Raw genomic sequence first — 71,647 nt, 5'->3', positions numbered from 1 at the left:
GAGTACCCTCAAACTCCCTTAGAGATCGGCACACCCTTTTAAAATGTTGGCCTGGTCTCTGAGGGACTAGTTTCACTGGTGGGTTCAATGCACGGTAGCACAAGTGATTAGCACTGTGGCTTCACAGCGCCAGGGTCCCAGGTTCGATTCCCGACTTGGGTCACTGTCTGTGTGGAGTCTGCACATTCTCTCCATGTCTACATGGGCTTTCCTCCGGGTGCTCAGGTTTCCTCCGGGAATGACCCCAATAATCCCACCCAGAACCGTCTCTGATTTTAAATAATTAAGTTGTGCCCATTGTCATTTTTTGGGGCCTTGGAAGTTTCTCCCCAATCTACCCCACACACTTAGAAATGTTTTCAGTAATAGAGAGTTGTAATAATAATAATCTCTATGGTCACAAGTAGGCTTACATTAACACTGCAATGAAGTTACTATGAAAAGCCCCTAGTCGCCACATTCCAGCGTCTGTTCGGGTATACACAGAGGGAGAATTCAGAATGTCCAAATTACCTAACGGCACGTCTTTCGGGATTTGTGGGAGGAAACCAGCGCACCCAGAGGAAAGCCAAGCAGACACAGGGAGAACCTGCAGATTCCGCACAGACAGTGACCCAAACCGGGAATCGAATCTGGGACCCTGGAGCTGTAAAGCAACAGTCCTACCCACTGTGCTACCGTGCTGCCCACTGTGTTACTGTGCCGCCCAGATGACACTTATCTGGAGGCCACAGACCAATGCGGAGACTCGCTACCACAACAATATACAGTGTGGGACACTTGGACACGGCCATGGCAGGTGATATGGGTGTTGGCATGTGGTGCAGGGTTGGGTGCGAATGGACTGTCAACAGGCAGGGTTCGATCGCCCACTAAGGGGGGGGGGGGGGGGGGTGCTACACGCGTGTGGGACGGAAGGCTGGTGCCATGGGCATGGTGGTGGAGGTGGCTCCCCCTGCGTGGCCTGGAGGGTTGCTCACCGTCACCCAGAACTGCCGGCTGGTCTGCTAGGTGGGGGCCGCATAGGGGTAGGTGGAAGGGGGAGGTTATGTGTGTGTGTGTGGGGGGGGGGGGGGGGAGAGACAGAGTTGGTGCCAGGTACCTCCACCAGGGTTGTGTCTGCGCCCAGGCCTGGTTTATGTCTGCAGCTGGCAGCCTCCTTCCCACCCCGGGCAACAGGATGTCCCACCTCTACATCACGCTATCTTACAATGTCTCCAGCTCCGCATCTGCAAATCTCAGGGCCTCTCTTCAGGGTGGCTGGAGTGAGTGTGTGTGGTGTGGCGTGCTTATATGCAGGTGCAGTCTGTCAGGCTCTCCAGTGTCAATTTAGTCACCGCCATTGGGTGGAATTGCCTGGTGCGAGCCCATTAACGTGTCCTGAATCATCCCAAGACCAGCACCGCTTTCGTCAATGTAGAACTCTCAAACAAAGAATCCTGGCCCTGGAGGTAGGCCACAGATTAGCCATGACCTCATTGAATGGTGGGACAGGCTTGAGGGGCTGAATGGCCTACTCCTGTTCCAAAGTTCCTCTGAGGCCATTTGGCCCATTGTGACTGTGCCAGTTGACAAAGAGCTGTCCAGCCTACGTCGACCTTCCTGCACAAAGTTACAGTTCTCCAGGTTGAATTCCATTTCCACATCAGTGCCCAATTGACTGGAGCGTCATCGAGGGCCGAAGGGCCTGTTCTGTGCTGTACTGTTCTATGTTCTATGTTCTATCTTCCTACAATCCAAAACATTCTTCCTCAAGAACAGCAGGAGAGTTCTCCCCAATATCCTGGCCAATATTTATCTCTTAATGAATATCACTGAAACAAATTATCTAAATTGTTAATCTCATTGTTGCTTGTAGGAGTTGCTGTGAACAAATTGGCTTGCAGTGTTTGCCGCATTACAAATGATTGCGCTTGGAAAGGACTTCATTGGATGTAAAGTGCTTTGGGATACCTGAGGTCACAAAATGTCCTCTATAAATACAGCTCATTCCTTTTTTATAACCATCTCAACATGCTTCACATTAATTACTTTTTGAAATGCAGTCAGTGTTATGTAAGAAACGTGGCAGCCGATTTTCACTCAAGACCCATAAACAGAAAATGGGATGAATGGGTGTGTTTTTGAGATACCGGTGGAGCAGAATATTGGGTAAGACACCAGGATCGTCCGCCGGTGAGTTGACACCCCTCCCCCCGAAACTCCCCCCCCCGCCCCAAAGCGACCAGCCCCCCTCAATCCCTTCATCCCCCAATCCATCCTTCACATCCTTCCCTTCCCCTAACCCTCCCGATACCCCCTTCCCTTCACTCCCCTCCCTTTGCCCCAACCCTCCCTGCACCCCAACACTCCCTTCACACAATCACTCCCTTCACACCACCTCCCCTCACCAACGTGAACCGCACATGTGGCTAACGGTGGCCTCTCTGTATCTCCACAGGAGAAGCTCTCCCACAATCGCCGGGAGAGGGCCCAGACCGGCGGTGGAATCCTCACGAGCTTGCATGAATGGGTCCGAGAGGTGACGGTAGTGTCCGAGGACAGAGTGGTCACCAATGCGGAGGTCAATGTGCGCCACAGAGGTGAGGATCCAGTGGGCTCCACCCAGATGGACTGCCAAAAGTGAGTTGTTAATGCCATACAGACTGACCCACCCCTCCCACTGCCCACATGTTCATTTGTCTGCAGGTCCTCCACCTAACAGCACCTATCCGGGGTGGCCCCCTCCCCCGCATCCCAGGAGGCCACCTCAGAGCAGAGATCTGAGGATGCCAGAATTGACGCATCACAGCTGTCATCCCCACCTCCACCAGCGCAGAGACAGACACCTCGGTGGGCGACATTAGTGGACAGGCTTCTGGGGCACAAAATGGTGAGCACCACACAGTTGCTGATGTACATCAGGTGGAGGCAGGAACACCAGGCTAGACAGCAGTGGGAGGGCCGCTTGGATCCCAGGACCCAGCTGGGTCCCAGCCTGATGCTCAACCTCTGCAACAGGTTCACCTGGAGCTGATGGAGACGTTAAGGAGCAGCTGGGGCATCCAGGGGGAGATGTCAGCATCACTCCAGCTGGGCTATAGTCGATTGGAGGAGTCCCAGAGGCGGCAGGCGCAAGAGATGTCGTCGGCAATTCGTGGCACCATGGCAACCGCAGCGAAAAGACTGGTGCGCAATGTCAGCAGCATTGGTGAAGGTGGCCTAGGTGTTGCGCAGTCGCTGATGGCCATGGCTGAGGCCCTCGGTTGACTGTCCGACTTGATGGGGGACATGACCCAGTACCAGGCTGAACTTGATAAGGTGCTGTGTGCATGTCCCACTCTCAGATGGAAATGACGAAGTGTTGCTCGTTATGCTCTCTCCTTAATTGGCTGTTTATGGCGGTTAATATGGTCGCCGTCCTTAATTCTAATTACGTTTGCTCAAGAGTTGCCAGGTATCTTTTCGATACCGCCACAAGGTTCAAAACCGAATACTGATCAAAGACTCGATACACCAGTTAGTAAGTTCAAAATCAATACTCATTTATTTACACACAGTCAATTATACTCATGCACAAACTCTACCAACTAGTGTGTTTCCTCCCACAGTCCAAAGATGTGCAGGTTAGGTGGATTGGCCATGATAAATTGCCCTTGATGTCCAAAATTGCCCTTAGTGTTGGGTGGGGTTACTGGGTTATGGGGATAGGGTGGAGGTGTTGATCTTGGGTAGGGTGCTCTTTCCAGGAGTCGGTGCAGACTCGATGGGCTGAATGACCCCCTTCTGCACTGTAAATTCTATGATCTACTTATATCTCTGTTAGTACGCATGCATTAACACACTTCCGAATTCTGGAGGCTTGATCAGTATTGCTCAAACACTTGTGGTTTTTCTGTTTCTAATTGGATATCTAATTCAAATTTGGGTTCTCTCGGAGTGGTGAGGCCACTTCTAAATCGAGTCCCGTCAGATGTCGCCAGTAAATGTTGCTCGTTATGCTCTCTCCTTAATTGGCTCTGTTTATGGCGGTTAATATGGTCGCCTTCCTTAATTCTAATTACGTTTGCTCAAGTCGCCAGGTATCTTTCGATACTGATCAAAGACTCGATACACAAGTTAGTAAGTTCAAAATCAATACTCATTTATTTACACACAGTCAATTATACTCATGCACAAACTCTGCCAACTAAACTATCACCACTACAAAAAGCCTATACTTAGCTTCGGGCGCTCACTCAGTCAGAGGAACAATGGCCGTTGTCCGGTTCTGAGGCTGTTGGCATCGAACTTGTATAGAATAGTAGCTAGGAGCGTCTGTCTCGTAGCGTGCATTGACGTTGGACTTTCTTGTTCTGGTGCAGCTGCTAGGCAGGCCTCTCGTCGCTGAGAGCCAAGGCCAAGAAGAACAATTCTCTCTTGGGGGCGTCCTCTTATACTCCAAAGGGCTTCACGCGTGCTTTTGGGCAGGGCCTTGAACTTGGTCCCAATTAATTGGACCATATCCTGATCATTGGTATCGATTTCCTCCAATAAAGGGGCGGCTGCCCTGATTGCTGGGCGGGCCCTAGGTGGCCGTTGGCCTGCTTTGTTTTAGTCTCCTCTGGTGCCGGGGTGTCTGTTTTGGTATCGTTTGCTTAAATGTTTCTCTTTTGTCCCCGGAGATGGCTCATTAGTACGGTAATGGATTTGCAGTATCGGTCTTGTCTGGGAGCTACAGCTCCAATCAACAGACAAACCTTGCACCTGCTTGCTCTCTCAGCATTGTCCATTTTTCCTTCATTCTCTGAAAGTGTCCATTTTGTAATCAGGACGTGGCCACCCCAGGTGCGACACAAGGCGCTGCGGAGCTTGCCCCAGTCACAGGTGTGCATTGCTGAGGCGCTGCAGGGCATGGCCCAGTCAATGAGGAGCACCACCAAGGGTGTCAATACCATGGTGCAGACATTTGGGAGTCGCCAGGGCTGGCAGAGCTCGATGATACAGAGGCAGCTGGGTCTCGAACCAACTGTCCTTCTGTCCCGAGGTCAACCATATGGTCCTCTGGGCACTGACCTGGAGGAGGGGGTCGCTGGGTGACAGCCCAGACCCATCCTATCGACTGGTGATGATGGTTATCAACTTCCCAAGTTCCACCCATCTGAGGCCGCGTCTCGCAGCCAGCACCTGGAACACAGCCGCCGTCGCCGACAAGTGCGCAAGGACCTTCCAGACCCAGAGCCCCCCAGAGGACGCTCGTCATGAGCATCGAAGGCCATGGGTTGTGGTAAGCAGGTAGGTGCCTCCACCTCTGATGTGCATCCTGTGGATACACCTAGACGTAGTGATAGAGTAGAGGAGGCCAAGCACATCGAGGATCATTGAGAGCACGGCATGGGGGGAGAGGGGGATTGGGTGTGGAGTCTGCGTAGAGGCCAAGGGGGCATTGTGGGGGTTTGGGGGATGAGGGAGGGAGGGTGGGGATAGTGGGGCAGTGGTGTACACTTGTATGAGGAACCTTAAAACACCCTCACCACAACCAGTATGACGCCTCTGGCTCAGGCAGACCATCAATCCCATGCCCCATCCCTCTCAGATATGCCCCCACTCCTACATGGCCTTCCTACGAATACTTGGCCGTGTTCATGTGCCAGGGCTAGGGCCCATCCCCTGGGTGATCGAAGGTTGGCCGCTGCATCTGTGGTGTTTCCTCCCACCGTGTTCAAGAAGTGCCCATGTATCAAGGTATGATTGGGATGCCAGGCAATGAGACCCACATACTACATGGCATGCCCACCCACGGGGTGTGATATGCTCACTTAACTATGAATGCCAATTCCCGATTAGCAGTAGCCTTCAGTTGTATGGCCAGAGACCTCTGCGGTCAGTGGGAGTTATAGGTGGTCGGTGGGCAGACAGGCAGGGCCCAGGTTTGCCCTCGGTACAAGAATACATGGTCCAGGGGTTTACATGGCGCACGTTCCCCTCCCCCACTGCCCGGAGGCTACCTCCCCAGCCCCGATACCCGTAGCCTTCATTTTTTTTTTTAGCCTTCATGGCAACTCATCCCCAACTGGGGCTGCACCCTCCGCTGCCCCCCCAGAGGTCCCCGCCCGAGCACAGGGGCAGCAAGCCCAGTGCCCCCAGGCTCACTGCCTGTGAACAAAGGTGACCCCTCACCTCCTCGGCTTCCCACAGCAGCTCAGCCGCCAGGTTCACGTTTTTCAAAAGGAGTACAGGTACTAATTAGCGCCAGCGTGACTACTTGCTGGGGAGGCTGATGAACAATGGGAGGCCGTTGGATGTGGGGTAGCTCCCATTAATTGTTTGGAAATAGAGCTCAAGTGATAATAATTTGATTTCTTGCCACGCTAAGGCATGATCCCGATTCCGCCTACGGGAGCGGGCCGATTTGCATCGCAAACCGTTTGGCGCCTGGCGCGTTCTTGCTTTCTGTCTCTCCCACTATTCACCAGCCTCGTTTCACTCGAGCAAGAGGGCAATGAGGCGGGAGAATCGTGCCCATGGAGTGGGATAGACCTGTCACCTATCTCTGACTGAGAGGAAAGAGAGAAACACTCTTTGCTTTGAATACAAATATTTTATTAATCATTGTAATCTGCTTAATAAATTGATCCTGATAAGAATGAATCACCACTCTGCAAAGTATCAGATGTGTTTCCTGAATTATCCCTATGGGATTGGAATGTATAATTTACCTCTTTCTCATGAGGAACTCAATAATATAAAAAGGACTGATAATTCACAGATCAAACTGTGTCCCCGCTGAGGAACCTCTCTCCTGGTGATTGGTTAGTTCACTTGTTCGAAAACTCCCTCCAGATATTCTGGGCAAGTTTCATGTCTTTGGTTAGGGCTCGCCAGTGGTGAAGCAGTCGATTGCGATCAGGTGACCCGAGGTAATTCTCAGCAACTATTGAACCCAGTAGTGACTGAAAATTGTTCAGTTTGGGAAATGGCATTGACAGTAACAGGTTTAAATTTCCCTTTTGGTTGCAATTAGAAAACATTCACCTTACCAGTCACCATCAGTCCTAGAGCAACATGAATATAGTGATACTGCTATATTTTTCAATGCCTTTTACCTTTGAAATAATTGGGTGTTTTTTTTTAGGTAGAGTTTAAAAAGGTTACATATAGTGGAATTAAAATGTCAAAAATCAATCTTCAAAGCTTTACAAATAAACATTCAGTACAAAATCTTTAATTATTTACAATACAGTGTAAAAAAAGATTCACTTCCTCCCAATCTTGATTTTGTTTTGCTGCTTTGATGCATTTTTCTTGAAATTAAAATGTTTTCAGGAACTGGAGGCTTTGTTGGGTGTGGTGAAATGCGGTAGTAAAATGTGAAATAATTCTTCAAATAATTTAAGTTCTGCACTGTAAATTCTATGTTCTATGTTCTAAGTTCCTGCTTTCAAATTGTGTTTCTATTCTTCCCACACCCTGATGAATAATTTCTATCACACCTGTCAATTACTGTTTCTTAAAGAACTGGTTTTGACATGATCAATTTAAAATGTAATTTTCCTGTTGATGCTGGATTAGAATAGTTTTAAATATCAAATTAGCATTTGAAACAGGGCCACTGTCCATGTGGAGTTTGCACATTCTCCCTGTGTCTGTGGGTCTCACCCCCCACACCCCAAAGATGTGCAGGTTAGGTGGATTGGCCACGCTAAATTGCCCCTTAATTGGGAAAAAAAATAATTGGGTACTCTGAATTTATTTAAAAAAAGAATTTGAAACATGGCTTCCAGTGGCAATGAATGTTTCAAATGAGATCAAAGTTATACAATTGTCTGGTAGGTTGTGACAGAGTAAGATTCTGACTGGAGATAGAAGCACATCCCTTCCAATTTGTTTTAACATGAATCCTGCATGGACAGAATAAAGACTGAAACTCACAGAAATAGAGGCAGCGGGGTGGCATGTGGCGAAGTGGTTAGCACTGGGACTGCGGTACTGAGGACCCGGGTTTGAATCCCGGCCCTGGGTCACTATCCGTGTGGAGTTTGCACGTTCTCCCAGTGTCTGCGTGGGTTTCACCCCGCAACCCAAAGATGTGCAGGTTAGGTGGATTGGCCGTGCTAAATTGCCCCTTAATTGGAAAAAAAAATAATTGGCTACTCTAAATTTAAAAGAAACAGGAGGAGGCCATTCAGGCCCTCAACCTTATTCTACCATTCAGTGAGATAGTATTTGAAAGGGAGGAGGCAGGCAGATTGTTGTTGTACAGTTGAGGTGTGTGAAGATTTGGCTGGGGGGGGGGAGAAATGTTTACTTTACCATGTTTTTTTAAAGATTTAGATTACCCAATTATTTTTTCCAATTAAGGGGAAATTTAGTGTGGCCAATCCACCTACTCTGCACATTTTTGGGTTGTGGAGACGAAACCCAGGCAGACACGGGGAGAATGCACAAACTCCACATGGACAGTGACCCAGAGCCGGGATCGAACCTGGGACCTCAGTGCTGTGAGGCAGCTGTGCTAACCACTAGGCCACCGTGCTGCCCTACTTTACCATGTTGATATCATTGTTTTTGTTACTGTTATAAAAATTTTCAAATACCTTAATAAAAGGTATTATTAATTAATATAATAATTATAATATAATTATAATTAATAAAATATTATTTTTTTTAAAGAGATAATATTTGACTGATATAGGTTGTGGGAAACTTGGACAACCTACAGCAGGCCCCTCAAAGCACTGCAGAAGAACCACCAACGGTATCTTTGCGAGATCCTTCAAATCCAATGTGCAACAGCAGCGTCCATAGGAAGTCAATAGGCTTGAAGGACTGTGACTTAAATCATCTGATTGATTTTTATAGTGACAATTGGAACTTTCTCAGGCGTAAGGCTCGTTCCTGTTGATTCCCTTACATCCCCTTTATTTTTGGTGTTAAGTCAAGCAGAAGAGAGAAGATGGAAATCAAAAGTTAAGACAGAGAACAGCCTGCTAGCTTTGGGCGGAAAAACACACCCAACAGATGGGATGGGGCTTGGTTCAATTGGCTAGCTGGTGGCCAATGAATTGGCCAAAAGGCTGTATTCTGCCCGACAACGGGTGGTGATTGGATCCTGCCTGAGTGGGATGATTCCCAGAGACATAAGGAAAGCAGAGTTTGGAATCCTGGACACTCAGGGAAAGAACCTGTTCTCTCTCTCTCACACACATAGTTAACCAGTTGGATTTGCTGAATATTTCATGATAGTTCTTGTTACAAATAAAAAATAGTTGTGTTTAATTTGACAAACCTGGTGACTGTAATTATTGGGCAGTCAAGGGCCAAAGACTTCAGGTGTTTTTCTCAGAATTATCGGTTCGTTAAATTGTGTTGCAACTCCGGGTTGAGGAGGAGTTGGAATTCACTGCACCCTAGTTCAGGGTGTCATATAACACAGGCCTGAGTACAGTTGAGCAGCCCTCACACCCTCCTTCATATGCGCGCTAAGAGTTTGGAAGATCCGCTCTGTAAATCTAACAGTGAGAGCAGACACCTGGAGAAAGAATGAGCTTGGACATTATGCTCCTCTCTCTCCGATCAAAACTGAATGAGCCCAAGGAAGGGTGGACAGTCGACTGATTGTGTAAATTCACCCCTTCCTCCCACAAGAACTACAGTTGGGAGCAGGGTCGCTGGTTAATTTCCCACCTCCCTATCCCAGTAACATTAGCAGAGTAAAATATTGCCTTTTCAAATGGGCTCTCCTGCAATTGACAATCAGTGAATGTATAATACAGCTCCTAACCTTTCTTATGTTTTAAATTTAGAGTACCCAATTCATTTTTTCCAATTGAGGGGCAATTTAGCGTGGCCAATCTACCAAACTTGCACATTTTTGGGTTTTGGGGGCGAAACACACACAAATACGGGGAGAATGCGCAAACTCCACAAGGACAGTGACCCAGCGCCGGGATCGTGCCTGGGACCTCGGCGCTGTGAGGCTGCAGGGCTAACCCACTGCGCCACCGTGCTGCCCTCTCCTGACCTTCCTTGGCAACATTTCCTTGTTCTGTAGATTTAAAATAGTCACTTCTGTCTCTCGCATTTAGTAACTATGAAGCTTATAGCAGCTTAATTATAATTGCACATAATGTTTCATGGTATGAAGTCTAGGGAGAGCGGAGTAGGATGAGAGAAAGCAAGGGGTAGGGGAAGTGGTGGCGAAGGTGAGGTAGGACAGGCCAGGGGGAGGGGAGGGGAAGAGTGGGAGGAGAGGATGAGGAAAGGGAACGTTGGGGAAGGGAGATGGGAACTCGAGAGGAGGGAGAGAGTAAATTGACATGACTGTTCAAGATCAGTTACATTGAACATTTTCTGGAGCCCCTGCCTTATAAACCAGAAACAATAACCAAGTAGTCTGGAAATCTGAAACAAAAACAGCAAAAGATATATTAGGAAAACAAAAGATAGTTTTAAGGGATTTATACTTGGATTGGTAAATATTAGGAATGAGGTATAGTTTAAAGGGTGCTAAATTTAATGTGTGTGTGCCTGGAAGGGTAAAACCTATAGTTAGGTTTGTGCTGGTCAAAGATGTTTGTATGTGTGGGGGTTGTGATTCTTTTGTGCTCAGAGAGGGCTAAGAATAAATAAACCAGCAGTGGCTGCTTATCAACTGGGGTGTTGTAAGGTAGAGAAAGTTTTAAGTTTTAATTTAGTCAATTTGATTGCAGTTGGAGATAGGTAATGAGGGAGAAGGCAGCACTCACAGATATGCTAGAAACAGTTGGTTTAGAAGGCTCGAATGGCAAGAACTATTTCAGCCTTGCTAGAAGAAAAGTCAGACCATGGAGTAATGGTTAAGAAAACAAGTGCAGAGATCTGAAGAGCAGCTCAGTAAGGACACTCGAGAAATGAAGAGCACCGTTCAAGAAGTCTGGAGTTAAGTGAACAGGGACCAAGGTATTGTTCAGATGATGGCACAGTGGCACAGTGGTTAGCACTGTTGCCTCACGGCACTAGGAACCCTGGTTCAATTCCGGCCTTGGGTGACAGGCGGTGACGAGTTTGTACTTTCTCCCATGTCTGCATGGGTTTCCTTCGGGTGCTCCCACAGTCCAAAGATGTGCAGGCAATGTGGATTGGTCATGCTAAATTTCTCCTTAGTGTCCAAAGATGCACAGGTTAGGTGGGGTTATGAGGATAGGGTTGGGAAGTCGACCTAGGTACGGTGCTCTTTCGAAGGGTCGGTGCAGACTCTATGGGCCAAATGGTCTCCTTCTGTACTGTAGGGATTCATGATTCTGTGATTTCAAGGAAGAGTAAATGAAGTGTTCTGATTTAAAGAGACAATTGCAGTAACCAGATTTAAAGAGGAACAACAGCCTTCAAAGGTAAAACAAACACCTGGTGCCATTATAATACTGTCTGAGAATCGAGAGTTAAAGTAATTGTGAGCATTTTGCGCAGCAGTCAAGACAAAGAAATCCTAAAGGGGTTAGTGAGAAATCTTGGACTGAATTCACAGTTAAAAATGAAGCAGAAGCTTTGTATAAAAGTGTCATTTGGAAAACCTGGTCTTGATTTCAGAATGAAAACTGCTACGAGGAGACATTATAATAATATTTTAAAATAAATAAATTTAGCGTACCCAATTATTTTTTTCCAAATTAAGGGGCAATTTAGCGTGTCCAATCCACCTAACCTGCACATCTTTGGGTCGTGGGGGTGAGACCCACGCAGACATGGGGAGAACGTGCAAACTCGAAACAGACAGTGACCTGGGACTGGGATCAAAACAGGATCTTCAGTGCCAAAGGCAGCAGTGCTAACCACTGGGCCACCATGCCGCCCTGGAAAGCATTATAATTATGAGAGAAGATTTTAAACCATGTTTTAGGGGGTGGTGCTTGGAAACTCTCACGTGACAATCATCTGGGGAGATTCTGAGGAGATATCCACAAACATGGGATTCAGAGTCGAGAGTGTTTTAGCCCACAGCCATTTTATGCACTGAAAAGGGACTTTGTGTTTCGAGAACATTGTAGATTAAGATGTACTTTGTAATCCGTGTTATTCCTAAATCCTGTGTGTAATTAATTGTCACGCTAAGGAGGGAGTAAAGGAGTATTGTATCATGCTGCAATTTTTGATGTTTAGTAATTTTTTTCCCGTGTTGTTAAAACTAATTTGCAGTCCTGTAAGTCTATTCTTCCATGGTTTATTTTTTTTTTAAATTGAGCCAGGGTTCCATTCTGGGACCATCCAGTTGAGTTATAACATTAACTGGGATCTTAACAGGTGAAAGATTCTGAATACGTGGAAGGGAGAAACAATTTAAGATTGATGGTATGGGAGATTCTGTAAAACTAGCTGAAGAGGATGTTAATGCCCAAAAAACTAATCTCCTCCGCACAATCTTTCTGTATGGAATGTGGAAAACACTGGTGAGGCTCCATTCACTGGTAATTCCTGACTATTCCGTTCTGTGAGTATTGAGAATCAAGTAGCATGGGACTGAAGTTATGTGTAGGTCTGACTGGGTAAGGATGCAGCTTCCCCGCCCTAAAGATCATTACTCAATCCGTTGAGTTTTCACAATAACTAGGACAGCTTCATTGTCGCTTCCAGTTCACAAATCAGCAGATTTATCAAATTAAATTTTATAACTTGCCAGGACAGGATTTGAATTTATAACCTCTGGGTTGCTCATTTGGGACTTGAATTGTTTCAAGGATACGCTAGATCATGTATCTTATGTAGAGAGACTGTCGCCTGACTCGGGCAACTTTCGCAAACTGGTCTACTTACACTGTGTACAATATACAAGGTGGGCTGCTGAGTAGACACATGCCTTTGAGTGCTGTCTGCTTGTTCTGCTGTACAGAGTCTCTAGTTCTGATGTCATGAATGCATCATTTTTTTTCATATAAATTTAAAGTACCCAATTATCTTTTTCCAATTAAGGGGCAATTTAGTGTGGCCAATCTAGCTAACCTGCACAACTTTGGATGGTGGGAGCACGGTGGCACAGTGGATTAGCCCTGTTGCCTCACGGCGCCGAGGTCCCAGGTTCGATTCTAGCTCTGGGTCACTGTCCGTGTGGAGTTTGCACATTCTCCATTGGGTAGTCTAAATTTATTTTTTTTAAACTTTGGGTGGTGGGGGTGAAACCCAATGAATGCATCATAGTCTGCATCACTTATTCCATTGACCCATTCCGTTGCAAGAATCACTGGACTCCTGTGTTCTTTTTGGCCGCAAGAACCAGCACTTGTTGTTTATTTTCTGCCTTGTATTCTGCAGCTCTGGAGGTGAAAATATGGGGAATGGATAAACAACACAAATGCCACACCCTACAGCCTTCAGTTCCCTCTCCTCCCATTCCTCAGTCTCCGCCCTCTCCCTACCCCCACCCAATCCCACAAACCCACTCTCCCTCCAACCAAAGCTGGGAAACAAGCATGAAAGATTCAGCGGGAAGATTAAAAATTGTGAGACATTTGGAATCGCAACCTGAAAGAAACTGAAGCATGAGAAACTCATGGTATAACCAATGCAAACCCCCTGACCCCAGCTATGACGAGAATGCGTAGTCTTTACGGAGCTCAAAGCATGAGTGATAAAAATCATGAGTTCAGCAGTTCAAGGAGAAGCCTTGGCACAGGCTTCTTGGATCAACTGGGGAAGGACAGTAAAGGCCGACCTTGTCGTCAACTCCACAATCAAGAACAGGAGAACCGTCACGTCACGGAAGGTTTTCTATCCAATATGTTCCTGAAGTTTAGTCCAGAAGGGAGACAAGTAACTCCAGGTTTGTAATCCAAGATTGGCTTTGGAACCTGTCAATGACGAGCTCCAACATTTGGAGATGTGGAAACAGGAAGTCGCCATGTTTGGTATGGAAGAGCAAGTGTTCAGAGCTGTAGCTGTAGGAGGACAAAGGCAAACTTTGCAATCTAAGTCCCTCCTTCTATGATTGGAAAGGTCGCTGGCACATAAAAAAAGCTACAAAGAGACAAAATCATGGCTAAAATCAGGATGTTTAACGCAACATCTAATGTCAAAACATTTCTTTAGGGTGGAGAGTATTCAATTGTGGTATGACACAATGAAAGAATGGTCAGGTACAGTTGGGGGAGGGCACGAATGTTCCATCAGGGGCAGCAACAATAACAGCAGAATATCTGTCGACAAATGTTGTTCCTCTTGTGTTCCACTGCCTTCTTCAACTGAACCTTTGCCTGACCCACGTAGTCTTGGATTTTCTGCACATTTACCTCAATGTTGTTGAGTGTCTCTGACTGTTCCTCCACCAACACTGCCATCTGCAGGAACAAGTCATGAATCTCGCGGACTCGACCCTCCAGCTTCAGCAGCTCCCGGTGCCGCTGCTCAATTTCTGACAGTGCTGTCCGTGCCCCACGTACGTCACTCAGCAGGTTCCCAGAGAATACATCCCACTTACCCTGCTCTATCATGTCCTCCATCTCGTTACAAGAAATGTCCTTCCCCATGATCTCAAGCTGTCGCTGGATCCGGATCTTACAGTTTTCCCGCTGCTTCATCTCCTCCTTGTTGTACTCCAACATGGCATCGTGGAAATTATTCAAGAGGACAAAGTGCTGAGCCTGGGCAATACGAACGATGGCAGCATTGGGTCCGTGAGTATTTGTTATCTCTTCTATGTAGTTTCTCAGGTCCTGCAGCCTGCGGTGGAGCTTCTCACCCCGGCTTTTAATGTCTTTAGCAATAGAATTTGAATCTCGCTTGATGCTGCTGAGTCGTCGCATTGAGGTGAGGAAGCGGGTGTTCTGCTTTCCGATGCGCTTGATGTCCACTTTCAGACGTCCATTTTCCTCTCGGATCTGCTGTACTTCCTTGTAAAGCATCTGCAAAATGAAGTTGCATTCAAACACCAAGCTTTCCTGAGGATTATCCATCTCATCTTCGGCCTCTGTTTGCTGCTGATAAGATTTTGAACATTCTATCAATTCTTCAAGTCTGTCCTTCATTGTTCCTGAAAAAACACACAATCAAGATCAGTAAAACAAAGTGACACCAGCAAAAATAAACCCATAACCTCAATTTATCTTAAGAAGAGAATTTCCAATTATTCAATAAATAAACATAAGAAAAATTAGCATTTCTATAGCATCTTTCACAACCGGAGGAAGACTCTATAGTGTTTTACAAAATGTGCAATCGTTTTGAAGTCTAGTCACAGCTCTACATAAGAAATGCAACAGCCAATTTCAGTTCAGCAAGATCCCACAAGCAACATTGAAATGAACGACTGATTTGTTTGAGAGATGTTGGTTAATGGATCAATGTTCGCTGGAAGAACAGGGAGAACTTTTCAGTTCCTCGTTAAAGACCCCCCATGGGATCATTTACATCCACCTATGAGGGATAATAGAACTTCGGTTTAAGGTCCCATCAGGAAGGTGACACCTCTGACAGTGCCGCACTCCCTCAGTACTGACCCTCTGACAGTGCAGCACTCCCTCAGTGCTGACCCTCTGACAGTACGGCACTCCCTCAGTACTGACCCTCTGACAGTGCCGCACTCCCTCAGTGCTGACCATCTGACAGTGCAGCACTCCCTCAGTACTGACCCTCTGACAGTGCGGCACTCCCTCAGTACTGACCCTCTGACAGTGCCGCACTCCCTCAGCACTGACCCTCTGACAGTGCAGCACGCTCTCAGTACTGACCCTCTGACAGTGCAGCACTCCCTCAGTACTGACCCTCTGACAGTGCCGCATTCCCTCAGTAGCTGACCCTCTACAGTGCGGCACTCCCTCAGTACTGACCCTGTGACAGTGCAGCATTCCCTCAGTACTGACCCTCTGACAGTGCCGCATTCCCTCAGTATTAACTCTTGAACAGTGCGGCACTCCCTCAGTACTGACTCTCTGACAGTGCAGCACTCCCTCAGTACTAACCCTCTGACAGTGCAGCATTCCCTCAGTACTGACCCTCTGACAGTGCAGCATTCCCTCAGTACTGACTCTCTGACAGTGCAGCAGTCCCTCAGTACTGATCCTCTGACAGTGCAGCACTCCCTCAGTACTGACCCTCTGATAGTGCAGCATTCCCTCAGTACTGACTCTCTGACAGTGCAGCAGTCCCTCAGTACTGACCCTCTGACAGTGCAGCACTCCCTCAGTACTGACTCTCTGACAGTGCAGCAGTCCCTCAGTACTGACCCTCTGACAGTGCTGCATTCCCTCAGTACTGACCCTGTGACAGTGCAGCATCCCCTTATTATTGACCCTCTGACAGTGCAGCACTCCCTCAGTACTGACCCTCTGACAGTGCAGCACTCCCTCAGTGCTGATCCTCTGACAGTGCAGCACTCCCTCAGTGCTGACCCTCTGACAGTGCAGCACTCCCTCAGTGCTGACCCTCTGACAGTGCAGCATTCCCTCAGTGCTGACCCTCTGACAGTGCTGCACTCCCTCAGTGCTGACCCTCTGACAGTGCAGCACTCCCTCAGTGCTGACCCTCTGACAGTGCAGCACTCCCTCAGTGCTGACCCTCTGACAGTGCCGCACTCCCTCAGTACTGACTCTCTGACAGTGCCGCACTCCCTCAGTACTGACTCTCTGACAGTGCAGCACTCCCTCAGTACTGACTCTCTGACAGTGCAGCAGTCCCTCAGTACTGACCCTCTGACAGTGCAGCACTCCCTCAGTACTGACTCTCTGACAGTGCAGCACTCCCTCAGTACTGACCCTCTGACAGTGCAGCACCCCCTCAGTGCTGACTCTCTGACAGTGCAGCAGTCCCTCAGTACTGACTCTCTGACAGTGCCGCATTCCCTCAGTACTGACTCTCTGACAGTGCCGCACTCCCTCAGTACTGACTCTCTAACAGTGCAGCACCCCCTCAGTACTGACCCTCTGACAGTGCAGCAGTCCCTCAGTACTGACTCTCTGACAGTGCCGCATTCCCTCAGTACTGACTCTCTGACAGTGCCACACTCCCTCAGTACTGACTCTCTAACAGTGCAGCACCCCCTCAGTACTGACCCTCTGACAGTGCAGCAGTCCCTCAGTACTGACTCTCTGACAGTGCAGCAGTCCCTCAGTACTGACTCTCTAACAGTGCAGCACCCCCTCAGTACTGACCCTCTGACAGTGCAGCAGTCCCTCAGTACTGACTCTCTGACAGTGCCGCATTCCCTCAGTACTGACTCTCTAACAGTGCAGCACCCCTCAGTACTGACTCTCTGACAGTGCAGCAGTCCCTCAGTACTGACTCTCTGACAGTGCAGCATTCCCTCAGTACTGACCCTGTGACAGTGACGCATTCCCTCAGTATTAACTATTGAACAGTGCAGCGCGCTCTCAGTACATAGCCGGCGTCGGGGCAGGATTCGCGCCTCCCCCTGGGAATTCTTCGACCCTGCGGGGGGGTCGGATAATCCCGGCCTTGGTCTCAGTTACATTGCCTCCCCATTTGCAAATGCAGTGCACAATCTAATACAACAATGTAAAAACATGCATTATAAATTGAGAGTATTGCAAGCCAAGGTTAGTCAAACAAGCTTGCTGTTATTTGTCTCACAACAATCAGATTCAAATATGCACCAGGTAACTCAGATCAGGGCTGTGGCTGGAGAGAGAAGAGAAAGTGTAGGAGGGAGAAGAGGGGGGGAGAAAGGTGGAAACAGGGAAAGAGGAGGGAAGAGAGGGAGAGGAAAATAGAGGAGAAATGGATTAGTGGGGGAGGAGAAGAGAAGAGGGGTAAGGGAGGAGAAGAGAGAGGGAGGAGAGTGGAAGAGAGGGAATGGGAAGAGAGAAAGAAGGGAAGGGAGGGGAAGGGCGGGCAAGTTAAAAGAAAGGGAGGAAAGAGGGGAGGAGAGGGTGGAGGGGAAGAGGGAAGGGAGGGAAAGAAGGGAGGGTAGGGTGTGGCAATGGGAAGGGTAGGGGAGGGAGCAAGGAGGGGAGGTTAGGAGGAAAGGGGAGAGGAGGGGGAGGGGAGGGGTTCTGGAAAGGAATTAAAGGGAGAAGGGGAGATAGAGGAGGGGGAGGGGAGGGGTTCTGGAAAGGAATTGAAGAGAGAAAGGGAGATAGAGGAGGGGGAGGGGAGGGGTTCTGGAAAGGAATTGAAGAGAGAAAGGGAGATAGAGGAGGGATGAGGGTGTGGAAGAGTGGGCGAAGGTGGGGAGAGGGAAGGAGGAGGGGAGAGGGAGAAGCGGTGAGGAGGGGGGAACAGGAGGAGGGGAATGGGTGGGCAGGGGAGGAGAGGTGGGGAGGGGGGAGGTGTGAAGTGGAGAGAGGAGATGAGTGAGGGGGTGATCAGGGAGAGGGTGACCAACCTTTCTCCCTCTCTCTGGACAAGTGTCAATATTCTCATAATATTAGGGCAGCACGGTGGCCTAGTGGTTAGCACAACCGCCTCACGGCGCTGAGGTCCCAGGTTCGATCCCGGCTCTGGGTCACTGTCCGTGTGGAGTTTGCACATTCTCCCCGTGTCTGCGTGGGTTTCGCCCCCACAACCCAAAAATGTGCAGAGTAGGTGGATTGGCCACACTAAATTGCCCCTTAATTGGAAAAAATAATTGGGTAATCTAAATTTAAAAAAAAAAATATTCTCATAATATTGGTTTCACTAAACCCTCCCATCAACCTTCAGCTCTCCAAGTGATCGCTTATATTCTGGTCGGAGGACATAGCTAAGAGATGGTCTAATGAACTTAAAATCATTCTGAAGTTGTGAATTTAACTGCACTCCAACTGTGTAAATGGATTAAAATCAGAATAGGTGCTGGGGAACTTCACTCTTTGCATTCTTTACAGCTCCTCTGCTGATCTCCGTGTTGCCACTCCACAATTCTTTGAAGTGTAGAAGATTTTAGTATAGACGGGCAGCATGGTCGGCGCAGGCTTGGAGGGCCGAAGGGCCTGTTCCTGTACTGTACTTTTCTTTGTTCGCAATTAAGCCTCCAAAATATAGAAGGAACCAGTGTCCCCGCCCTGCTTGCTTTTGTCGCCACAAATTCAACCAAGCGTAAGTACACTGAAAGCCTTGGGGTTGCTCAAACCTATTGATAAAAATGAGCAGTTTATGGAAATTGTATGGGTGTGATCTAACCCAAAAAAAACAGAGTCCAGTCTGGACGGGAGTCGAGAGGTTGTTCCCGGCACTACAAACGGTGGGAATGACCCTGCTTTCTAACGGCACCCTTTGGTAGCCCAGTGGGGAACGCACCCCCCCCCCCGCCCCTCCCCGGCCGCAGACAGTCACATTTCCTGCACTGAGGACCTCTGCTCGCTGAAACCCTTCAGTGCAGGAGGAGATTAACACTGCAATGAAGTTACTGTGAAAATCCCCTCGTCGCCACACTCAGATGCCATTGAGGGTCCATTGAGGGAGAATTCAGAATGTGCAATTCACCTAACAGCACATCTTTCAGGACTTGTGGGAAGAAACTGGAGCACTCGGAGGAAACTCACACAGACACAGGGAGAACGTGCAGACTCCGCACTGAGAGTGACCCAAGCGGGAATCGAACCTGGTGATGTGTTATCTGTGTTGGTCCGACATCGACTGCAACTGGATGCAGTGAAACGAGAAACAGGCTTCCGACACAGGAGATGGTCCAACACCGTTTTATTGAACCTGTTGATTGCTGTACATAATCTGCTGTGGGTTGACACTCTATTAACCTAACTGATAACCTCCTACTGGCTTGACCAGACTAGCTCTCTATCACATGGTGATGATGTTCATTGGCCTGTGCACTGTGACTATCTCCCTGGCCGTGTCCTGTGAGAGAGGGAGAGCCTTAATGCCCTGTGGGCTTTATAATGGTGGTGTCCTGTCTGGTGATTGGTTGTTCTGTGTCATGTGTGTTCATTGGTTATCCTGTGTGTCAATCACTGCCTGTCTGCATCTCATGATATATATGAGTGGATATAATGACACCTGAGACCCTGGCACTGTGAAACAACAGTACTGTGAAACAACAGTGCTATCCACTGTGCTGCCCGTTGTTGGTTATGTTGTGTTCTGTGACCTTGCCCTTGCAATGGTTTATACAGAACTGCTGGTGACTTGGGCAGCACGGTGGCGCAGTGGGTTAGCCCTGTTGCCTCACGGCGCCAAGGTCCGAGGTTCGATCCCGGCTTTGGATCACTGTCATGTGGAATTTGCACATTCTCCCCGTGTTTGCACATTCTTATCCAGTTCCCTGTCTGTAAACTGCTGACATCTGGTTTAGCACAGTGGGCTAAACAGCTGGCTTGTAATGCAGAACAAGTCAGCAGCGTGGGTTCAATTCCCGTACCAGCCTCCCCGAACTGGCGCTGGAATGTTGTGACTAGGAGCTTTTCACAGGAGCTTCATTGAAGCTTACTTATGACATTAAGCGATTAATATTATTATTATCTGAAGATATAAGAGAGCTACTCTTATACAATTGCAATCAGCAAGTTCAGGAGGCAAATAAGAGAAGGGAGATTCCAAAAAGCTGAATTCAATCTGGAACTCACTGATTCATTTCTCTCACGTGGTCTGATCTGCTACGTGATTTAGCCTCACTCACACAGACAGAGCTACATCCAATACTAACTTCATCAAATAAACTTTCACCCAAATGAGCAGATGTACAAGAATCTAGTGTGGGCACTGCACAACAATGGGAAGATGAACTGCTTATGACTTCTGGTTAATAAGAAGAACAACTTCTGAGAGATTACTTCCCCTGTTTGGATATTACTGTTTTCCCAATTATAATTATTTTGAGAATCCCCTTGAGTTGTGCACTTTCTCTCAACTCAGACAGAAATCCAGGTTCAGTTTAGTGTAATTGGTAATGTCTGAGCCAGAGCTACATTCCAAGGACCTGAGCCCATATTCCAGACTGACACTGACTGAGGGAGTAATGCACAGTCTGAGGGTCAGTACTGAGGGAACACTATACACTGGAGGGTTAGTGCTAAGGGAGAGCTACACTGTCAGAAGCCAGTATTTAAGGAGTGCTGCCCTGTTGGAGGGTCATTACTGTGGGAACACTGCACTATCAGAGGGTCAGTGCTGAGTGAGTGCTGCACTGTCAGAGGGTCAGTATTGAGGGAGTGCTGCACTGTTAGAGGGTCAAGACTGAGGGTATATTGCACTGTCGCAGGGTCAGTACTGAGCGCGTGCTGCACTGCTGCATGTGGCATCATTGAAATGAGAAGAGGGCAGCACGGTGGCGCAGTGGTTAGCACTGCTGCGTCACGCGCCGAGGTCCCAGGTTCGATCCCGGCTCTGGGTCACTGTCCGTGTGGAGTTTGCACATTCTCCCCGTGTTTGCATGGGTTTCGGCCCCACAACTCAAAAGATGTGCAAATGATTGACCATGCTAAATTGCCCCTCAATTGGAAAAAATTAATTGGGTACTCAAAATTTATAAAAAAGAAGAAATAAAATAATTGAGACGAGTTATTAAACAAAGCCTTTTTGTTCAGGTGTCTGTGGAAGATTCTTTATCCAATTAAGGGACAATTTAGCGTGGTCAATCCACCTACCCTGCACGGGGAGAATGTGCAAACTCCACACAGACAGTGACCCAAAGCCGGGATCGAACCTGGGACCTCACCGCCGTGAGGCTGCAGTGTTGATCCACTGCGCCATCGTGCTGCGCTTGTTGCCCTGATTCCTACATTACAGCAATGACCGCACTTCAAAATATATTTTTTTTAGTTCTGGGTCATTCAGATGTTGTGTTATAAAAGCAAACATTTCTTTTCTATTCTGCAATTTTCCAGGAAGTCAGGACAAGCTGCCAGTGTGACTGACCACCATCATCCTCACTTGTAGGATATGTGCTCCTTGAGCAGAGTGGCTTCCTACCCTGACACAGTCTACATCAGGTGTATAAGCTGAATTTCATCCATTAATACAGAACATTCAGCTTGAATACACTCCAGCTTGGAAATTAACAAGACATAACTATCCATACACTGCTCCAAAAAGACAGATTGGGCACAATTCTCCAGAAAGATTTCAAAGTGTGGTAGTGAGCGGGAACTGCCGTGGGCTTCCCGCCACTCGTCCCAGCGCGACCTGCGATGGTATTCAAAGTTAATTGGTCCATTTAACGAGGCCCCTTGGGGTTTTCACCGCAAATGAAGACTTGCCAGCCAATTCGCTGGCCGACCGCACTCACCAGCCCCCCGCTATCGAGATCGAGCTGCACTTGCTCAGCCAACCCCAGCCAGCTCACAACAATGGCGCCGAGGAGACCAGTCCCGAGATTCAGGGACGCTGACCTGGGGAGGCTCCTAGACGCTGTGGAGGCCAGGAGGGATGTCCTGTTCCCCCAAGAGTCCCGGCGAGTGAGCCATAGGGCAGCCAGCACTGTCTGGGATGAGGTAGCGGCAGCTGTGAGCGTCGGGAGTGTGAGCAGGGGGATCGACCTCCAGTGTCGAAAAAAGGTAAATTACCTACACCAGGCAGCACGAATGAGTAGACGCAAACAGCCCATATCACCCCCCCCCCCCCCCCCCCAGCACCCAAGACCTGTCCGCCACCATGGGAGTATCCACCCCCCCAACTCTCTATACGACCCACAACCCTCCCTCCACCCGTCCCCCTCCAATTCCCCCCCCAACCCTCCCTTCACATCCCCCCTCCCACCAGTGTGAATAATCCCTGTGGCTAACGATGCCCTCTCTGTGTTTCCTCAGGAAAAGCTCTCGTATCATCACTGGGAGAGGGCCCAGACTGGCGGCAGTGTGTCAGACTTAACAATCCTTGCCACCTTTGAGGAGCATGCCCTGGAGGTGACTAGGGTGGTGGAGGACAGAGTGGTCACCCACACAGAGGCTGGCAGATGCCACAGAGGTGAGGGACCACCGGGCTCCACAAGGGGACCTGTCAAATGTAAGTTGTTATTGCCATACTGACTGACCCATCCCCCCCCCCCCCCCCCCCCCCTGACCACATGTCCATTCTCCCACAGGTCCTCCAGCCGATGGTGCCAGCCAATCCCGGGCGGCCCCCTCTCCAGCCTCCCAGGAGACCAACTCAGAGGAGAGCTCCGAGGATGCCACCGTTATAGTCATGGCACAGCTGCCATCCCCACCCTTCACCAGGGCAGAATACGCACACCTTGGTGGGACATTAAAAAAATTTTTTTTAGAGTATCCAATTTTATTTTTTGCAATTAATGGGCAATTTTATCATGGCCAATCCACCTACCCTGCACGTCTTTTGGTTTGTGGGGGTGAGACCCACGCAGACACGGGTAGATGTGTAAACTCCACATGGACAGTGACCCAGAGCCGGGATCAAACCTGGGACCTCGGCGCCATGAGGCAGCAGTGCTAACCACTGTGTCACCGTGCCGCCTCGGTGGGACATGTTAGTGGTCAGGCTTCTGGGGGCACCGCACTGCTGCTGATGTACATCAGGTGGAGGCAGGAACCCCCAGGCAAGACAGCAGTCGGATGGCTACTGGATCCCAGGACCCATTTGGGTCCCAGCCTATTGCTGAGGCTCTGGAACACGGTTACCCGGAGCTGATGGAGACGTTAGGGTGTGGCCAGGACATTCATAGGGAGATGTCAGCGTCCCTTCAGCAGATCCATAGCCGCTTGGAGGAGTCCCAGAGGCTACGAGCGTAGGAGATGTCAGCAGCAATGTGTGGCACCGAGGCCAACATTGCTGGAGAGGCGACCGTAGTGGAGAGTCTGGTGTACGATGTCAGCACCGTTTGTGAAGGTGTCCAAGTCATCGCACAGTCAGTGATGGCTGAGCATCTCGGCAGAATGTCCACCTCGAGGGCAACATGGTGGTTCAGTGGTTAGCACTGCTGCCTCACAGCACCGAGGTCCCAGGTTCGATCCCGGCTCTGGGTCACTGTCCCTGTGGAGTTTGCGCATTCTCCCCGTGTTTGCGTGGGTTTCGCCCCCACAATACAAAGATGTGCAGGGTCGGTGGATTGGCCACGCTAAATTGCCCCTTAATTGGAAAAAATTAATTGGGCACTCTGAATTTATTAAAAAAAAGAATTTCTGCCTCGCTGGGGGATGTGACCCAGCACCAGGCTGACTTTGATGAGGTTTTGCAGAACATGTCCCACTCTCAGATGGGAATGGCCAAGGCGCTGCGGAATTGTCCCAGTCATAGGTGGGAATTGCCGAGGAGCTGCAGAGCATGTCCCAGTCACTGAGCAGCATCGCCAAGGGTGTCGACACCATGGTGCTGACCATGGGGAGCCGCTAGGGCTGGCAGAGCCAGATGATGCAGGGGCAGCTGGGGTTTGAACCAGCTGTCCCTCCGTCCCAAGGTGAAGCCCAGGGCCCTATGGGCACCGAGCAGGAGGAGGGGGTGCGGAGTGCCCAGACAGACCCGTCCCATGGAGTGGGGAAGGTGGCCATCAGTTCCCTTGAGTTCCACCCCTCTGATGCGGCCGTGGCTCGAGGTCAGCCCACGGGACAGGGCGGCACGGCTGTGCATGTACCATCGACGAGTGAGCCGGGGCCGTACGGCCCCAGAGGACGCTCACCAGGAGCATCGAAAGCCATGGCAGGAGGTAAGCAGCTGGCTGCCTCCACCTCAGATGTGCTTCCTGGGGATACACCTAGATGTAGCGGTAGATCCAGGAAGGCCAAGCACATCGAGGGTCACTGAGGGCACCGGGGGAGAGCGGAATGGGGTGGGGGTGGGGCTGTGGGTTGGGTGGGTGGGAGAACAGCACCATCGGGAGAGTGGGGAATTGTATTACACATTAAACACCCTCGGGTACAACCATTATGACGCCTTTGTCACTTTCGTTCACAATGCGGGCTGATCTCCAAACACTTGGCCCATCTCTCCAGGCATCCCCCCCCCCCCCCCCCCCCCCCCTCCCCATATCACCCAATCAGCCTCCGGCCATGGACATGTCCGCGGAGCTGTGTCCCATCCCCTGGGTATTCAGACTTTGGCTGCTGATTGTGTTGTGTTGCCTCCCGTAGTGTCCAGACATCAAGGTCTGATTGGGATGCGAGGCAATGACTCCCACATGCTACATGGCCCGCCCACCCACGAGAATCCACTTGGGTTGTTTGATGTGCGTACTTACCCATGTTTGCCATTTCCCTATTAGCAATAGCCTTCAGCCACACGGCCAGAGGCCTCGGTAGTGGGCGGGGGTTATGGGTGGCTGTTGGCGCAGACAGGCAAGATCAAGGGTTTCCCCCCAAATGGGTACACACGATGCAGGGGTCGGCATGGTGGGGCCACGAGTGGTTGCCCCCTCCCAGCGCCTCCCCCCACCCTCCCAGGGCGGCCTGCCCCTAAGCAGGGTCCCCCACCCCCAGCCGAGGATCCTCCATCCCCCCACCGAGGACAGGGGCAGCAAGCCCAGTGCCCCACGGCTCTTTGCCTGTGAGCAAAGATGGCCACTCAGCTCCTCGGCACCCCGTAGAAGCCCTTCCAGCAGGTTCACATTTTAAAAAAGGAGTACTAATTGGCGCCAGCGTGACCAATGAAAGACAGGATGCAGTTGGATATGGGGTGGCTCCGGTTAATTGTACGGAAAATAGGGCTTAAGTGGTGATAATTGGTTTCTCGCCACACTACTGCGAAATCCCAATTTTGCCTACGGGAGTGGGCCGGTTACATCGCAAACTGTTTGTCACGGTTCTCGCTTTTGGCCTCTCCCGCTATTCACTGGCCTCACTTTGCTTGAGCAAGAGCGTAATGAGGCGGGAGAATCGCATCCACAGAGTCTCTTTAAATAGTCATCTGGGGACAGGACATTAAAGAATTTCTACGTAAACATCAAGTTACTATAGGAATCAATCAAACTACTGGATCTTTGATTAATGGGAAAACGATCAACTCTAAGTCACACATCACGCTGACTTAGATATCACCGGCATTCTGTTCTCAACACTGTATAAATCTCCTGAAATTCCTATTCTGGGAGCACCATCAACACACAGACAGCAGCAGCTCATAAAAAGGCTGACATCAACTTCTCAGGGCGACAGGTTTGGGCAAGAAAAGCCACTTGTTATCCCACGCAAAATAGACAGTACACTCCTGCCTCAATCAAAATGTTTAACAATCCACAACTGGGGATTGTGAAAGGTGTTTTCTTGCAGATTTCAATGTTTGTGCACATTCAATCTATTTAATTGAGCAACTGAGGTTATACTCACAAAAGCTGACTCTGGATGAGATGCACTTGGCAACTGTTAGACTCCTGTAAGCTTCTTAGTCTGGTCCACTGCAACATATTTTATGCTTCAACCTTTTTCAGTAAAGTTAACCATATTTTGTATTGTTTTAAAAGCCTTTTCATCACACCGACTACCAGCCAGCAGCTAAAATTAGAGTCTATTTCTAAAGTGAAACAGCATACTAAGGAACATATTTTCTCAATGTTAGCTACAGCTGTTTTTAGAACAGGAAATGTTGGTCACTCACCAAGACAACCCTCAGAAATAGTCCTGCTCGTGGAATGAGAAAGTTAGCAGAGTTCTCGGAACAGGCTGAGCTGCGTTGTGCAGATGGGGCTTCAAGCTCTTCGCACCACCTTCCTTCTTACAATTTGTTAAAAGCGAGGTTCTGTTTATGGTTCAGAATCTTCCAGGCACTTTTCACACAGTGGAGGCGCAAAACAGCCGAGAGAATGATGCCAGGCCCTGTACGTCTGGTCAACGTGTGACAATTGCCGCCCCTTTGTATTTGGAGTGCTACGTTGAGGCTGACAATACGGCTGGCAGTGGTCTTACACTCCCCGTTGAACAAATGCAGGCTGGGAATCAACACCCAGTCACAGTGTAGCCCAGAGTCAGACTGCTAAACCCAGTACAGGAGGTGGTGTTATTGTACCACGTGACTACATCATTCTGGGAACTGACAGAGATAAAGAAATAGTTTCCTCTCCTGTGGGCAAGTACGGTTGATTACAGAGTATGCACAGTCATATGGCAGGGGAGAGGGAGATGTCATGTAGAACCCCTAGCCACAGACAAACCTCAATCACTCAAAATTTCCCCTCTACAGTACATCAAATGTAAATACAGACCTCATTGTTGACGTAGTTGCTCCGTAATTGTGTTTCACTTGGTATCATTTAAATAACGAATTCACAACAGAATGCCATTTATTGTTTGTGGGTTGGGGATTCCTGGTCCCTGGTGCCAATTACTCTATAAACCACAGAGGTACAAAAATGTCCAATAAGGGAACCTGTCACATCTCCTTATTGGCGTAATTTACTCCTCCTACAACTCTCTGAGATAGCTATGTTCCTCTAATTTGGGTTTCTTGAGCATCCCAATTTCTAAAATTTATTTATTTATTAAGGTTTTACATTATAACAGACAATACAAGAAAACCAGCAGACATGAACACATAGAGGGAGGGGAGGGGGGGTGGCACCAGTGAAGAAGGGAGGAAGGATAAGGCCATGAAAATATGGCAAGATGGTGCAGACCTTCCCACGCAGTAATTGATTGCCATGAGAGTTCAGAATAAAGTTTCCGTCCCATTATCGGATGTGCACCAATGGTGATGACATCTTGGAAGAGACAGAGCATGGCAGACCGGCACCAAACCCGATTTCAGCATTGGAATCCATTCTCTGCCCGATCACCGATCACGATTTCGGCATTGGGCTCCAGAAAATCCCGCCCAGAATCTCCCTCAACTCCAGCAGCACCAGAGGCATCAATGACACGCTGCAACCTCCTCTACTAGATACTAGACCTATTTGTACCACTGCATGAACCGACCACAGATCCTTTTATACTCACTCCTTCGAAAAAATAAAGAAAATTTGCCAGAACCCCAGATCTAAAAGGGTTACATTTATATTACACAATGCAACATAATGTGGCACCCGTCCCAGTGCAGAACCAACATCATTCCATACATTTATACAGAGAGGACCAGCTGCTCTCTATTTGGACTAGTATTCCATGGAATCCCGACAGTGCAGAAGGAAGCCATTCAGCCCATCGAGTCTACACCGACCTTCTGAAAAAGCAGGTCCACTCCAGCGCCCTATCCCCATGACCCCACCTAACCTCCACATTCTTGGACATTTAAGGGACAATTTTTTTCATGATCAGTGCTCTCAATGCCTCCCAACAAAAGGGACAGAGAACTATCAGGAGTGGATCACAGGATAACAAAGGGTCAGGACCCAACTGTGGGTCCATATTCCCCCGGCGCACACTCACCATCGTTGAGGAGAAAGAGAAAGAAAACTGCTTAATCAAATAAGAAGTGTTCTGGCCACAAGGGAAACAGGACATTAACCAAAGTACAGAACTTGGTTCAACCTGAGGCCCCTGTGCACAGAAGAGTCCTCTCAGGATGTCCCTAGTAAGTGCCTTCGAGAAGGGACATCCCAAGCTCCAGGGAGCAACAGGACACCAACCACAGCACTGGACCTGGCCAAGCTGAATACTCTCCGACACACAAAAATCAGTACTCCCAGGACCTGCAGCACACCCAAAATCCCAGGGCACTGCACCTCCCCCATGGTTACTAAAAAAATGATTCCGCCAGCCCTAACCGGGGAGACTCCATCACCAAAGAGAAGAAGAATTGTCAAGGCGCCCAAAAGTTAGGTGCCCTGGAAGGAGGGGCCGACTCCATCCTTCCTGGTACAACCCCCTGTGGACCACCGAACCAAACCAGAATTTAGTGCAACACACCACTCATCCAGATGAAGAGAAGAAGCAAAAAAACACCTCCAAAGGGAAAAATGCCCGAGCTGGCCCAGGAATAATCAAGGGTTAACCAAGCCCATCTTGACATGTGCCACTCATTTTAAAAAACACCAACCTCAAGGAAGAGTCAAAAGGAACCCAGTCCTCCCCAGGATACAAAATCTGCCCAGGTCCGGGGGGGGGCGGTGGTGTTTGGGGGGGGGGGGGGGGGGGGGCTATCCTCAATCTCAGTGAGAACTTGACTAACCACCCAACTCCACAGGTTGGTTCCACTCAGCTTCACTACCAATAGGGTAAGGGGTGTCCAAAAAACACTCCCTTCCCATAACCGCAACAATACCAGCACATAAAAAAAAGGAGTTAAACTGTGCACAGACATTCGACTTAATATTTGTTTTGCTAGAATAGGATGATAGGCGACTCTGGCCCTCGTGCTCACACTTTGCACACCCTTGCAGGAGAAAAGACAACGAGAAATAGTCAACAGCATGGTGCAGTTAAGAAGGGAGAGAATGTGCAAACTCCACACAAACAGTGACCCAGAGCGGGGATCGAACCTGGGACCTCGGTGACATGAGGCACCATGCTGCCCCTGGAGCCCTGAAACATAATGAGCAAATGGATAACTACAGCAGGAAAGATAAGTGCCCCAGTTTCATAGCACATTTCTGGAACTGTGGCAGCAGGGGACACACACTAGGCTTCCCCTTAGAGTAATAGATGAGTCCTTAGAGATATAAGGGAGGGATGGAGGTGAGTAGTGTAGATTAAGACTTTGAGGGACACATCATCAACATCCTAGCCCATGAAATATCAATGCAGACTGTTGGCAACTGGGCTTTGGTTGGTTTGTCAAAATGCTTCAATTATATCCAAAATAATTTAATATCCATATTCTCCAAATGTAGCTTTCATCAACTGTTTACAAATCCGATGCAGAATGTAGGCCCCCTCCCTGATGGTTTTGGAGAGTAGACATTAAAATGGAATGAAAATAAGATTATCAGATTGAAAATGTTTTACACATTGAAGCTGTACTCAGCAAAAGTCTAATTCAGATCACCTATGCTGATAGTGAGGATCAGGGGGTATTTCAATGTGTAGGGCTGGATAAATGTCCTACCAGCTGTAAATCAGAGTGATGTCCAATACACATTGAGTTGAGATGAGAACAATGAAAGTTGGGGCTGTAGAATCAGCCACATTATCTGTTACCAGTTGATATGGGACGTTTTGCAGGATTGCAAGAGGGTGAGGGCATAAATGTTTTGAAGAAAAGGTGAAGGCTATTACAGTCAAAAACATTCTGCTTCAGATCATTGTCTAATCAGTCCATGTTGGATAGTGTGTGTGTGCAAGGATGTAGCATAGAACTGGCTGTTGAATTTAAACTTTTTGTTTGATAAATTTAGTGTACCCAATTCATTTTTTCCCAATTAAGGGACAATTTAGTGTGGCCAATCCACCTACCCTGCACATCTTTGGGTTGTGGGTGCAAAACCCACGCAAACAAGGGGAGAATGTGCAAACTCCACACGAACAGTGACCCAGAACCCGGACTTCGGCGCTATGAGACAGCAGTGCTAACCATTGCATTACTGTGCTGCCCTTGCTGAATTTAAACTTAAGGTGCAAGCAACTAAAGGAGGCACATCCTCCAGATGAAGGATTTATCTATTGAGGAAAAGTTGAGCAGGTTGGGCCTATAAGCATTGGAGTTTAGAAGAATGAGATGATCTTATTGAAACATACAGGGCGGAATTCTCCGCTCCCGGGAAAAATCGGGAGGGCCAACGTGAACTCGGCTGAGTTTCACGACTGCCTCGGAGGCCGCTCCTCGCCCCCGGGCGGCGGGCGGCGTGCCGAGAGTGACGTGACGGCGGCGTCTATGTGACGTCAGCCGCGCATGCGCAGGTTAGCCGGCTCCAACCCGCGCATGCGCGGCTGACACCACGACGGCTGACAGCTTGAACCAGCGCATGCGCGGTGGCCGTCTTTCCCCTCAGCCGCCCCGCAAGACGTGGTGGCTTGATCTTGCAGGGTGGCGGAGGGGAAATAGTGCGTCTGATTGAGACGCCGGCCCGATGATCGGTGGGCACTGATCGTGGGCCTCTCCCCTCCCGAGCACAGTCGTGGTGCTCATTCCCCACCAGGCCCCCTAAAAGCCCCAAAACGGGCATCTCACGGCGATTTCACGATGGCAGCGACCAGGTGTGGTTGCCGCTGTCGTGAAACGGTCGCGAACGGCAGGCCGCTCGGCCCAACCGGGTCGGAGAATCGCCGGTCGCTGTGAAAAACAGCGAGCGTCAATTCTTCCGAGCAGGGGGGGAGGGAGAATCGCGGGGGGGCGCCAGGGGGTCGTGAAATTAGTCGGGGAGCCCTCCCGCGATTCTCCCACCCGGTGTGGGGAGCGGAGAATCGCGCCCACAAGATCCTGAAGGGACTGGATCGGCCCGAAACCAATGGAAGTTTCCTCTTGTAGGGAAACTAGAACTAGGGAAGTGTTTAAGAATAAGAGATCTCCCTTGCAATACAGAGATGAGGAGATATTTTCTCTCTCAGTCATTAGTCTGTGAATTTTCTCCTCAGATGCAATGGGGGCTGGATAATTGAATTTATTCAAGTCAGAGTTAGATAGATATTTGACTGACAAGGGAGTCAAGGGTTATGGTGGTTGAGTAAAGTGGATTTGAGACCACAATCAGGTGAACCACGATCGTGTCAAATGTGAAATCGGCTCAACGGGCTGAATGATCATCCCCTGTTCCTAAATCCTGAGCAGCCGAATATCCTGCCATTGCTCCCTCTCCATGGCCAGTTTTGTGAGGTACAGGAATACATCTTAACTATTCCCTGAGGAGACTTGTTGGTCTCTGCCTGGAGCTGGAGAAGGAGAATCTCAGCGAACTTTACGGTCTAGATGATTCACTGACTGAAGTTGGCCTCGATAGCATTTCACTGCTATGAAATGCGAATTATCTTTCCTTTCTGCCTGTGGAAGAGTGGCTGTGCTGTGTTCCACCCATGCCTCTCTTTTCCTGCACCCACACACCCATTGCCAGTAAAATGAGTGAGTTCCACTTCGGGGCTGACAACACTGGGGGCGTGAGGAAAGAGGAATAATTAAAACCACATCATTTTCCACCAGTTTGAGTCCTCAAGGTACAGAACGAATCCGCATATTTTCTATCTTTGAAAATAGAACACAAAATACTCTCACACCAAGGAGGGTGTAACAATATAACTTTTCCAAAATGCAGTTACAAACCCTGATCAGTCAGAGAGAATGCACACTCGCCTGTACTCAGTGACACATTAAACATCTTGGCAACTGAAGCAAAACAAGCAGGGACCAGACCCAGGGATCGAGTTACGGTCACAACAACAGTCTAATTACAGGCAGTCTCTACACGCAGGTGCTTTCATCGGGAACCAATGGGAAGTGCTGTGGGGAGATTGTCTGGCAAGAATGAAAGGACTCAAGAGGAAGTAAAACAGGTGCTAATCTCTGAGGAGATCACATACTGTGGTCTGATTGAATAAAGCAGTTACTTTATGTTGGCTTAAAGCAGGTGGGTTAGGCCAGATCCAGGTGGGGAAATGAGAGGTCAACCACTTTGCATCTGAAAAGGCTAGTTGAATTATTTCAATAGTGAGATATTCGGGTCTGTGGAGCAGCAAAGATTTGAATGTCGGACTAGAGTCATAGGGCTCGATTTAGTGGTCTTGTCGCCCCCGACTTGGTGACGTGATGAGGCAGTTGAATCTTGCGAGACTTGCAAAGCTCTAAATGCATCGTGAGATTTAGTGAACTCCCGTAGGATGTCGCATTCTGGATCTCGTCCTCATTGGGCAAGATTAACATATTTAAGTGAGCCCCTAGGCTTAATTAAATACATCTGTGCTGTATTCTGCTGGGGCCCAAGACCTAACGGCCGTTCCTGGGAAACCTCGCCATAGCCCAGTTTAGCATTGGTTTCCACAAACGTGGACCAGGCGTAACGGCACCTGCGAGGGTCTCCCAGGTCATTAGAGACCCCCTGGGCATGGTTAGTACTGCTGCCGAGGACCCGGGTTTGACCCTGGGCAGGGTGGTCCTCTCACACTCCCGCTGACAGCCGGACAACTCGGCACTGCCAGCCTGGCACCTTGACACTGCCAGGGGGCCCAGGTGGCATTGTCAGGCTGACAAGGGCTCTGCCAGGGTGTCAGGCTGGCAACGTCAAGGTGCCCGATGCCAGGTTGCCCTTGCCCGATATCAGTCTTGGGGATGCCTTGCCCTTAAGAGGTGGGGTGAGGGGGGTCTTGAGGATCCCGTAACAGGTAAATTGGGTGTAGTGGCTGAGGGGAATCGAACGATAGAGGCGGCATTTAAAAATAGTGCCACGATCCGCAAATACTCTTTCTGCACTAGCGAGCTGAACTCGTCAGTGCAGGAGATTATTAAGTGCAGTCTCAGCGGGGCCAAAAAAACAGCAGGGTGCCGATAAATAGCGGTGCCATTCTCAGTGCTGCAGGTACCGAGAAACACCCCTCTAAATGCACTCAAAGAGGGACCCTATTAAAGCCTGGCCATAGAGATTTACAGCACGGAAAGAGGCCCTTCTGCCCATCATGACCCTGCCGGCCATCAAGCACCTATCCATTCTAATCCCATTTTCCAGCACTTGGTCAGTAGCCATGTATGCTATGAGATTTCAAGCACTCATCTAAATGCTTCTTATATGTTGTGAGGGTTCCCACCTCTACCACCCTCTCAGGCAGTGAGTTCCAGATTCCCACCACCCACTGGATGAAAAAGGTTTTCCTCACATCTCCTATAAACCTCCTGTCCCTTACCTTAAATCTTTGCCTCCTGGTTATTGACCCTTCTAGTAAGGGGAAAGATTTCTTCCCATCTACCCTATCTATGCCCTTCATAATTTTGTACACCTTAGTCAGGTTCCCCCCTCAGACTTCTCTGCTCCAAGGAAACCTACCTCAGCCTCTCTCGATAGCTGAAACTCTCAATCCCAGGCAACATCCTGGTGAATTTCCTCTGCACCATCTCTGGTGCAATCACTTCCTTCCCATAGTGTGGTAACCAGAACTGCACACAGTACTCCAGCTGTGGCCTAACCAGCATTTCATACAGTTCCATCATAACTTCCCTGCTCTCATATTCCAAGCCTCGGCTAACAAAGCCAAGTATCACAAATTACTTATTAACCACCTTACCTACCTGTTCTGCTGTCTTCAGGGATCTTTTGAAATACACCCCAAAGTGGCTCTGGTCCAGGCATTGTCCACTCGGGGGCGCAACCTGCGGGTAGGTCGCGGGCAGGTGTCGGGAGGGTCGCGGAGCCGTCCGTCGCGGCGTTCCCGATCGCGCAACAGCCGCAGCAGCCGGCTATTAAGAACACTGGCTGCAAGCAGCCTTCAAAATGGCTGCGAACATGTAAAAAAAAATGCGCCCGCACTGCGCATGCGTGCCAGATCATCGGTGCGCATGCGCAAAACTATGCTTTTTTAAAAACGGTTGCAGCTTTCTGTTTTACAAGTTCGGGGGGGGGGGGGGGTTTATTCATTTTATTCATTTATTTTATTCATTTGATTTTTTTTTTCATTTATTTTGTTCATTTTTTTACAAGTTCGGGGGGGGGGGGTTTATTTGATAAAATTTTACAGGAAAAAAATGCAGCACTTTGGACAGATGGAGACTCCATACTTTCCGACACCTGAAGGCTTCACCTTCATCCAACGGGTTCCATTGGAGGAGCGTGTACGAGGGCCAAAGGGACCCAAAACCATTTCCTCCAATTTTGTCAGCAGCAAACAAGGTGAGAGAAAATGGTGGGTCGTGAAGGTCTGCCGGTGTGGGTCGCGAAGGTCGGCCGGCTTGGGTCGCGAAAGTCGGCCGGGTTGGGTCCCTAAGGTTGGCTGGTTGGTAAAAATGGGACTTTGGAAAAAAAATTTGAAGAACACTGCTCTGGTCCCTGTACTTCCCTGGGTCCTACCATTCATTGTATATTCCCTTGCCTGGTTAGTCCTCTCAAAATGCATTACCTCAGACACTTCGGGTTAAATGCCATTTGCCAATGTTCTGCATTTCTAACAAGCTCATCTATATCATCCTATAATCTAAGGCTTTCCTCCTCACTATTTACCACACCACCAATTTCTGCAAACTTCATCTGCAAACTTACTGATCATACCTCCTACATTCATATCCAGATCATAATGTATACACCAAACAGCAGGGGACCCAACACCGATCTCTCAGAATACCACTGGACACAGGCTTCCAGTCATAAAAGCAACCTTTGATCATTACTCTCTGCCTTCTGCCACTAAGCCAATTTTGGATCCAATTTGTCAAATTGTCGTGGATCCCATTGGCTCTTACCTTCTTGACCAGTCTCACATTCGAGACCTTGTCAAAAGCTTTATTGAAGTCCATGTAGACTACATCAACTACACTACCCTCGTGTATACACCACATCACCGCCTCAAAAAATTCAATCAAATTTGTAAGACATGATCTCCCTTTGACAAAGCCATGCTGACTATCATTGATTAATCTTGCCTCCCCAAGTGGAGATTAATTCTGTCCCTCAGAATGTTTTCCAATAGTTTCCCATCGCTGAAGTTAGACTCATTATCCTGTAATTTCTTGTTTTTTCCCTACTTCCCTTCTTGAATAATGATACCACATTATAAGGTCATAAATTCATAAGATATAGGAGCAGAATTAGGCCATTCAGCCCATCGGGTCTGCTCTGGCACTCTATCATGGCTGATACGTTCCTCATCTGCTACCCACAATGTTACAGACCAAGAGCTGGGTTGCAAAATCAGCACGAGCATCTCCTCCCTAGAACACACAAGCCAGGAGTGGGAGTAGGCAATTTAGCCTCCCGAGCCTAACACCCTCAATGTGATCATGGCTTATCCCATCCTGGCCTCAACTCCATCATCCTGTTCATTCTCCATAACCCTTAAACCCATTACCAATTAAAAAGCTGTCTAACGCCTCCTTGCAGTTACTCACTGTCCCTGCATCCACCGCACTCTGGGGTAGCAGATTCCACAGATTAACAACCCTTCGGGAGAAGTAGATTTTCCTCAAATCATTTTAAATTAGTTGTCCTCCAGTCCTCCGGCACCTCTTCTGTGGCCAGAGAAGATTTGAAAATTGTCAGATCTTCTGCAATCTCCTCCCTTGCCTCTCACAACAGCCTGTGATACATCTCATATGAGCCTGGAGACTTATCCACCTTTAAGCTCACTGGAACTGTCAATTGTTCCTCCCTCTCAATGTTAATTTGTTCAAGTACATCCCAGTCCCTCTACCTGATTTCTACACCCAAATCACCCTTCTCCATAGTGAATACAGCTGTAAAGTACTCATTTAAAACCTCCCCATGTCTTCTGGCTCCACACACAGATTGTCACGTTGATCCTTAATGGGCCCTAATCTTTATCTGGCCATACTCCTGTCCTTAATATACTTGAAAAACACTTTTGGATTTTCCTTTATTTTACCCGCCAGTATTTTTTCATGCCCCCTCTTCGCTCTCCTAATTTCTTTTTTAAGTAACCCCCTCCACTCTGTATACTCCTCTCGGGCTTCTGCTGTTTTGAGCCCCCGGTATGTGACATAAGCTTCCCTTTTTTCTCTTATTCAATCCTGGATATTCCTTGACATCCAGGGTTCTATTAGCTTCTTGCTCCCAGCTTTCACTTTTACAGGAACATGCTGGTCCTGTGCTCTCTCTGTGTAAATCACTTACAGCTGTCCAACTTGTACAAAAACTAATCTTTTTTAAAATGCCAATGGTATATTGATTTTTATCTCAAGGTTTGGGTATAGAGTGGAGGAAGACATGCCTCATTTGAAGACAGCCTTAGTCAAACCACATCTGGAGAACTGCAGAATCTTTGTCAAACCACATCTGGAGCATTTGTCACCATACCCTGGCCTAATGTATGGGGTATTCTAGTCCCACATGACCTAAAGTTGCAACACAGGTAAAATTCGATTTTATTAAAAATACCCAAGGTCCTGGGCGGAGCCCCCAATAAGCAGCAATCACCAGGTTTGTAACTTTACAACACAAATAACCTTTTCTTTATTTTTTGAAAAACATTTTATTAAGGCATTTATGATTTTATAACAGTAATTAAAAATGTAAACATAACTCAGTAAATAACCTCCCTCCTCAGCCAACAATACCCAGCCAACATGGCATACACGCACAGTTCCCCACTCCCTCATCCTCCACTCTCTGGTCTCGCCTAAATTAAACTAAACTGTCTCCACCACCCCCTTCATTCCCTAACCCCCTCCTTTATCATATCTGCTAACAGTTTAATTTTCCCCAAAGAATTCAATAAACGGCTGCCACCTCCGGGAGAACCCTAACGTTGATCCTCTCAGGGCGAACTTGATTTTCTCAAGCCTGAGAAACCCGGCCATGTCACGAACCCAAACCCCCAATTTCGGGGCTCCAGGTCCCTCCACCCCAATAAAATCCATCTCTGGACTACCAAGGAGGCAAAGGCCAAAAGGTCAGCCTCTCTCACCTCCTGGACTCCCAGGTCTTCTCGCCACCTCTGGATTCGGCGCCACCCTTGTCTTTAAAACCGTGGACATGACATCAGCAAATCCCTACCAAAATCCTCAAAGCTAATGATAGCAGAGGCAGGCTGGCAACAGAGCCAAAGGAGGTCAATCGGGCATTTGAGACCTTCTACCGGGGACTGTACACCACCAAGCCCCCCAACGGGGACACGGGAATGAAACAGTTCCTCGACAGACTGGAACTATCAGTGGTGGGGGAGTTGGAAGCACCAATAGACCTGGGAGAAATCATGGAGAGCACCAGCTCCATGCAGGCGGGGAAGGCACCAGGACCCGACGGATTCCTGGCGGACTTCTACAAAAGATTTGCACCAGTCCTGGCCCCACACCTAAGGGACATGTTTACGAACTCACTGGCAGGGGGCACCCTACCCCCCACGCTAGCACAGGCCACAATCTCACTGATACCCAAAAAAGATAAAGACCTGACGGAATGTGGATCATACAGACCCATTTCACTGCTGAACGTGGATGCGAAAATACTCACAAAGGTCCTGGCCAAAAGGTTGGAGGGCTGCGTACCAGAGGTGGTCGCAGAGGACCAAACGGGCTTTGCCAAGGGTAGGCAGCTCACAGCGAACATCAGGCGGCTGCTGAATGCTCCTCTATGTCTCAAAGCCACAGGAGGGACTGAAGGCAATACTGCAAATACTGAAAGGGTTTGGAACCTTCTCGGGCTACAAACTTAACCTGGGCAAAAGCGAGACATTCCCGGTGAACCCAAAAGGGGGAGGGACAGAGCTGAAGGGGCTCCCATTCAAAATGGCCCAGAACAGATTCCTTTACCTGGGGATCCAAATAGCCACAGACTGGACACAGATCCACAAGTGGAACCTGCCCAGCCTGGTGGAGGAAGTAAGAAAAGACCTTCAACGATGGGGCTCACTCTCACTGGCGGGAAGAGTGCAGACGATCAAGATGAACGTACTGCCAAGGTTCCTCTTCCTGTTAAGATCCATCCCGATCTTCATCCCCAAGGCCTTTTTCCAAAACATAGACAGGCTAATCATGGCGTTTGTGTGGAGGGGGAAGAACCCGAGAATTCCCAAACCAACACTGCAAAGAGGGAAAGTCAGAGGGGGCCTGGCTTTACTGAACCTACAGTACCACCACTGGGCAGCAACAGCAGAAAGAGTGAGGGGATGGGTACAAGAACCCGACACAGATTGGGTACAAATGGAGGAGGCATCCTGTAAAGGAACAACCCTCCGGGGCCTGGCCACAGCAGCACTCCCATCCTCCTCAACAAGGTACACAACGAGCCCAGTGGTAGCGGCCACGCTGAGAACGTGGACCCAGTTGAGACAGCACTTCGGGATAACCAAAATGTCCCCCATGGCCCCCATCTGCTGCAATCACAGATTCCCCCCGGCCATGCTAGATACCACCTTCAAAAGATGGAGGAGGAAGCACACTGACGGTCGGGGACTTCTACGTAGGGCGCAGACTGGCGACACTGGACGAACTGACGAGGAAGTGGAAACTAGCAAAAGGACAGGAATTGAGACACCTCCAAATAAAACACTTCTTCCGCAAGAAGATAGTAGGCTACCCCGGGGCCCTAGAAAACACATACTAGAGGACCTGATAGGCACAAGCAGCAAGAAAGGGGGGGGGGCTATGTGGAAAAATATAGACAGCTACTGGACAAAATGGGAGGACAAACTGGGGACAAAGGTAGGGTGGGACTCTGGAGCGAAGCACTGAGCAGGGCAAACTCCAGCTCCTCCTGCGCAAGGCTAAGCCTAATGTAGTTCAAGTGGTGCACAGAGCACATCTGACCAGAACCCGAATGAGCAGGTTCTTCCCGGAGGTGGAGGACAAACGTGAACGGTGCCAGAGGGGTCCGGCCAACCACACTCACATGTTCTGGGCTTGTCCCAAGCTTGCTGGGTTCTGGCCAGCCTTCTCCGAGGCAATGGCCAAGGTTGTGGGGGTGAGGGTGCAGCCTTGCCCTATAGTGGCAATCTTCGGGGTATTGGTGTTTTGTTATGCTCTTGATGTAGCATAAGCTGCTTCCTTGATGCACACTCTGACAAAGGAAGATTCAGATTTGGAGATAGCTTTAACACATTTATTTATTTATTTTTAAAAAATAAATTTAGATTACCCAATTATTTTTTCCAATTAAGGGGCAATTTAGCGTGGCCAATCCACCTACTCTGCACATTTTTGGGTTGTGGGGGCGAAACCCACGCAGACACGGGGAGAATGTGCAAACTCCACACGAGGCCGGGATTGAACCTGGGACCTCAGCGCCGTGAGGCGGTTGTGCTAACCACTAGGCCACCGTGCTGCCCTGCTTTAACACATTTATTAAACTGTTAACAATTCTCCTACTTGGATTCGACTCTCCTGTTAATCCTGCTATAGCTACTCAGACTGACGAACCAGTCTGCTGCAATCCACGTGGTGGGTGTGATGTGTTTCAAATCAACCCTGCGTACTCACTGAGTGTCTCCACTGGAAAGAGGAAGATCATGTATGCTGTGTCCTTTTATATGAGTTGGTGTAATTCCCCCCTGTGGTAGTGTCACCTCTGTGTGTATCATGAATGCCCATTGGTTGTGTCCTATCTTAGAGACCTATTGGTTGAATGTCTGTGTGTCATGTCTCTGGTGCTCCCTCTAGTGTCTAGCTAGGTGTAGTGTGTTCACATTAACCCCTTGTGTATTTACAATGATGCATATCGCCACAATCAGAGCAGCCAATGTTACACATGGGGAAGGGGACTAATGTCCTTGCTTTCGCTTCCCTAATCGCACACCGGCTGGCGACAGGCAGCACCACCCAAAGCTGCAGACTGGCCGTTGACTTCTTGGAATTTCTCCACCTGGAGAAGATTAAGTACACCATCCGAGGGTCAGAGGAAGGTATCCTGGATACTTGGGGACAGTTCTTCCGCCTGTTCCAAAACCTATTCGAGGCCAGCAGCGGGGAGTGGTGGGGGTATAAATATGAGAAAAGCCAATAAAAAGATTTTCCAAAAAAAAAACAATGGATCATTTGGGGGGGGGGGGGGGGGGGGGGGTGGAAATTTGGGAGGGTGGAAATTTGAGATAAAATGTGAAAAAGAAGGAGAATATAAGTATATATTTTTTAAATCCCCTAAGCTTCAGACACGTCCAAAACATATGGACATGGTTTGCTGGCCCTCCCACACACCGCCCACACCGGTCTTCCACCCCTTCAAAAAACCTGCTCATCCGGGTCACCGTCATGTGTGCCCGATGGACCACCTTGAATTGTATCAGGCTAAGCCTGGCACACAATGAGGACGTGTTGACTCTACTAAGAGCATCCTCCCACAGACCCGCTTCTAGCTCCTTACCCAGCTCGTCCTCCCAATTTAGCTTTACCTCCGCTATCTGGGTTCCTTCCCACTCCATAAGCTCTTTATAAATTTCCGAGACCTTCCCCTCCCCACTCCTGTTTTTTAAACTATCCGTTCCTGTATCCTTTGTGGCGGTGGAAGCGGAAAGATCAAGACCTGCCTTCTTACAAAGTCCCTCACCTGCAAATAACGAAACCCATTGCCTCCCGGCAATTCAAACCCCTCCTTCAAATCCTCCAAACAAGAAAAGCTCACATCAATAACCAGGTCCCCCAGCCTCTCAATCCCTGCTCTCTGCCACCTTCGAAACCCCCCATCCAACCTCCACGGCACAAACCGGTGGTTCCCACAAATTGGAGCACACAACAACGCTCCCTCTACCCCCATATGCTTCTGCCACTGTCCCCACCCGAGACCCTCAAAGCCGCCACCACCACCACCGGGCTTGTGGGGTACCGAGCCAGCAGAGGTGCCGTTACCAGTACCCCTAAGCTTGTGCCCCTACATGATGCCGCCTCCACCCACTTCCATACCGACTCCTCCCCCACTTCCTAATCGTGGCTATATTTACCGCCCAGTACACAAATAACCTTTTCTTAAGTACAGTATAATAATTAAACTGACAGAAAATGTAACTGATGGGGCAGTACAATGGCGCAGTGGGTTAGCACTGTGGCCTCATGGCGCCGAGGTCCCAGGTTCGATCCCGGCTCTGGGTCACTGTCCGTATGGAGCTTGCACATTCTACCCGTGTTTGCGTGGGTTTCATCCCCACAACCCAAAGATGTGCAGGCTAGGTGGATTGGCCACGCTAAATTGCCCTTAATTGAAAAAAATTAATTGGGTACTGTAAATTTATATTTAAGAAAGTGTAACTGATTATCTATTGCCCCTTTACCAACTCCCATTTCCTAATTCGTTGCACTCACACCGACAAACAACTCAGAGGGACAGGGTGGTTGAGAGGGAAAGAAAATATTAATAGACTAATTGGATAAAGATCTTTGATAGACTGGGTGACTTCCAGTTAATATCTTTCTGAAGTTCAGCCTTTCATTTTGGTACTTCTTCCTTCTCGACTTGAGATGGTTTTCTCTGGCGAGATTGTTTACTTTCTCTGCAAAATACGCATTATTTCAGGTTCACAGCAAAGATGTGCCAGGGACTCACGGGTTTCGGAACAATAGAGCAGTTCTTTCACATCAGCAAGCAAGAGAGAGAGAGAGAGAGAGCATTCCCTCACCTTCCAAGGTCTCAACACTTCTGTCCAGTTCTCTCAGAAAACATCAAGCAGGAACCATTGATTGTTGTCAGGCAAAACTAATTGGTTGCCAGCTAACCAATTGAACTGACTTTCTCCAAATCCAGTTCCTAAGTATCACCTGGTACCAAGATGTCTGACTTCTCCTTTCCAAAAACAAATCCTGGGAACACAGCGTTCTGGCAAGCACTCTTCTGCTTAAAGGCACACCCTGATTATGGGTCGACCGACCAAAAATAATAAAATAAATGGGAACAAAGGAAATAAGCAGGAAGGTCTCAGAGCCTGAGTCAAACCATATCTGGATCACTACATTCAGAATTGCAGCATGCAATTCCTCCTTGATCCTCCTTGTTCACCACAATCCAAACTTTATCCTATCTTCATTTCAGTTTGTTAGGATCTGGAAGCTCCTCAGCGAGTGGAGGAAGATGATGAAGAGATATCAGCACTCAGCCTTACTGTCCTGGAGAAGGGATCTGCACACGATTGAGACAACAGATATAAGTGTGCAAGAGGTAGGCAGGGGGAAAGGATAGGACAGAAGCCACCCCCGAAGGGGAGGTCGCACACTGATTCTGCTGTGGTAGTCAGATGAGGAGGAAGACTGACGAGCACATGTCACAAAATTCTCACTGCATTGGGAAATCTCTCAGAAAGCTGGTACACAATGTCATAGAGAAGTCCAGTGTCAAATTGGTGTAGGGTTTCATGCAGGGTTGTGGAGCTCATCCTTTCTAGTATGGAATGGGTGGTCACCTCACCTGTTGAACCCACCATGAAAGAGTACCTGATGACTGACGTCATGCAAGAAGTGGTTAAATACCATCTGGAATGAACTACAAATAATTGCTTTTCCATCAGCACCTTTTGGGGATGCAAAGCTGGACAATAAACAAAGGTTTCATTACAACACCCACAATTCAAGAATGATTTTTCTTTAATGTGCAGATAAAAAGCTGGTGTCGGGAAAACAAAAAGTGAAACTGTTAGATAATTTGATTAATAAATCAGAACAAAGGGCAGCACAGTGGCCTAGTGGTTAGCATAGCTGCCTCATGGCGCTGAGGTCCCAGGTTCGATCCTGGCTTTGGGTCACTGGAGTTTGGAGTTGTGGAGTTTGCACATTCTCCCTGTGTCTGCGTGGGTTTCGCCCCTACAACCCAAAAATGCACAGAGTAGGTGGATTGGCCACGCTAAATTGCCCCTTAATTGGAAAAAATAATTGGGTAATCTAAATTTATAAAAATAAATTAAAAATATAAATCAGAACAATAATACTCACAGACCTTATGCCTTGAACAGTGCAGAATCCTGTTAACAGAGCAGAGAGAAATAGTTTCAGTCACATCATTCACTGAAGTCCGAATTTTCAATAAATGTCGTGAGCCACCGTCCATGTGTGTCCGAGCATCTATTGGTCTCACCACTGTTATAAATATTACTCAATTACCTCACACTGGCCTCCCGAATGGGCAAGACAGATCGAATTTTCCTGCAGCAGATAATGAAACTGGGATGCATCTGCTTGCTTAACTCATTTTGTTTGTACAATGAGGTGAGATGGATTCACTGCTGTCTGGATGCTGAAAGGAGGCAGATTCGGACATGTTAGGAATGCTCTCAACACAAACAAACTACTTAGCCAATGGAGCTAGCTTTTAAAAAGTACTTACATTCAAGGTGTGTACAGCTGCAGCCTTTGCCCATGCCTGTAGCCTGGCAGCTGAAGAGCTTGTTAGATCATTTCAGAGCAGAATGAAACATAGAGGGAGGGACTGGAATCACCTGCGGGCCACACTGAGGATTGCAGGTTTCCTTCCTTTCAGGACATTTGTGAAATAGTTTGAGTTTTCTGACAGCTCTCAACGGCATTTTTCTGCTGTTGCCAATACACAATTCATCAGATTGATTGAGTTTAATTTCTCAAGTTGCACAATGAGACAGGTTGTAAGTTGTTAATCCAGTTTCAATGCCTCTAGGCTCTTGTACCCTGCCATGCAGAAGCTGGGCGTCACCAATGGCTCAATGATTTCCCCATGAACGCTCCAACATGAGATAAGAAAATAAATCAGTTTTAGCACCAAAGCTGAGTGAGACTCTCTGTGATTCAGATGGTTCTGTAACTCAACAGGCTACTGCCCATCTGATCCACTTACTGATGGGTATCAGCCTTGGCTCAGTTTGTAACACTGGGTTAGAAAGTTGTGGGTTCAAATCCCCCTCTAGACACTTCAGGTTATCCTTGTGTTCTGACCAATATTTACCCTTCCAATTACATATTCATAATTAAAATATTATCCAGTCATTGCCACACTACTGTTGTGGAATTCTACTGTGCCCAAATTGGCTGCTTTAATAAGGACACAGGGAGTCCACACTGAATGAAAATAAGAATGGATTTTATTTACAAACGATACATATACACTTTCCGGTAGATCCCTTATGAGTTCCTCTCCTCTCTGTGTCTTACTGGCCAGCCTTATATACATTGGATAATTGAGATATGTCGCCCCGAGCGGGGGAGCTCGTACTCCACAAGGAGCACGGGGAGGACATGCATTCCCATCCCTTAGTCTTGCGCAGGATATTACATTATTTATACCTCACAACAGTAACTGCATTTCCAAAGTACTTCATTTGGCTCTGAAGTATGTAAGAATGTCCTGATGCCACGAAAGTTACTGCATAAAAGCATTTTCTTTCTTTTTGTGCTGGAGCCTCAATCAGCCAAATGTAAACAACCACAAAGTAGAAGTATCGAAATCCAGCAAAACTGTGGCAAATGTCACCGGGGCAGAGTCTCGAACACTGAGTGCCCATACCAGAATGGGGTTTAGGGAAACCTTCGTACTGAGAGCAGGGTGCTTGGATGTCAGAGGGAAAGTATGGTGCAGAAGGGTCACAGGGATATTGGGGTGACCTCCTTGTCGACAATCCAACTCATATTCCCCATTGAGACAGGAATGGAATCTCCTGAAACATCATTACTTGCTGCATTATACTCCTAAATTTCTATGGAGACACTCCTGATCTGTTGCTGTAATCGACAGAAACACTGAAGGATTGGCTTTCGATATTTACTGTCTGTCACAGATAAAGGCTTCTTTTAAAACATTAAAATATCAATTCACCTGTGCAGGAGCATTCCTTGTGAAACTGTGGGCTCCCTACCTGCAATTTCCACCCATGAATTTTTAAAAATATATTTTTATTAAGGCTTTCATATAAACAGTAAATACACGGGCGGCGCGTGGCACAGTGGTTAGCACTGCTGCCAATGGCACTGAGAACCCGGGTTCGAATCCCGGCCCTGGGTCACTGCCTGTGTGGAGTTTACACATTCTCCCCGTGTCTGCATGGGTTTCGCCCCCACAACCCAAAGATGCGCAGGTTCGATGGATTGTCCACGCCAAATTGCCCTTAATTGGAAAAAAAATTGGTATTCTAAATTTATAAAAACCACAGTAAATACAAACCAACACAAGTTAGAACAAACAGGAACATCATAATAAATAACTAGCTAATCAACACCACAGCCCCTTTTCCTTCTCCTCCTCCCATCCTGCCTTCCCTGTTTTACCCCCTGTGGTGAATTATAAACCTAGTAATTTACACTGTGTTGTATCATATGTATTGTGTCCTTGTGAGCTCTGTATACGAGCCGTCGCGTGGCTCTGCCCATAGGGAGAGATGAGGAGTTTGTACTGGGCTCCACCCTTGGCTCCACCCATGGCTCCGCCCATGGCTCCTCCCACTAACTGGAAGTATAAAGCTCTGCAGTCGTGAGCCTACTGCCAGTTCATCTCGTCGCAGGCAGGCTCAGTTGTAAGACTATTAAAACCACTGTTCACTTCCAATCACGCGTCTTGTGAATTGATGGTCTCATCAATTTAATAGTCTTAGGAAACTTGAAGAAAACGACTATGGAATCAGCCCTCAAATCTGCCCGACTAGAACTCGACCCGCAGGCTGCAGAGGCGAAAGAAATCTTTCTACACTGGCTCAGATGTTTCAAGGCCTACCTGGCTGAATCAAGCACTTCAGAAACTACGGAGGAGCAGAAACCCAGCCTACTGCATGCAAGGGTGAGCCACCATATCTCTACTCAACTTAACAGTACTACCTCGTATATGGCGGCCCTGGCCATGCTCGATCAAATGTATGTAAGGCCCATCAACGAGGTCTACGCTCGCCACATTTTTACGACCCGCCGCCAGCGCCCCGTGGAGTCGCTGGACGAATTCCTGCATGATTTAAAAGCCTTAGCTCGGGACTGTAATTATCAAGCTGTATCAGCCGAACAGCATATGGAGCTCGCTGTCCGAGATGTATACGTGGCAGGGCTCAGGTCAAACTATGTGCGCCAGCGGTTGCTTGAAAAAGGGGCACAGAACTTGGAGGACACTGTAGAGTTAGCTACAACCATGGAGGTCTCGTTCCGCAGCCTCACCTCGTTCCCCGCGGACCAAGCGACCCCATCCTGGGCCCCCGACCAGCGAATGCCCCAGGCCTGTGCCGCGTGGCCACCCACCCACTATGCAGCCCCAGCGTGCCATTTTTGTGGGCAGCCCCAACACCCACGGCAGCACTGCCCGGCCCGCAACGCGACCTGCAGCAGCTGCGGTCGCAAAGGACACTCTGCCCGGGTCTGCTTGGCGAAGAAATCCCCCTCTCCAAACTCTCCCGCAGCCCAGAGCAATCGCTTCCAAAACTTGCAGGCCCGCAGGCCCCGAAATGCTGCGGCCTGTATGCCGACTCTGCCCCCACCCAACATGGGCACCATCTTCCTCGCCGCCCGCCACGTGCGATCCACGGGGGCGGCCATCTTGGGATCCATCCTCTTCAAACTCTGAAACTCACCTTGAAGACTACGACCTCAGCAGACAGTCATCACGGGGCCACTCCAGCACAGCTGATCGAGCCGCCGACTACCCGCAACTCAGCATGGTCACGTTGGACCAGTCGCGTCCGAAACACCTCCGCAACTCGATGATGACCGTTAAAATCAACGGGTACAGTACACCGTGCCTCTTCGACTCCGGGAGCACCGAGAGCTTTGTACACCCAGATCTGGTAAGACGCTGGTCGCTCCCTATTTTCCCTGCACGGCAAATGATCTCCCTCGCTTCGGGCTCACACTCTGTTCACCTCCAAGGGCGCACTGTTGTGACCCTAACGATTCAGCTACTCGAATTTCCAGCTGTACGTACTCCCCAAACTCTGCGCCCCACTCTTACTGGGACTCGACTTCCAGTGCAACCTCAAAAGCCTCACATTCAGCTTCGGCGGGCCCCTACCTCCACTCACTATCTGCAGTCTAGCGACGCTAAAAATCGACCCCCCCCCTCCACTCTTTGCCAATCTCACTCCAGACTACAAACCCGTAGCCACTCACAGCAGGCAGTACAGCCTGCAGGACAGGGTGTTTATCAGAACCGAGGTCCATAGGCTTCTACGTAAGGGGATCATAGAGGCCAGTAATAGCCCCTGGAGAGTTCAGGTGGTGGTCGTCAAGTCCGGGGAAAAATTCCGAATGGTAGTGGACTATAGCCAGACCATTAATCGGTTCACGCTCCTTGATGCGTACCCCCTTACTAGAATTGCAGACATGGTGAATCAGATCACCCAGTATCGCATTTTCTCCACAGTGGATCTGAAGTCTGCATACCACCAGCTCCCAATCCGCCCGGAGGACTGGCACTACACGGCGTTCGAGGCCGATGGCCGCCTCTTCCATTTCCTCCGGGTTCCCTTTGGCGTCACAAATAGGGTCTCGGTGTTCCAATGAGCAATGGACCGAATGGTGGACCAGTACGGGCTGTGGGCAACGTTTCCGTACATGGATAACGTCACCTTCTGCGGCCATGATCAGCAGGACCACGACGCTAATCTCCATCGATTTCTCCAGACTGCCCAGAAACTCAACCTCACGTATAACACGGAGAAATGCGTTTTCCGCACGACCAGGTTAGTCATCCTCGGCTATGTCGTGGAGAACGGAGTCCTGGGCCCCGACCCGGACCGTATGCGCCCCTCTTACAACTCCCTCTCCCTCATTGTCCCAGGGCCCTCAAAAGGTGCCTGGGACTTTTCTCATATTATGCCCAGTGAGTCCCTCAGTATGCGGACAAAGCCCGCCCACTATTTAAGGCCAAGCTCTTTCCTCTGTCAGATGAGGCTCACCAGGCCTTCAACTGCATCAAGGAGGACATCGCCAAAGCGGCCTTGTGCGTGGTGGATGAATCCGTCCCTTTTCAGCTAGAGAGCGATGCCTCAGAGGTCGCTCTCGCATCCACACTAAATCAGGCAGGGAGACCAGTCGCCTTTTTCTCCCGAACCCTCTCCACTTCGGAACTTCGACACTCCTCAGTCGAAAAGGAAGCACAAGCCATCGTGGAAGCTATACGACACTGGAGACACTACCTCGCAGGTAGGAGGTTCACCCTCATCACCGACCAAAGATCGGTTGCATTCATGTTTGACAACTCACAAAGGGGCAAATTTAAAAATGATAAAATCCTGCAGTGGAGGATCGAACTCTCCACCTACAAGTACGAAATTATGTATCGACCGGGGAAGCTCAACGAGCGCCCAGATGCTCTGTCCCGCGGCACATGCGCCAGCGCACAAGACGACTGCCTGAAGGCTATCCACAATGACCTCTGCCACCCGGGGGTCACCCGGCTCGCCCACTACGTCAAAGCCCGAAATCTGCCTTTCTCCACCGAGGAGGTAAAAGCCATCACCAGGGATTGCCCGATCTGCGCGGAGTGCAAACCGCACTTCTATAGACCAGACAGGGCCCACCTGGTAAAGGCATCCCGGCCCATTGAACGCCTGAGCATTGATTTCAAAGGGCCACTCCCCTTGACCAATCAGATGTGTACTTCCTGAACGTCATCGACGAATTCTCCCGCTTCCCCTTTGCTATCCCGTGCCCCGATATGACCTCCCACACAGTCATCAGAGCGCTGCACAGTATCTTCACCCTGTTTCGGTTCCCCAGCTAAGTACGCAGCGACCGGGGTTCGTCCTTTATGAGCGACGAGCTGCATCAGTACCTGCTCGACAAGGGCATCGCCTCGAGCAGGACTACCAGCTACAACCCTAGGGGGAACGGGCAGGTGGAGAGGGAGAACGTGACGGTCTGGAAGACCGTCCTACTGACCCTCCGGTACAGGAATCTCTTGACCTCCCACTGGCAGGAGGTCCTCCCCGACACGCTCCTTGCTATTAGGTCCCTCCTATGCACAGCCACCAACCAGACCCCTCACGAACGGTTATTTGTTTTTTCTAGGGGCACTACCACGGGGGTTTTGCTCCCAGTATGGTTGAAGACACCGGGCCCAGTTCTCCTCCAGAAGCACGTCCGGGCACACAAAACTGACCCACTCGTAGAAAGAGTGCTCCTACTCCACTCGAACCCCCAATACGCCTTCATCGAATACCCCGACGGCTGTCAGGACACTGTTTCCCTCCGGGACCTGGCGTCTGCAGGATGCAATCCCACCACCACTACCGCCGAGGTACCCCCACGCTACACCCCATCCAACCCTCCGCGCCCTGCGCCCCCGCACCTACAGGTTCACTGCCTGTGCTCTGCGCCCCCATGCCTATGGGTTTCCGGTGCTCCCCGTCGCCAGTCGAACCAGTCGGGTACGAAGCTCGGACCGAATCACCTCCGGAGTCCACCATCGTACCCTCAACGACCGTCACCACCCAGCCACCCGAAAAGGCTGCAACCCCGGTACTTCGCTGATCCCAAAGGACGACTCGGCCGCCGGACCGGCTCAATCTATAGACCCATCACCCCCGCCGGACTTGATTTTTTTACAGGGGGTGAATGTGGTGAATTATAAACCTAGTAATTCACACTGTGTTGTATCATATGTATTGTGTCCTTGTGGGCTCTGTATATGAGCCGTTGCACGGCTCTGCCCATAGGGGTAGATGAGGAGTTTGTACTGGGCTCCACTATTGGCTCCGCCCATGGCTTCACCCATGGCTCCTCCCACTAAATGGAAGTATAAAGCTCTGCAGTCGTGAGCCTGCTGCCAGTTCATCTCGTCGCAGGCAGGCTCAGTTGTAAGACTATTAAAACCACTGTTCACTTCCAATCACGTGTCTTGTGAATTGATGGTCTCATCACCCCCTTAATCCCCCCCCCCCCCTTTTGTCCTCCCCTCCTCCTCCCTCTGCTGACATCTCAATCCTCCTTGAAGAAGTCGATGAACGGCTTCCAGCTCCAGGCAAACCCTCGACCGACCCTCTCAAGACAAACATTATTTTTTCCAACCTCAGGAATTCTGCCAGGTCGCTCACCATACCCCAGTTTCGGCGGCTCCGAGTCCCTCCACCCAAGCAAAATCAGTCTCCGGGCTATCAGAAGAGCAAAGTCCAGAACATTGGCCTCTCTCGCCCCCTGGACTCCCGGGTCTTTCGACACTCCAAAACTCGCCATTCTGGACTCGAGTCCACCTTCACCCTCAAAACCTTGGACATTACGTCCGCGAACCCCTGCTATAACCACTTCAGTTTCAGACATGCCCAGAACATGTGAATATGATTCGTGGGCCTCCCCGCGCACCACCCACACTTGTCCTCCACCCCCTCAAAGAACCTGCTCATCGTAGCCACCGTCATAAGCGCCACCTTGATCGACTACCTTGAACTGGATAAGGCTGAGCCTCGCACCCTCCTCAGAGTCTTCTCTCACAACCCGGCCTCCATTTTCCCCCCCAGTTCGTCCTCCCATTTCCATTTAACTTCTTCTATCGGGGCTCCCTGCCAGTCCATTAGCTCCTTATCAATTTCAGACAGGTAGATCAGTTCGCATCTATTGGGGTCTTAACGTTCTTGGTTTCTGTTTGGCTGGTAAGATTGTATAAACAGTGTGCAGCTGTTCGGTTTGGCCATCAGATTATCAAACCTCTCACCTGGGACGGGATTCTCCAATAATGGGGCTGTGTCCCCACTCCAGCATCAAAACGCGGGCACTTCACTGTGGACTTTCCTGAAGTCCAGAGTGATTCTCCTCCCCGAAGGGGGCTAGCTGGTCCCTGTAGTGCTCCTTGCAGCTCTGGCTGCCGATACGGGGCCCTGCACTTCCGGTCGGAAGTCCGTTCATGCGCATGGCAGTGGCCCCATGCGACATGGCGGATTCACACCGCAGACCGGTCCCGAAAATATAGGCCCCCCCCCCTGAGATCGCGTGCGCCCGCGGATCGGTGGACCCGATCGCTAGCCTGACCATCCGTGAGCCCCACCCCCACCCCGGTGAAGGATTCCCCCGCCCCATACTAGGGCGCCACCCGAGGTTCCCGACGGCGTGGTTCTAACTCGACCAGCTGCACTCAGTGAATCGTGGGGGTGGCCTCTGTCAACACCCCCCCTACCCGCGTCACGTAGACCGCACGCGCACGATTCGCGGCAATTATCCAGGGACCGCTGATGCGACCATCAATTCACTCGAGACATGAGTAGAAGTAAACCGTGGCTTTAATCAACTTATAACAGTGCCTGCCTGCAACTGATCCAATACTGAGAACCGCCTACTGGTCGACTGCTCTTTGTACCTCCCTTCAAGGGGAGGAGCCATGGGCGGAGCCCATACATGCCCCAACATGTTCCCCTATTGATAATGCCATACAATGGCCCACAGGAGAAGCCCACAAGGGCAACAGCATAGCACAGATACAAATACAATGGTGGATTATTGGCATAATACATTCACCACAATCGCGGAGAATCACAGGAGTGGGCCGGCCCCAATTTCCGGCTCGGCCCACCATTCTCCGCCCCCGCGGCAAATGCGATTTTGCCACGGAGGCTCAGAGAATCCAGCCCATGGTTCCTCTTGGTTCCAAATTACAACCCCAGGCAGAGCACTTTGTCCAGAGAGTCAGACCGGGTTTATACTCTGCCTCCCCAAATACAATCCTTATTATGTTGGGTACTGTGGGCAGCACGGTAGCATGGTGGTTAGCATAAATGCTTCACAGCTCCAGGGTCCCAGGTTCAGTTCCCGGCTGGATCGCTGTCTGTGCGGAGTCTGCACGTCCTCCCCGTGTGTGCGTGGGTTTCCTCCGGGTGCTCCGGTTTCCTCCCACAGTCCAAAGATGTGCGGGTTAGGTGGATTGGCCATGATAAATTGCCCGTAGTGTCCTAAAAAGTAAGGTTAAGGAGGGGTTGTTGGGTTGTGGGTATAGGGTGGATACGTGGGTTTGAGTAGGGTGATCATTGCTTGGCACAACATCGAGGGCCGAAGGGCCTGTTCTGTGCTGTACTGTTCTATGTTCTATGTTCTATGTACTGTGTAGCCCTTCCCCGAACACACTTGCAATAACAAACTGAAATTCATGTTTCCCAATAAAGGAATTGGAAATATTTGCGGAAACTTTGCTCAATATCTTTAAGACACTTGCCTAGGATCTCTCATTACAAACAGGAACCCACTGAAACAAAGATTCTTATCTTGATTGAGATACCAATAGAACTTCTCAGTCATTAGGATGCAGAATGACTGTCTGATCGAGGACAGACTGTTCTGGAACGTTTTACAAAATAGCTGAGCTAACATGAGGTAACTTTGTTTTACCATGTGATGAATGCAGACATTGAACATGCATTTATAAGGGCAGCACGGTGGCCTAGTGGTTAGCACAACCGCCTCATGGCGCTGAGGTCCCAGGTTCGATCCCGGCTCTGGGTCACTGTCCGTGTGGAGTTTGCACATTCTCCCCGTGTCTGCGTGGGTTTCGCCCCCACAACCCAAAAATGTGCAGAGTAGGTGGAGTGGCCACGCTAAATTGCCCCTTAATTGGAAAATATAATTGGCTAATCTAAATTTATAAAAAAAAAAAAAAAGAACATGCATTTATAGATTGTCTTTCACAATCGCAGGAGGCCCCAATTAAGTAATCACTTAATTGTAACGTAGAAAATGTTGCAGACAATTTGTGAATAGACTCGTTACAGCAGGGTTTTCACAATCGGTCTCAGAAACCTGCTATTTTTTTTATAAATTTGGAGTACCCGATTCATTTTTTTTCCAATTAAGGGGCAATTTAATGTGGCCAATCCACCTACTCTGCACATCTTTGAGTTGTGGGGGCGAAACCCACGCAGACACGGTGAGAATGGGCAAACTCCACACAGACTGTGACCCAGAGCCGGGATCGAACCTGGGACCTCGGCGCCGTGAGGCAGCAGGGCTAACCCACTGCGCCACCATGCTGATCTAGAAAGCTGTTATTGAGGGCGGCATGTGGCACAGTGGTTACCACTGGGACTGCGGCGCTGAGGACCCAGGTTCGAATCCCGGCCCTGGGTCGCTTCCGTGTGGAGTTTGCCCATTCTACCCGTGTCTGCATGGGTCTCACCCCCACAACCCAAAAATGTGCAGGGTAGGTGGATTCACCACATTAAATTGGCCCTCAATTGGGAAAAAACTTTAAATTTAAACATTTTTAAAAATTTTAATGTGTCCCCCCAATGCGAGAAAATTTGACATGCCTGTCCTAGAGTCTTTCTTTCTCATTGAAATGTATTTTTCTGAGGATTCTGGAATATCTCGCATTATGGGCGGAATTCTCCGCAAGGCCCGACGCCGTCATGAAACCTGGAGAGGTTGGATAGCTCAAACCTGCGCATGCGCGATTGCCGTCTTTCCCCTCAGCCGCCCCGCAAGATGTGGCGGCTTGATCTTGCGGGGCGGCGGAGGGGAAAGATCACGGGCCAGTCCCCTCCCGAGCACGGTCGTTGTGCTCGATCCCCGATCCGCCCCCCCAGGCCCCACACTTACCTGGCGCGCCATGTTCACGACAGCCGTGACCAGGTGTGGTTGCCGCCGTCGTGAACAGGTTGGGAATGGCAGGACGCACGGCCCATCCGGGTCGGAGAATCGCGAGCCGCCGTGAAAAACGGCGGCCCGCGTTTCTCCGAGCAGCATGTCGGAAAACCGGACACGCCATTTTGGGGGGGGTGGGGGAATAGCGGGAGGTGCGGGATCGGACCTCCCGCTATTCTCCCACCCATCGTGGTTGCGGAGAATCGCGGCCTATATATCTCCAGATCTATCCCTTGAACCAGCTCATCTTTATGCCCTCATAATTGATCTTTGAAGTTTAATTTTTGTCTCCACCTTGTGGGAATTCTGCAAACTGCTGTGTGATGGGCATGGGTTAGGTGTATTGTGCCCACTATCAGGCACAGAAGGGCTAGCTGCCCCCAAAGACACTGAGTGGGATTCTCTGTCAGCCGACGCCGGAATTGGGAAACGCAATTGGGCGGAGAAATGGTTCGAAATCACGGCGGATGCCGGTTTAACACCAAATCGCAATTCTCCCGTGTCTCGACAGCGGCGTCAATGCGTTCTACTCCGCTCATACAGTAAACACTGTTTGCATATCATTAGCGGCCTAACCCGGTATTCACTGGGGCCTCCAGGATTCTCCACTTCCATGGGGGGGGAGTGTCCAACGGCAAGGTTCACTTGTGCTTTTAAAAATCGAGAAACAGGTGCTGTGGCTGATGAGGGAGCGAGAGGGGGAGGACACGGAGAGGTGCGAATGTGGGCTGTCAGGGCCGGAGGAGGGTGGGGCGAGGTGGGGATTGATGAGGGGACGGGTGTAGGGCCAGGGTGACCTCCCCCGCCCCCGCCACCCGTCCTCCCCAGGGTGACCTCCCCCGCCCCCGCCACCCCCCCTCCCCAGGGTGACACCCCCCCACCCCCCCCAAGACCCCCGCACGGGTCTAGAGCGGTGCCCAGGCACAGACCGCCATTGCCGAGGCCTGTGTTGTATCTGTCCAGTTCAGACCTTTTTGACCAGTTCACTTACTCAAGGTTTTACCTCGGTGTCTTTCAATAGCGAGGAGAACAAAGCACAAACACAAATACACGTTCAATAGTCTTTATTTAACATACAATTAACCCGTAAATTACCCACAAAATATTTCTAGAGGTATGGCCATATGGGTGCCCCCAACCTCGCGCCCCCACATCCTAGCCCCCACCCTCTACCCACCCTTTGCCATACCACCCCTCCAACAGCCCACCACCTACTGGCGGGGCATGACGTGGCCCACCCAAGGGCAATGCCTACAGTAGCCCCTACATGGGAGGGTGCCGGGCGGGGATCGGGGAGCGTACCACTGGCATGGGCAGCGCCAGCCAACGGTATCTGCGGGAGAAGGGATGGGTGGTAGGGCCGGAGGCCCCGACATTGCCGGGCACCAACGGGGCCAGGGTTGCGGGGATGTGTGAGGGCGGACATGCCGGTGACAAAGCCTGCAGTGCCAACTGGAGCCATTGTGTAGCCCGGTGGATCTGGTTGGGCATGGGGGTACGCACCTTGCAAACATGTTGGCCTTTCACCCCCTACAAACAATGGATATTGGAATTCAACCAGCAATGGTGGCCTTCCTCCTAGTCGCCGCAGCCTGGTGGATGCACTGCGGCTGTACGAGCTGGAGCAGCTCGAGGAGGAGGAAGCTGCAGCAGCACAGACTGCCCCAGAGGTACGGAGACAGCCACTGAGATTAGCGAGCCGGCCGCCCAACAGACCAAGGAGGAGGATGAAAAGGAGGTGCAAAGAAGGTACCGCATGAGGCCTCGTGTGTACCAGCAGCGCCTGTCATTCGAGGCCCTGCCAGACCAGGCATGCCATTGAAGTCTCTGGCTGAGCAGGGAGACAGTGCAACATGTCTGCCATGGGATGGGTGCACCTGGCACAGCGGGGGAATGGGAGAGGTCACCCACTCCCGGTGGCCATCTAGGTGATGGGTGCACCTGGCACAGCGGGGGACTGGGAGAGGTCACCCACTCCAGGTGGCCATCTAGGTGACGGTCGCCCTGAACTTTTAGCTACAGGCTTTTCCCAGGCCCCTGTCCAGGATCTCACCGAGCTCGGTGCACAGGTGCTTCTGCATTGTCAGGGAGGCCCTATATGCCCAGTGGGTACAATACATCCATTTCAATGTGGACCGACCCCACCAGGATGCCCAGACAGCAGAGTTCACCAAGGTGCCCCGGGTCCAGGGGTGATCGACGGGATGCATGTCGAACATATGCAGATGACAGGCCTCCCTACACCAACCAAAAGGGGTTCCACTTGATGAACGTGCAGCTGGTGTGTGACCATCAGATACGCATCATGCACGTCTGCGCCCGATACCCGGGCAGTGTGCACAACGTTTTCTGCAATGAGCTCTGGCTCCTGTCCACGGTAGCACTTTCCACCATCCACCTTTGTGATCTCGGCATGCGAGCTGGCCATTCCATCACATGGTCCCATCGTTTCCCTGGGGTGGCAGCGGTGGGGACGGTGGGGAGGAGGCGGGGGACACTGGAGTGGCGAGCACCAGCTGAACTGTCCCCATCTGCCAATCCCCCCCACACCCCCTCTGTGATGGCTCAGACCAGCCCAACCCCCACACCCATCTGATGGAGCTCCGAGGCAGGTTATAACATTATGTACAGATGTTTAATGTGAAAACATGTATACAGATATGTGCCCTAGCCCCTATCAGTAAACTGTGCCCTGCACCTACGCCAACTTAACTGGTGTCTACTTTTCTGGCCTTACAGGCCCTAATGCTATGTCTAGGTTGATCATGGTCAGCACTACCTCCTGCTCCTGCACGCGGTTGGACTCCTCCACCACTGCATCTGCAGATGCTGGATTCTCGCTGACAACCCCTCATGCAGTCCCTGGCTCTGTGACTGCATCTCCACGATTGATGGAACCACCTGTTCCAGAAGTCCAAAACCCATCAGGATGGCAGCTAGTCGCCAGGGGCGGCCTGCCCTCCGACCGTCCGCCCCCTCGGGAGTTCCTACCTCCACCTGCTGTACCGGAGCATGGGTGAGGTGCGCACCAGATAGTGTCCCTAAAGTGCCCAACTGGGGTGAGTGTCTCTGGGATAGTGGAGAGTGTTGGAGATAGCTGTGACGGGAAATCCGTGTCATCTTCGGACTCGAGCTCCGGGGTGTCCTGAGTCTCGGGTCTATACCTTGTGTCCGTATCCGTGTCCTCATCGCTGGTTGATACCTGGGGCTCTGGCTGGTTGTGGGGAACACCAGAAGGGCATGCGATATTGCATGCGATATCTCCAAATTTGCAGACGGCACTAAGCTGGGTGGCAGTGTGTGCTGTGAGGAGGATGCAAAGAGGCTGCATTGTGACTTGGGCAGGCTGGCTAAGTGGACAAATACTTGGCAAATGCAATATAATGTGGGTAAATGTGAAATTATCCACTTCGGTGACAAAAACAGGAGGGCAGATTATTATCTGAATGGCAAAGAGCTCTTTGACAAAGAGTCATCGGACTCGAAACGTTCGCTCTTTTCTCTCCCTGCAGATGCTGCCAGACTTGCTGAGATTTTCCAGCATTTTCCCTTTCATTATCTGAATGGTGGCAGTTTAAGAAAAGGGGAAGTGCAACGGGACCTGGATGTCATGGTAGAACAGTCACTGAAGGTTGGCATGTAGGTGCAGCAGGCGGTGAGGAAAGCTAATAGCATGTTGGCCTTCATAGCGAGAGGATTTAAGTATAAGAGTAGAGATGCCTTGTTGTGGTTATACAGGGCCTTGGTGAGGCCACATCTTGAGTATTGTGTGCAGTTTTGGTCTCCTAGTTTGAGGAAGGACATTCTATAGGGGCAGCAAGGTGGTTAGCACTGTTGCTTCACAGCGCCAGGGACCTGGGTTTGATTCCCGGCTTGGGCCACTGACTGTGCGGCGTTCACACGTTCTTCCCGTGGGTTTCCTCCGGGTGCTCCGGTTTCCTCCCACAGGCCAAAGATATGTGGGTTTGGTGGATTGGTCATTTAAATTTGCCCTTAGTGTCCAAAAAGGCAAAGTGGGGTTACTGGGTTATGTGGTTAGGGTGGAGGCTTAAGTAGGGTGCTCTTTCCAAGAGCCGGTGCAGACTCGATGGGTCGAATTACCTCCTTCTGCACTGTAAATTCTACGATTCTTGCTATTGAGAGTGTCCAGCGAAGGTTCACCAGATTCATTTCTGGGATGGCAGGACTGATATATGAGAAAGACTGGATCGACTGGGCTTGTACTCCCTGGCAAGGAGCGATATAGGATCAGAAGGCACAGAATGTCTGTGGGTAGAGTTGAGGAATCGCAAAGGTAAAAAGACCCTGATGGGAGTTATGTATAGGCCCCCTAGCGGTAGTCAGGATGTGGGGCAGAAAATAAATCAGGAGATAGAAAAAGCATGTAAAAAAGGCAATATTACAATAATCATGGGGGATTTCAATATGCAGGTGGACTGGGAAAATCAGGTTGGTTATGGATCCCAAGAAAAGGAATTTGTGGAATATTTAAGAGATTTTGTTTGGAGCAACTTGTGGTAGTGCCCACGAGGGAGCAGGCAATTCTGAATTTGGTGATGTGTAATGAGGCAGACTTGATTCGGGAACTTAAGGTAAAGGAACCCTTAGGGAGCAGTGACCATAATGTGATAGAATTTACCCTGTAGTTTGAGAGGGAGAAGCTGGAATCAGATGTAACTAAGGGTAACTTAGACATGAGGGAGGAGCTGACCAGAGTTGATTGGAGAAGGAGCCTAGCAGGGAGGACAGTGGAACAGTAATGGCAGGAGTTTTGGGGGGTTATTCGGGAAGCACAGCCGAAATTCACCACAAGGACTAGGAAACATGCTAAGGGCAGGACAAGGCATCCATGGTTGACGATGGAAGTCAAGGACAGCATGAAAGCAAAATAAAATGCATACAAAGTGGCAGGGATTAGTGAGAAGCCAGAGGATTGGGAAGCCTTGAAAAGCGAGCAGAGGACAACTAAAAAAGCAATAAGTGGGGAGAAGATTGAAATATGAGTGGAAGCTAGCTAGTAATATAAAGGAAGATAGGAAGAGTTTTTTTCAATATATAAAAGGGAAGAGAGAGGCAAAAATGGACATTGGATCACTGGAAAACGTGGCTGGAGAAGTAATAATAGGAAACAAAGAAATGGCAGATGAACTGAATACAGTAGTCCCCCGTTATAACGCGGGTGTTCGGGTCCAAGACAGCCACCCGCGTTGTAACCGAGCCGTGGATATCCAAGATGGCGGATATCGAAATGAATGAACGAGAGGAAACATCGCTGACTATGCTGAACATTGCTGAATGGAAGGGCGTTTTAAATAAGAAACAGCAAAGTTCGTTCAAGTCTTAAATCAAGTTTTAAATGTATTAAAATATATACAATAATATACAGTATACATACAATAATATACTTAAAATTGTACTTACACGCATATTTTTAAAATCATTTAAAAAAGTCTGTGAGTTTCCTCTGGCACATCCCCTTCCTCATCTTGACTTGTGCTTGTCTCTGGAGGTTCTTCAGGTGCAGGATGTATATTGGGTCGAAGTCTTGCTGCTCTGTGTATGCTATGAGCCACTTCAGGTGCGTGATGGCATCCGAGTGGCTCTTTGCCACTGTGGGCTGGGGTTCTTCTTCTTCTTCTGCCTCCTCTTGGGTGACCTGGTCGATGATCTCCTCCTCTGTGAATGTTTCTGTGGGTGCCATGTCATCCTCTGCTGCTGCCCACCTGTCCACTCAATCCTGGAGTGTTAGGTTCTCATCCAGTTGGTCCTCTAGCCTCTCCTCAGCTGCCCTGATCTCTGCTTCAGTAAAGCCTACGAAATCCTCTTCATCCGGGTAATGTTGGGGTCGTGGGAGTGCTGCTCCTAGGGCCTTGTTCCAGCAGTTGGCGATGGTCTTCTCTGTCACAGCTCCCCAGGCCTTCCCTGCCAGATAACAGGCATCCTTGATGGTGATGGCTTTCAGGTAATCTGGGACAGTGAGAGGAGAGTCTATCATTTTCAGGATCAGTTCCTTTTTGTACACAGACTTGAAGGTCTGAATGATGCCAGCATCACATGGCTGGATCTTGCTGGTGGTGTTCTTTGGGAGATAGAGCACTTGGATCTGCCCATCCCTGGTCTTGAGAACATCTCCCTGAGGGTGGGCTGAGCAGTTGTCCAGTAGGAGTGTGGCCTTCTGCGGTAAGTTGCGGGCTCTAAGGTGGTCCCTGACACTGGGTACGAAGAACTTGAAGAACCACTCCTCAAATAAGAAAGCTGTCATCCAGGCTTTGCCAGAGTTCCGGTAGGTAATGGGTAGGTTCTCCATGTTGATGTGGTGAAAGCATCTAGGAGACTTGAATTTGCCCACAATCAATGGCTTCAGCTTGTGTGTTCCCGTGGCATTGCTGGCAAACAGGATGGTGAGCCTGTTCTTGGCTTGCTTGTACCCCAGAGTCTTGTGGGCATCATCCTTGACAGCTAGGGTCTTGTCAGGCAGCATCTTCCAGTAAAGCCCTGACTCATCTGCATTGTAGAGTTGCTCTGGGGTCAGCTCCTCTTGCACCATGTAGTTCTTGAGGATGTCGGGAAAGGCTGCTGCGGCTCCTGAGTCGGCGGATCTCTGTTCACCACTGATGGTAACTGCACCTATCCCATGTCTTTTCTGGAACCGATGGAGCCAACCCTTGCTGGCTACGAAATTGCTGTCCTCTGGGTGGAGCTGGTGATGAAACTTCTCAGCCTGAGTCCTGATGATAGGTCCAGATAGGGGGGTGCCACCAGACTGTTCCTGAACAAACCAGGTGAACACAGCCTTCTCTAAGTTACTGTCACTAGCGTTCCTTGCCTTTTTCCTGCTAAGCCCTTCACTCTGAGAAACTGTCCCAACATATGCTCTTAAATTGGGCTCATCTTTCACCCACCCACGGAGGGTTGACTCTGGTACACCAGTCTCTCTGGATAATTTTGCCTTCGTTTCCCCGTTTCGAAGCCGGTCTATCAAATGTATCTTTTGACTCACTGAGTAAGACTTGCGCTTAAACATTTTGAACGACACGACAGCAACTGAACTCGAACTCGAAGATACCTGCACTGGAAAAGGTATCCCTTTTATGGCTGTGTAACTGGGCTAATCGGTCGCGGCTACTCATCGCGGCTAATCGTTCTACAGTACAAGACAGTGATCATCGCTGCTAATCGGTCTAATCATCGCGGGTAATAATCGCTGCTAATCGGTCTAATCATCGCGGGTAATCATCGCTGCTAATCGGTCTAATCATCGCGGCTCAAAAAGGTGCTGTTTCAAAAAGAGTTTAAAATGAGTCAAGTAAGTTGGGGTCCATAAACCCCCCCCGCCGTATATCGCGAACCGCGGTATTGCGGGGCGCGTTATAACGGGGGACTACTGTAGTTACTTTGCATCAGTCTTCATGGTGGAAGACACCAGTGGGATGCCAGAACTCCAGGAGGATCAGGGGTCAGAAGTGAGGGCCGTGGCCATCACTAAGGAGAAGGTTCTGGGGAAACGGAAAGGTCTGAAGGTGGATACATCACCTGGACCAAATGGACTACACCCCAGGATTTGAAAAGAGATAGCTCTTTTTTTTTAATTTAGAGTATCCAATTCATTTTTCCAATTAAGGGGCAATTTAGCGTGGCCAATCCACCTACCCTGCACATCTTTGTGTTGTGGGGGCGAAACCCACGCAAACACAGGGAGAATATGCAAACTCCACACAGACAGTGACCCAGAGCCAGGCTCGAACCTGGGACCTCGGCGCTGTGAGGCTGCAGTGCTAACCACTGCGCCACTGTGCTGCCCTCTGTGCAGTCAGAGGGTGGTGAATCTGTGGAACTCATTGCCGCAGAAGGCTGTGGAGGCCAAATCACTGAATGTCTTTAAGACAGAGATGGATAGTTCCTTGATTAATAAGGAGATCAGGGGTTATGGGGAGAATGCAGGATAATGGGGATGAGAAAAATATCTGCTATGATTGAATGGCGGAGCAGACCCGATGGGCCGAGTGGCCTAATTCTGCTCCTATATCTTTTGGTCTTATGGTCTTATGGAGTTTAGAAGAATGAGAGGGGATCTCATAGAAACATATAAGATCCTGAACGGACTGGACAGGCTCGATGCAGGAAGAATGTTCCCGATGTTGGGAACGTCCAGAACTAGGGGTCACAGCCTAAGAATAAGGGGTAAGCCATTCAGGACTGAGATGAGGAAGAACCTCTGCTCTCAGAGAGTTGTGAACTTGTGGAATTCTCTACCACAGAAGGCTGTTGGGGCCAGTGTGTTGGATATATTCAAGAGGGAGCTGGATGTGGCCTTTGTGTGGCTAAAGAGATCAAGGGGTATGAAGAGAAAGCGGGAGTGGGATACTGAATTTGCATGATCAGCCGTGATCATATTGAATGGTGGTGCAGGCTCAAAGGGCCGAATGGCCTACTCCTGCATCTATTTTCTATGTTTCTATGGCCCGCCCCATCACCAACAGGTCATGCAAGACACAAGACAAGACACATAATAAGATCACGTGTCCGTTGGGGGGGGGGGGGGGGGGGGGGGAGGGGGGTGTGGGAGTGGTGTGGGTGTGGGGTGGTGTGAGGGTGGCTTGGCGGTGAGGGTGTGGTGTGGGAGTGGATAGTGTGAGGATGGTGTGGAGGTGAGAGCGGTGTGAGGGTGATGTGGAGATGAGGGTGTTGAGGATGGTGTGAGGGTGGTGTTGAGATGAGGGCGGTGAGGGTGGTGTGAGGGTGGTTTGGGGGTGAGGGGGTGGTGTGGGAGTGAGGGTGATGTATGTATGGTATTGAGGTGAGGAGGTGAGGAGGTGAGGGGATGATGTGAGAGTGAGGAGTGTGAGGATGGTGTGAGGGTGAGGGTGGTGTGAGGGTGGTGTGAGGGCGAGGGAGGTGTGAGGGTGAGGGTGGTGTAGGCTGAGGGAGTGGTGTGGTGGTGAGGGTGGTGTGGGGTGAGTGTGGTGAGGATGGTGTGAGGGTGAGGGTGGTGTGAGGGTGGTGTGAGGGTGAGGGAGGTGTGAGGGTGGGGGTGGTGTAGGCTGAGGGGGTGGTGTGGGGGTGAGGGTGGTGAGGGTGGTGTGAGGGTGGTTTGGGGGTGAGGGGGTGGTGTGGGAGTGAGGAGTGTGAGGATGGTGTGGGGGTGAGGGTGGTGTGAGGGTAGTGTAGGCTGAGGGAGTGGTGTGGGGGTGAGGATGGTGTGGGGGTGAGGGTGGTGTGGGGGTGAGGGTGGTGTGGGTGGTGTGAGTGTGGTTTGGGGGTGAGGGGGTAGTGTGGGAGTGAGGAGTGTGAGGATGGTGTGGGGTGAGGGTGGTGTGAGGGTGAGGGTGGAGTAGGCTGAGGGAGTGGAGTGGGGTGAGGGTGGTGTGAGGATGGTGTGAGGGTGGTGTGGGGGTGAGGGTGATGTAGGCTGAGGGAGTGGTGTGGGGGTGGGTGGTGTGAGGATGGTGTGGGGGTGAGGGTGGTGTGGGGGTGAGGGTGGAGTAGACTGTGGGAGTGGAGTGGGGTGAGGGTGGTGTGAGGATGGTGTGGGGGTGAGGGTGGTGTGAGGATGGTGTGGGGGTGAGGGTGGTGTGAGGGTGGTTTGGGGGTGAGGGGGTGGTGTGGGAGTGAGGAGTGTGAGGATGGTGTGGGGGTGAGGGTGGTGTGAGGGTGATGGTGGTGTGAGGATGGTATGGGGGTGAGGGTGGTGTGGGGGTGAGGGTGGTGTGAGGATGGTGTGGGGGTGAGGGTGGTGTGAGGGTGAGGGTGGAGTAGGCTGAGGGAGTGGAGTGGGGTGAGGGTGGTGTGAGGATGGTGTGGGGGTGAGGGTGGTGTGAGGGTGAGGGTGGTGTGAGGATGGTATGGGGGTGAGGGTGGTGTGGGGGTGAGGGTGGTGTGAGGATGGTATGGGGGTGAGGGTGGTGTGGGGGTGAGGGTGGTGTAGACTGTGGGAGTGGTGTGGGGGTGAGGGTGGTGTGGGTGTGAGGGTGGTGTAGACTGTGGGAGTGGTGTGGGGGTGAGGGTGGTGTGAGGATGGTATGGGGGTGAGGGTGGTGTGGGGGTGAGGGTGGTGTAGACTGTGGGAGTGGTGTGGGGGTGAGGGTGGTGTGGGTGTGAGGGTGGTGTAGACAGTGGGAGTGGTGTGGGTGTGAGGGTGGTGTGGGGTGAGGGTGGTGTGAGGATGGTGTGGGGATGAGGGTGGAGTAGACTGTGGGAGTGGTGTGGGGGTGAGGGTGATGTAGTCTGAGGGAGTGGTGTGGGGGTGAGGGTGGTGTGAGGATGGTGTGGGGGTGAGGGTGGTGTGGGGGTGAGGGTGGTGTGGGTGGTGTGAGTGTGGTTTGGGGGTGAGGGGGGTAGTGTGGGAGTGAGGAGTGTGAGGATGGTGTGGGGTGAGGGTGGTGTGAGGGTGAGGGTGGAGTAGGCTGAGGGAGTGGAGTGGGGTGAGGGTGGTGTGAGGATGGTGTGAGGGTGGTGTGGGGGTGAGGGTGATGTAGGCTGAGGGAGTGGTGTGGGGGTGGGTGGTGTGAGGATGGTGTGGGGGTGAGGGTGGAGTAGACTGTGGGAGTGGTGTGGGGGTGAGGGTGATGTAGTCTGAGGGAGTGGTGTGGGGGTGAGGGTGGTGTGAGGATGGTGTGGGGGTGAGGGTGGTGTGGGGGTGAGGGTGGTGTGGGTGGTGTGAGTGTGGTTTGGGGGTGAGGGGGTAGTGTGGGAGTGAGGAGTGTGAGGATGGTGTGGGGTGAGGGTGGTGTGAGGGTGAGGGTGGAGTAGGCTGAGGGAGTGGAGTGGGGTGAGGGTGGTGTGAGGATGGTGTGAGGGTGGTGTGGGGGTGAGGGTGATGTAGGCTGAGGGAGTGGTGTGGGGGTGGGTGGTGTGAGGATGGTGTGGGGGTGAGGGTGGTGTGGGGGTGAGGGTGGAGTAGACTGTGGGAGTGGAGTGGGGTGAGGGTGGTGTGAGGATGGTGTGGGGGTGAGGGTGGTGTGGGTGTGAGGGTGGAGTAGACTGTGGGAGTGGAGTGGGGTGAGGGTGGTGTGAGGATGGTGTGGGGGTGAGGGTGGTGTGAGGATGGTGTGGGGGTGAGGGTGGTGTGAGGGTGAGGGTGGTGTGGGTGGTGTGAGGGTGGTTTGGGGGTGAGGGGGTGGTGTGGGAGTGAGGAGTGTGAGGATGGTGTGGGGGTGAGGGTGGTGTGAGGGTGATGGTGGTGTGAGGATGGTATGGGGGTGAGGGTGGTGTGGGGGTGAGGGTGGTGTGAGGATGGTGTGGGGGTGAGGGTGGTGTGAGGGTGAGGGTGGTGTGAGGATGGTATGGGGGTGAGGGTGGTGTGGGGGTGAGGGTGGTGTGAGGATGGTGTGGGGGTGAGGGTGGTGTAGACTGTGGGAGTGGTGTGGGGGTGAGGGTGGTGTGAGGATTGTATGGGGGTGAGGGTGGTGTGGGGGTGAGGGTGGTGTAGACTGTGGGAGTGGTGTGGGGGTGAGGGTGGTGTGGGTGTGAGGGTGGTGTAGACAGTGGGAGTGGTGTGGGTGTGAGGGTGGTGTGAGGGTGAGGGTGGTGTGAGGATGGTATGGGGGTGAGGGTGGTGTGGGGGTGAGGGTGGTGTAGACTGTGGGAGTGGTGTGGGGGTGAGGGTGGTGTGGGTGTGAGGGTGGTGTAGACAGTGGGAGTGGTGTGGGTGTGAGGGTGGTGTGGGGTGAGGGTGGTGTGAGGATGGTGTGGGGGTGAGGGTGGAGTAGACTGTGGGAGTGGTGTGGGGGTGAGGGTGGTGTAGGCTGTGGGAGTGGTGTGGGGGTGAGGGTGGTGTAGGCTGTGGGAGTGGTGTGGGGGTGAGGGTGGTGTAGGCTGTGGGAGTGGTGTGGGGGTGAGGGTGGTGTGAGGATGGTGTGAGGGAGAGGGTGGTGTAGACTGTGGGAGTGGTGTGGGGGTGAGGGTGGTGTAGGCTGTGGGAGTGGTGTGGGGGTGAGGGTGGTGTAGGCTGTGGGAGTGGTGTGGGGGTGAGGGTGGTGTGAGGATGGTGCGAGGGAGAGGGTGGTGTAGGCTGTGGGAGTGGTGTGGGGGTGAGGGTGGTGTGAGGATGGTATGGGGGTGAGGGTGGTGTGAGGATGGTGTGGGGGTGAGGGTGGTGTGAGGATGGTGTGGGGGTGAGGGAGGTGTGGGAGTGGTGTGGGGGTGAGGGTGGTGTGAGGGAGAGGGTGGTGTAGGCTGTGGGAGTGGTGTGGGTGAGAGGGTGGTGTGGGGTGAGGGTGGTGTGAGGATGGTGTGGGGTGAGGGTGGTGTGAGGATGGTGTGGGGGTGAGGGAGGTGTGGGAGTGGTGTGGGGGTGAGGGTGGTGTGAGGGAGAGGGTGGTGTAGACTGTGGGAGTGGTGTGGGTGTGAGGGTGGTGTGGGGGTGAGGGTGGTGTGAGGATGGTGTGGGGTGAGGGTGGTGTGAGGATGGTGTGGGGGTGAGGGAGGTGTGGGAGTGGCGTGGGGTGAGGGTGGTGTGGGGGTGAGGGTGGTGTGAGGGAGAGGGTGGTGTAGGCTGTGGGAGTGGTGTGGGTGTGAGGGTGGTGTGGGGTTGAGGGTGATGTAGGCTGAGGGAGTGGTGTGGGTGTGAGGGTGGTGTGAGGATGGTGTGGGTGTGAGGGTGGTGTAGACTGTGGGAGTGGTGTGGGTGTGAGGGTGGTGTAGACTGTGGGAGTGGTGTGGGGGTGAGGGTGGTGTGGGGTTGAGGGTGATGTAGGCTGAGGGAGTGGTGTGGGGGTGAGGGTGGTGTGGGGGTGAGGATGGTGTGAGGGAGAGGGTGGTGTGAGGATGGTGTGAGGGAGAGGGTGGTGTAGACTGTGGGAGTGGTGTGGGGGTGAGGGTGGTGTGGGGGTGAGGGTGGTGTGAGGGAGAGGGTGGTGTAGGCTGTGGGAGTGGTGTGGGGTGAGGGGGTTGTGAGGGTGGTGTAGGCTGAGAGAGTGGTGTGGGGGTGAGGGTGGTGTGGGGGTGAGGGTGGTGTGAGGGAGAGGGTGGTGTAGGCTGTGGGAGTGGTGTGGGGGTGAGGGTGATGTGGGGGTGAGGGTGGTGTGAGGGTGGTGTGGGGTGAGGGTGGTGTGAGGGAGAGGGTGGTGTAGACTGTGGGAGTGGTGTGGGGGTGAGGGTGGTGTGGGGTTGAGGGTAGTGTGGGCGTTGTGTGGGTGTGGGGGTTAACACATGTGTCACGGGGAAGCCCTCGGGAGACTTCCACCCCAATGATTGCCCTTTCCTCGGTCCCACCAACCACGTGAGGGGACGCAGGTCTGATGTGTGTGGGATGGGGATTGGTGCCAGGAACACAGTGCTGCTTACTCACTCTGGCCACCCTGAGGAGTTTGTGCGGTTCCTTACGGCACTGCTGGCTGGTCTGGACGGTGTTGCTTACAGCCTCTGCCACCTGTGCCCTAGCATGGCAAACGGCAGGGCTGGCAGCCTCATTCCGGGGACAGGGTCACCCGCCTCTCCTCCACGGCATCCAGCAACATTGGAGCTTGGCGTCTGTAAAACTGGGTGCTGCTCTCCTCGCTGCCTGCCATCCTGTTCGCTGAGATGTTGTGTATGGGCAGTGAAGTGTGTATATGCAACTGCAGCATGTCAGCCTCCTGAATGTCAATCACAAATCTGGCGAATTCTGCACCGTTTCTCATTGGAATCGATTGTGTTCCACATGGTGCTGGTGCTAGCCCCTTAACGGTCACTGAATCAGTCTAGGTGCGGTGCCAATTTTGCCGTCATGGAAGTCCGTGAATCCTGCCATGGCGTCTCAGGAACGGAGAATGCTGCCGACTATTTTCATTCAGAACCTTAAAAAAAATATAAATTGAGAGTACCCAATTCATTTTTTCCAATTAAGGGGCAATTTAGCCTGGCCAATCCACATACCCTGCACATCTTTGGGTTATGGGGGCAGCATGGTGGTGCAGTGGTTAGCATTGATGCCTCACGGCGCCGAGGTCCCAGGTTTGATCCTGGCTCTGGGTCACTGTCTGTATGGAGTTTGCACATTCTCTCTGTGTTTGCGTGGGTTTCACCCCCACAATCCAAAGATTGTTTTTTTTTTAAATTTAGAATACCCAATTCATTTTTTCCAATTAAGGGGCAATTTAGCGTGGCCAATCCACCTACCCTGCACATTTTGGGTTGTGGGGGCGAAACCCACGCAAACACGGGGAGAATGTACAAACTCCACACGGACTGTGACCCAGAGCTGGGATCGAACCTGGGACCTCGGCGCCGTGAGGCTGCAATGCTAAGCACTGTGCCACCGTGCTGCCCTTATTTTCATTCAGAACTAAGGCCCCATTCAGTCTCTGCTGCTGGATCCTGGCTACAAAAGGCCCAGGAAAATTCCAGAAAAACTGCTGGCATGAGAAAAGAGTGAGGTGAAGCATTTTGGGAGGACTAACAATGTACGGGAATATACAATGAACAGTAGGAAGTACAGAGGACCAGAGAGACCTTGGGGTGCATGTCCAAAGATTCCTGAAGACAGCAAGACAAGTAGATCGGGTTGTTAAGCAGATATATGGGATACTAGCCTTTATTAACCGAGGCATAGAATATAAGAGCAGAGAGGTTATGATGGAGCTGTATAAAACAACTGGTTAGGCCACAGCTAGAGTATTGTGTGCAGTTCTGGTCACCCCACTATAGGAAGGATGTACTAGAAATGGTGTAGAGAAGATTCACCAGGATGTTGCCTGGGATGGAGTGTTTCAGCTACGAAGGGAGGCTGGCTAGGCTGGCTAGGCTGAGGTTATTTTCCTTAGAGCCGAGAAGGCTGACGGGGGACCTGATTGGGGTGTACAAAATTATGAAAGACATACATAGGGTAAATAGGAAGAAACTTTTCCCTTAGCAGAAGGGGCAATAACAAGGGGCCATTGATTTAAGGTAAGGGGCAGGAGATTTCGAGGGGATCTGAGAAAAACATTTTCATCCAGAGGATGGTGGGAATCTCAAACTCGCTGCCTAGAAGAGGTTGGATTCGGATCTGGATTTGTTTATTGTCACTTGTACCGAGGTACTGTGAAAAGTATTGTTCTGCGTACATTCCAGACAGATCATTCCGTACATGAGAAGAAAAAACATAGGACAAATATAAAATACACAATGTAAATACATAGACACAGGCATCGGGTGAGGCATACGGTGTGTAGTACTGCTCAGTAGAGAAGATGTATGAAGAGATCAGATCAGTTCATAAAAGGCCGTTTAGGAGTCTGGTAACAGCGGGGAAGAAGCTGGTTTTGAGTCTGTTTGTGCGTGTTCTCAGACTTTTGTATCTCCTGCCCGATGGAAGAAGTTGGAAGAGTGAGTAAGTCGGGTGGGAGGGGTGTTTGATTTTGCTGCCCGCTTTCCCAAGGCAGCGAGAGGTGTAGACAGAGTCAATGGATAGGAGGCGGGTAATGGACTGGGCGGTGTTCACGACTCTCTGTAGTTTCTTACGGTCTAGGGCTGAGCAGTTGCTATACCAGGCTGTGATGCAGCCAAATAGGAGGTTTTCTATAGTGCATCTGTAAAAGTGCGTAAGAGTCAATGTGGACATGCTGAATTTCCTTAGTTTCCTGGGAAAGTATAGGCACTGTTGTACTTTCCTGGTCGTAGCGTCGACGTGGGTGAATCGGACAGATTGTTGTTGATGTGCACACCTAGAAATTTGAAGCTGTTAACCATCTCCACCTCTGCACCATTGATGCAGACAGAGGTATGTACGATACTTTGCTTCCTGAAGTCAATCACCAGCTCCTTAGTTTTGCTGACATTGAGGGAGAGATTGTTGTTGTTACACCACTCCACTAGGTTCTCCATCTCTCTCCTGTATTCTGATTCACCGTTCTTTAAGATCCAACACACTACAAGATGAGTGTAGAGCCAGGGAGATAGCGTATACTGTGGACCAGTTGTGGCGGTATACGAATTGAAGTGGATTTAGGCATTCTGGGAGTTTGGAGTTGATGTGCCTCATGACCAACCTCTCGAAGCACTTCATTATGATCGATGTTAAGGCCACCGGATGATAGTCATTGAGGTATGTTGCCTAGTTCTTCTTTGGCACCGGTATGATGGTGGTCTTCTTGAAGCAGGTGGGTACCTCGGAACGGAGTAGGGAGAGACTGAAGATGTCCATGAACACATCTGCCAGGTGGTCCGGGCAGGATCTGAGTGCATGACCAGGGACCCCGTCCGGAACTGTTGTCTTCCGAGGGTTCACTTTCAAGAAGGCCGATCTGAATTTGGAAGCAGTATGGGTGTGTCCAGGGCTGCTGGGGCAGTTGGCAGCGGTTTGATGGTTTCCTGCTCAAACCAAGTTTGAGTTCATCGGGGAGGGGTGCACTGCTCCCGGAGATTCTGCTCAGCTTTGTAGCCTGTTATGTTGTTTAAGCCTTGCCACAACCGACGAGAGTTTGTAACGCTAGTCTGTGGCTTTAGCTTGGTCTGGTATTGTCTCTTGGCATCCCTGATGACTTTGTGGAGGTCGTACCTGGATTTTTTGTATAGGTCAGGGTCGCCTGATTTGAACGCCTCAGAGCTGGCCTTCAGTAGTAGTCAATCTGCCGATTAAGCCATGGTTTCCAGTTGGGGAACATATGTACTGCTTTCTTTGGTATGCAGTCGTCTACACATTTGCTGATGAAGTCTGTGACGGTGGTGGCATACTTGTTTAGGTCAGTCACTGAGTTGTTAAATATGGGCCAGTCCACTGACTCCAAGCAGTCACGTAAAAGCTCTTCTGTTGCCTTGGACAAGCACTGCACGACCTTCTGAACCGGATTGCCCACTTAGGATTCTGCTCTGTGCCGGGAGAAGGAGCACCGTCTTATGGTTCAATTTTCCAAAGTGCGGTCGGGGGATGGATCGGTAGGCACCCGTGATTTTTGTGTAGCAGTGGTCGAGAGTGTCGTCGCCCCTGGTGGGATAGGAGATACATTGGTGGAATTTTGGCAGTATACTCTTGAGGTTGGCCTTGTTGAAGTCCCCGGCCACGATGAACAAGGCATCCGGCTGTTCTGTTTCATTGTTATTTATACCAGCAGCAACCAAGCCACCCCCGGTACCACAGCAGAAAACAAAACAGGGAAATCTATTGTCAACTTGTCGGATTTTGCCCTTCAACCAGACGAAATTTTTAATTGATTTGAATTACTATTTTTAAATTTGACTTAAATAACTATTTTGGGATGATTTAAATTACTGTTTTTAAGTTGATTTAAATAACTATTTTAATTTCAATTAAATAACTATTTTTAATTTGTTGTCAGATCAAGAGGGATAAATATTCAGTTTCATCTAATTAAATGTGCACGGGGATTGTATTTAATCTGACTTTAAAACATTTTTCTAAAGTTTAATTTCAAAGGTTTAATTTAAAGGAATAAATCATGGCAGGACAGCTCCAAGGTGTGGGCTGCTCCTCTTGCTCCATGTGGCAGGCTGGGGACATTTCCAGTCCCCAGGGTCAGAATGTGTGCAGGAAGTGTCTCCAGTTACAGCTCCTGGAAGCTCGAATTTCAGAGCTGGAGCGGCAGCTGGAGACACTGTGGAGCATCGCGAGTTGGAGAGTATCGTGGATAGCACATATAGAGAGGTGGTCACACCACAGGCTCAGACTCCGCAGGCAGGAAGGGAATGGGTGACCATCAGACAGAGCAAGAGAGTGAGGCAGGTAGTGTAGCAATCTCCTGTGGCCATTCCCCTGCAGAACAGATATACCATTTTGGATACTGTTTAGGGGAATGGCCTCTCAGGGGAAAACAGCAATAGCCAAACTCGTGGCACCACGATTGGGTCTGCTGCAGAGGGGAGGAGTAATAAGTGTGACAGTGCAATAGTTATAGGGGATTCAATTGTAAGGGGAATAGACAGGCGATTCTGTGGCCGCAAACGAGACTCCAGGATGGTATGCTGCCTTCCTGGTGCTAGGGTCAAGGATGACTCGGAGTGGGTACAGAACATTCTGGAGGGGGAGGGTGAACAGCCAGTGGTTGTTGTA

The 71,647-nt window shown here is 50.4% G+C and overlaps 1 protein-coding gene across 6 annotated transcripts; it reads right to left on the bottom strand.

Annotated features, from left to right (window-relative positions):
* Positions 1 to 13,046: 13,046 nt before the first annotated feature.
* Positions 13,047 to 43,590, bottom strand: stx11a (syntaxin 11a). 6 transcript variants are annotated; one of them, XM_038808028.1, is made up of 4 exons: positions 43,508 to 43,579; positions 43,285 to 43,417; positions 43,117 to 43,145; positions 13,047 to 14,956 (listed from the first exon to the last, which is right to left on the bottom strand). In XM_038808028.1, the coding sequence occupies exon 4, from the start codon at positions 14,949 to 14,951 to the stop codon at positions 14,094 to 14,096; it is 858 nt and encodes a 285-aa protein (XP_038663956.1). In that variant the 5' UTR covers positions 14,952 to 14,956; positions 43,117 to 43,145; positions 43,285 to 43,417; positions 43,508 to 43,579; the 3' UTR covers positions 13,047 to 14,093. The 6 variants fall into 6 exon arrangements, 5 of the variants coding, with proteins under 5 accessions (XP_038663956.1, XP_038663947.1, XP_038663972.1 ...); XM_038808019.1 differs by having other exon boundaries at positions 43,121 to 43,145; XR_005461927.1 differs by lacking the exon at positions 13,047 to 14,956 and adding an exon at positions 42,175 to 42,310 and having other exon boundaries at positions 43,121 to 43,145; positions 43,508 to 43,590.
* Positions 43,591 to 71,647: the final 28,057 nt, after the last annotated feature.

The sequence above is a fragment of the Scyliorhinus canicula genome, chromosome 1, assembly GCF_902713615.1.
Source record: "Scyliorhinus canicula chromosome 1, sScyCan1.1, whole genome shotgun sequence".
Lineage (NCBI taxonomy): Eukaryota > Metazoa > Chordata > Chondrichthyes > Carcharhiniformes > Scyliorhinidae > Scyliorhinus > Scyliorhinus canicula.
This window is presented reverse-complemented; position numbering and strand designations above follow the sequence as displayed.

Bases quoted from the DNA above. Each gene is read 5' to 3' on its own strand.
- stx11a (XM_038808014.1), bottom strand. From the start codon at position 33,895: ATGCCTGGACCAGAGCCACTTTGGGGTGTATTTCAAAAGATCCCTGAA. The intron at 14,957-33,834 runs GTAGGTAAGGTG...GTGTTTTTTCAG, and splicing joins CCCTGAAGACAGCAGAACAG to GAACAATGAAGGACAGACTT.